This window comes from Trichoderma aggressivum (assembly GCF_033847375.1).
Source record: "Trichoderma aggressivum f. europaeum strain CBS 100526 chromosome Unknown scaffold_015, whole genome shotgun sequence".
NCBI classification, from domain to species: Eukaryota; Fungi; Ascomycota; class Sordariomycetes; order Hypocreales; family Hypocreaceae; genus Trichoderma; species Trichoderma aggressivum.
In genome coordinates, this window is record NW_026946381.1 from 702,672 (window position 1) to 770,512 (window position 67,841).

Sequence of the window (67,841 nt, forward strand, 5' to 3'; positions counted from 1 at the left end):
CGAGCTATAATCTACTTTCGCTGACTTGGTTCCCCCTCGGGAGAAAAGACCCCGTGCATTCCCTCGTATCCGGCCGTCTCGGCAGGCTTCCAGCCGCTCCTTGAGAGGAGCTCCTTGTCCTGCAGCTGGAAGACCTTGACGTGCAGGGGACGGCAAACCTTGATCATTTCCTTTTCGCTGTCGCTTCCAAAGCCCCAGAGGGAGAGATCGCCGCCGGGACAGGTGCCTGGTTTTCATCATGTCAGTCACAACTCATGGTGAAGGGGGGTGTGTATGAAAAAGAAACATACTCAGGGCCATGAGGACATCCTGCTCGGCTAGGAACTCGATCGAGTCACCTCGCTCGGCCGGACACGGGCTCATGAAATAACGGCCCTCTTCATCCAGCCCAGTGACCTGGAACAAGTTCAGCACGTCGTGGACGTCCTCCTCTCGCAGCCCCCACTTGGCCACGGCGCGGCTCAGGTTCGAGTGGCAGTGGAAGTCGTACTGCGAGCCGGACAGCACGGTGTTGATGTACGGGTCGCAGCGCGTGCCCAGCAGGTCGTGGACGCGGCCGCCGTTTCCGTCGTGGCCGTACCACGAGAGGCTGTCGGAGATGATGGTGACGAGGGGCCGCATGTAGGGGAGGTTGGACCAGAGGCGGTCGTGGGAGGACACGTGGGTGGAGTGAAGCTGGCGAGTGCGGGAAGCCCAGAAGCGTTCACGGGGGTTGTGGCGGTTCCAGATGTTGAGGTCGCCTTTTCCCCCCATCATGTTAGCTTGGGTGTTTTCATTGAGTTTGACAAGTATGTCGTGTTGTGCTGGTTTTCGATGTTGAGATGAAGGAGAAGGTGGCGGTACATACCAACCTGAGGCCCCTCGGGCGTGCTGATGCTCACAATCGATCCTGCCGGTGCCTCCCACGCCCTGCCTGATCGAATTGGAACGGTGAATTCCTCGACGAGAACCCTCGGGGCCTGCTGGATGGCCTCGTAGAGGTTCTTGTCGACGCTCAGGGGGGAGCCGGCGGTGGGGAGATAGGCCGGGACGGGCTTCGGCACGGGCTTGCGGGCCTTGAGGCGCTCCTCTGCGGAGAGGCTGCTCGCGGGTTGAGACATTTTAAGATTTGTCTTTTTTTTTTAACTTTTTTTTTTATTTTACCTGAGAAGAGTTGTTGGCGTGAGGTCTTTATGAAGGATGAGATGAGATGGCGGAACTCACCGTTGGAGTTGTGACACTTCTGCTTTGGAGAAGTTGCCAGTTTAAGAGCAAAGCCGTGACAATTTAATTGTTTTCCTCTTTTTTAATCACAAAAGGAAATCGAACATGAATATGGCGCCTTTCCATCCAAGCATTCGCATAAAGAAACTCTCCAGTTCAAGCCTCCATCTACAAAAGAAAAGCCCGAGCGCGGGCGTTATGACTAAGAGGGAAAAAAAGACCCAGAGAAACGGAGCCGGAAGCCCGCCTTCTGTGAACATGCGGGGGACTAGAGATTTTTGCCTCCGCAAAATCTGGCGCCAAAACGGCTGGACTGTAATCATATTTGATAAGGACTTGAGTTTTTTTTATCCACAAGAGTGTTGGTAGTTTGTCTGTCTTGTTAGGTGAATTGTTGGGTTGTGGTTTTTGGGTGAAAGGGCGCGCCTTTGTCGGGTTTTGACGGCATAACGGGGAGGTGGGAAAGAGAAGCGGTTTTTGGATTATTGGGGTGGGATTATTTGGCTAATTGGTCTGGAGAGGGATATTTGTAAAGGATCAAATTCTGATTGATTTCAAACCATTTACGCGGTGACAATTAGTTAGGCCATGGATGGGGTTGAAGAGAAGCTATTTGATGTGATGCGTTGCTGGCGAAAGAGGATGCACATATGGACAAGGCCGGTTTCGCTTGGTTGGCTCAGTATCGTGTCAACGCAGCCACACTGCGGAACAGAAATAGAAATAAAGACTCGGTCCGATCCGCGCTGCTCGGAAATCACTTGTTTGTTAACATGTTCTAGACATTGCTTGGCATTGCTAATCTGTGTTGTAGATCGCAATATGGCAAGCATATCAAGTGGGTGTACAAGTCATGGTTTGACCAATGCCACAGGTGCAAAGGTGTAAGTCGATGGGCGTTTATCGTGGGACTTGCTCATCTGCAAATGTGACTGCGTCTTTCACCCCCGACTTGTTGATACTTTACGATGCCTATTAATAGCTGAGACGGTGTTATGGATGGTTGGGAATGACGTTTCTACGCCTCAAGAGAAATGGCAATGGGCAGATGCAACAAGTTTACCATCTCGGGCCATCATGACCCGAAACCACTCCACTTGTCTGGTTTCTGGAGACGTGAATCTCTTCTTCTCCACCGTTCCTCTGGGGCTGAGGAACCTGTGACATGGCTCACAAGCGCTTCAAACCCGAGACGACGGCCAGACGAAACCCATCACAAAGCACAAAGCAAAAAACCCTTGCCCAGCACGTCTTTGGGCTATCTTGACAGGATCAAGTTGCTCGAAACGAAAGAACTGAAACGCCTCGGTCACGGCAGATGGGATTCCGGAAATCGTCAGCGCGTTAGTTCCTCAGCTCCATGCGCACTTTGCCTAGCGGGATACGTGGATGCTTGTTGTTAGTCAAGGGCGGGAAGACGATGTGGTTTATGGCCCTCGACTTTTGACTCCGTCGTAAGCATGATGATCAAGGCCAACCGATTGGATTCCCTCGGCCAATCAACACGCAGGGCAACTCTACGCTCGGGAATAAGATGCATGTTACTGCAGGATGTAGCTTAGGCGGAAGTGGTAGTAGTCGAAAAATGATCTGTGATAATGCCTCAGCTGGGACTCGGCCGCTCAGTCAGCATACGAAAGGCGCCGAGTCCTACCGCTTACAACCGACGCAAGACAAGATGGAAAAAATCAAGTGAATAGAGGGAATGCGATTTGAGAATAGGGCCTAGAACCTCTTTCCCGCACTTTTGGAATCCTGCAAAGGAGATTCCCTGCTTTTTGACGCACAAGGACGCAAGAAAACTCCTCACGAGACGTTTGGTGGAGAAAGGGAAAAAGGGCCTGGTGTTTCTGAGATTGCGTGACCCGACAGAGATTGCGTGACTCGGAAATCGGGCCAGGCTGAAGCAAGGAAAGTGTCTAGCAGGCCGATGGATGGGGGAAAAAGAAGAAGAGAGAGCCCATCACGGCATCACCCCTCGGAATACCCTTTTTTTCTTCTTCGAGTACCAGCTTTTTCGTTAGTACGGGGCGTGTTGCGTCCCTTGATCTTTGTTTAGAGACGGACGGGCCACGGATCCGGCTTTCCGTTATTAGACAGCGAAGAGAGCAATGCGTGCTGGGGGTTCCAATCGTATTGATGGGCTCATCAGGTCCGTTGTGGTGAGGTGTTATGGAGTACCTGTAGAGCTAGCACAACTGGCTGCTCCATTGTTGTACATCGTTGGCTGCTTACTACCTTACCTATACCTACCAGTTTGCCGTGGTTCTTTCAGGGTCCACGTACGAGTACTGCCGACTACCAAGGTAGAGCAGGCGGTAGCCCGGAGACTTTTTTTTCCCTTTCGACTGCTGTGAAACTATGTACGAGTACATGTATGTAGGAGGCCTTCGGTAGGGGATGCCGTGATGCAAGCAGCTGTTCGTGGCCATGGCGATTTGGGCTTGCAAGCCCTATCGAAGCAACCCGCTTGGGGGGGAGCTGATGGATGGATGGCAGATGGATGGGGCCCCAACGGACAGACAGGGGACGTGCTGTTACAGATTCCGGTCAGGGAGGACCAGACCAGTTGATCGTCGAGCTGCAACCGGTGTGAGAATGACGGGCTGCCACGCTTCCATGCCGGGGAAACACCACTGCGAGCGTGGGCGAGTCTGGACCGCGGACGGCTGAGCTGTTGTTGTTCAGTTTTGATGCCGAAACACCACGTTTGACTGGGTGCTGGTCCGAGGACTCCGCACGATCTACAGCACTCGAATGTGAAATCTTGAAAGGGAGGGATCAATGGTGTGTGTGTGTGTGTGTGTGTGGTCGCGGCTCTAGAACACAGAGTGTGTGTCTGTATGGAATAACATAGGAATTTGATCCTTGTGATATGGGTTGGATGGGCAGCTCTAGTCACAGGTCCAGTGCGGGCCGGTCGAGTGTAGTCTGCGAGGATAATGCATAGTTGGGTACGGTGCCTGTCCATCACTTTTCTATTTCTCGTGAACCGTTGCCGTGGCTGCGAAAATCAATCTGCACCGTCGGCGTCGGTATCCCCATCTTGGATACATGGACGATTGGGGCTCTTTTGTCAAGGATTTCGTGATTCATCGTCTGCGACATGTACGTACTGTACAGTCACAGTCATGCATTAGGAAGGCGGACAGAAACACTGCTTACAGCCGTTATGCCGTTTTGAGCCGGCTACGTCATTGCTCCCGCGCTGCGACAAGAAGCTGCCCTTTTCTCGCTCCCCCCGTTTTTTTTTTTCCAAATGTTCAATCTCTTTTCCCAAATCTCAGCTGGACCGCTCGCCTTGGCGGCCCTGGGCAAGTGACATGTAATTCGGTAATACAGTCCGCGGCACTGTGCAGCCGCGCGGAACGTTCCACGTCGCCGGGTTCTAGACTTTCCAATGTTGTTTTTGCTGATGCAATCCGGTCGCTGTTGAACCGGCAATTGCATGGTGAGAATCAAGCTTTGGCCGGCAGGCACCCGCTGGTGGATGCCCGGGCCAAGCAGCCAAGCAAACAATCAAAAAACCGCCCAGCTCGGCGCTGCAGCTGGAGAAAGGATAAGACGCCGTGTGTTCGTGTCCTACAGGTACTCGTACATGGCGGTGGTGTGGTGGAGAGGGGAGCGGAAGGGGTGCGCCGATGTACTTGGACTGTACAGTATGGGCAAGATGCACAGTGCGGCAGACACTGACGATGAATACCAATCGCTGCAGAGGTCAACGTTGATGTGTACCTATTCTACATGTAATCCCCCCCTCTTTGGTACAGGTGTAGTATAAGATGCCTGTCTCATTATACATATCACAAGAATATATAAATAAATAAATAAATAAATAAATAAATAAATAAATAAATAAATAAATAAATAAATAAATAAATAAATAAATAAATAAATAAATAAATAAATACGGAGTACAACCACCCGCATTGATGAAGAGCAACAAAATAGCAGAGCAGACAGAACATGGGCGGCATTGCCCGGCGGTACGAGTACAAGTACAACTGCAAGTACAACTGCAAGTACAAAGCAGACAAGGATCACGGCGACACGGAGCATCGCGGAGCCGCTTTTTCTTTTGGGGCTCCCAAAGTCTGGACTCGACCGACCAAGACGCAAAGGGGCACGGTGACGTCCTGCGGCAGCGCCACCCGCGCTCTGGTTGGCCCTGGCGCGCCTGTGAGGGGCCGCTACGGGGGCCTTACGGGGGGGGGGGGCCTTGAGGGTTTACGGGGGACTGTAGCGCTTGTCTTTTTCCCAGCAGCGAGTCTGTGGCGCTGCTAGTACGGTAGAGGGTCCATCTGTTAGCGGGGACCCTTGGCCCTTGGCGCCGCAATGACGATGTGGTGGGGCCGGCGGCGTCGAGAGGCCATGCGACAAGAAGAAGACGGTGGCTGCAGCGTTTCTTCCGAATGTCTGGCTTCGTTGCTGCATTTCTGCGTGACTTGTCAACTAGAGTGCGGCGTCTTTATTGCTGTCTTTGGGCATTGGTGTAGGCCGGCTTGCTTTGAACATGTGTTGAAGAAAGAAGGTTGTAAAAGAGAGAGATCACGTCGTTGTTGAAGCTTTGCCCGATGGAGGCGAGAGATTCCACCAAGGCAATTGAACCCGCCAAACCCAGAGGAATGAACCAGATCCATGATTAGATACATCCATTGCATGACTCTCCAGACCAGAAAATAGTCGTGCAAGCTAGCATCAGGGAGCCATCAATTTTGCAAATATTGCTTCCCACCATGCTAGCAAGCAGCTTAATGCAACGCGAACGGTTCCCCGTTAGTGCCAAAGTTAATCACAATCGTCATTCATCTCACAAGTCGGTCAGCCCCAAATTCCATTGTTGCGTGACGCCAGAGCGTTGCGTTGGAATCTGCCATGCTGTTCTTCCCAACTCCTGCCCAGCTAAACTCCCCTTTGGGCGGCCCATCATTATTGTCAGCCATGGCCAAAACAGCTGTTGACCCAACGCCTCTTTTTTTTTTTCCCTTCCCGCCAGCCTCAGAGCCGACTGCGCAGGGGGCAATTCGTAACCAAGACGCCTGTGACGCCCTTGCGACGAGGCCGTTGCAGCAGCTGTGCTGGCAGAGACGGCCGTGGCAGTCGAGGGTCCGCTGGCAAAATCAAACGGCGTCGACGAACTGTGATGGGGGCGTTACGGCGAGAGAGACGGGGACCCAGCGTACAGTACAGTACGGAGGGCAGACGATACGGAGTACATGACATGCCGCACATTCTGGCAGATCCTGAGTAAACAAACCGGTTTGCTGTGCTGTGCTTTGCAAATGGACCAGATCCAGACCCTTTCTCCTGCTCCATGCTTGTCATGCCAGCGCCGATCCCTTCCGCACGCGATCACCAGCGACCTCATCATCCAGCCCCCGGGCCGCCGTCATCGTGGGCTGCTCGAGGTACCGCCAAGTACCTGCTGCTTCTCTGTCCGACCAGCGCTGTGCTGTGCTGTGCTGTGCTGTACAGGTAGCGTTGTAAGCTATTTGATATGGACTCGTACATGTACGGACAGGCATTGATGTTGCCACGCCTTGTTCTTGTGTAGGCCCGCAAAGACCCTTCAGCTCCCTCTCCTCAATCTGGCGCCCGGAGTCGTAGTCCTCGATGGGTTGGATCCGGGGGGAAGGCCATTGCCTGATCTTGCAATAGGATGCCAGTACCTAGTATCACCATTCGAGTAGTCACATTCAGGCTTCGTCATAGGTAATCGTGTGGACATTGTCTCGCCTTGTTCTTGTTTAAAAGAGGAAATGAGAAAAGCAAAAAAGCAGAAAAGCCAAAAAAAAAAAAAAAAAAGACGTCCAAGTACATTGCGCCCGGGACAAGGTAAACTCGCCCGCACCAGTACCTCTGCCGATGCACCGTTTGGGCGCTGTCCCGGCCCCTAACCGCGCTGTGTTCTCAGGTGGTGGTGGTACTCTCCCCCAGCCCGGTACCTTGCAGTACTTTCGCCATTTCTGCAGGGCCCCTGTTCCCCCTCCCACACCTTCCCAGCTCTTCTTCTCCTCCAAAGCTCCGGTCGTCTTGTGCCATTTGATCTTTGTCTGTCTCTTCTCCCTTTCCCCCCCAGCGCTCCATCTCACTCGCACACCCCCCTTCTGGCTCTGCGCGCTAATCTGGACGGGACCGAGAAAAAAAAGAGAAGAGCAGAAAAAAGGTCGTCCGGGGGTGGCATCCTCACCACGTTGGGCCCCATCCCGCAAGCAGAAGCAGAACATTTTGCAACACGAGAGCACCGGCAACTTTGCCCCTTCATCCCACAATCTCCTCACCCCCCCAAGAGAACCTACGGCAGCCTCAACTGAACTCCCGGTCGAATCGAATCGGGTTCCTTCTGGCTGCTTGGCTTCTTTGGTTTCACCCTCACCTTGGTTCCCGTTCTCGACCCGGGTCTTCGCTTCTGTCCGTTCCTTTTCGCCTCCGTGCCGGGTGCCATCTACGCCATTTACTCGTCTGTTTCCCCCCTTTCCCTTACAACATCCAGCATAGCATATATCCAGCCCTGCTGTTTGTGTTTGTGCCAGCTCCGTCTCCGCATTGCACTGCTGCGCTGCATACACATACATACAGAATCCCAGTTGGCAGGCTGTCCAGCTGTCAGAGTCGTCATTACCACTGCATTCCCATCCTTGCTCAGCCGGGTCGGCCGTGGGCACATTGTCATAGACACACCAACGCCACATCATTTCGGTACTCTTGCCACCTCGTTCCGACTTGAAGAGCGCGGCCCAGAATCTCGATTACTTGATACCACTCTCTCCTCATCCACCCGATTCCACTCCGGCCTTTTGCTGGGACGCGTCAAAGAAGCATAAGCTTCACGGGCTTGTTCTGGTCGATCATTTGCGGATCCCCCAAGCCCGCCAGAGCTGCATTTATACTGTATCACCCCTCGGCATCACCACCACCGGCCACACAGCATTGTTGGTCGTCGGGAACTCTCACAGAACCCTTCCTAGTTATGGGCCTTGGGAATTGCTGATGAGCACGCATCTAAATGTTATCGACACCCCCTCTTGAACAGGCTCAGGCCATGCACGACTCTCGGGCTGGCGACCGGACGCCTGTCCACTACACCGTCAGGGCTCACACGATGCCATCGCCAGCTCCCGTCACCTCTCACTCCCACTCCCTCTCGCAGTCCTCTCGCACCGGCAAGACTGGCATGTCGACGACTCCCGCCTCCTCTCCCCGCGCCTCCCATTCCGTCGGCCAGAGCCATCCTCCCAAGCTGTCTCCGTTGCGGCCCGACATGAGGCCACCGAGTCCCAACTACTTTGGACTCGTTGTCGATTCATCCCACGACCCTCGAGATTCTTCCGGCCTGGGCAACAACTGGAGTCCGGCCTCGTCGTCAGTCAAGTCCTTTGCGGCCGCCCTGCCCAGGCCCATCGAAGCCACCAACCCCGACTTTGAGGCCTTCAGGAGACAGATTGATATAAACAGGGGTGGCAGGTCCTTTGCCCTGCCAACTTCACATTACGTCCAGCCCACATCCAACCCCGCCCTCTCACGCCCACGAGTGCCTAGGGCGCATACTCATGCGAGCGACACGGGCTCGGAGAACTCCTTTCCTCGCCTAAGCATGCCAAGAGACCGCCCATCAAGTCGGATGGATGTAGACCAGGATAGCCTCCATGACTCTGCATATGTATCGTCCGACTCGAAGCGCAATTCCGAAGCTTCGCTGTTTCCCATGCAGCTCTCTAACCTCCCGAGATTCGAGTCCCCGATGCCAATGGACCCCATGCAGTCTCAGACGACGCTGGCTCGATCTGAGAACACAAACACCCAACTCACCATGACGGAGCATCGGCCCCAGCCTCCTTCACCCAGTCTACCATTGACGCCCCTGACGAGAGCTGCGACAATGCCCATTAAGCTGGAGCCCGGGCAACCATCATTGATCACTGCGGAAACTCTCAAGGACCTACTTGAGGCCGAGGACGAGGACGATATTTTGCTGTTGGACATACGGTCTTCAACAAACTACGCCGCGTCCCGAATCAAGGGAGCTCTCAACCTGTGCATCCCCACCACTCTCCTGAAGCGTAACACTTACAACACCGAAAAGCTGCAGCAGACTTTCCAAGACGGCTCGGCAGGAGACAAGTTTGCCACCTGGAAGGATGTAGAAAGGATCATTGTTTACGACTCCCACTCGTCGGATGCGCGTGACACCGTTGCGGCCCAGAACATGATTAAGAAGTTTACAAATGAGAAATACCTCGGAGAGACTGCCATTCTCCGAGGTGGCTTCCAACAGTTCCAAAGCCTGTTCCCCAGCTTTGTCGATAAGACCTCGGCCACGCCCGTCAACCCCGGCGGCGGTGCTTTCCCAGGTGCCATGAGAGGCCTTGCCCCCGTCATTGGTGGCGTCAGCCTGCCAACGTCCATGAACCCGTTCTTCTCCAACATCAGGCAGAACATGGACTTGGCAGATGGCGTCGGCCAGATGGACGTGGCTTGGCCTCACGGGCTCGAGTCGGACGCGCTTCCTCTGTGGCTTCGCGATGCGGCAGCCCCGCAAGACCACGGCAAACGCGTGTCGGACTTCTTTTTGCGGATTGAGATGGAAGAGAAGACTCGTATGCAGAATGCGTATGCCGCGTTCAACGAGGGAAACCCCGCCCACAATCCAGCCATGAACGGCCGGGTGCAGCTCTCGGGTGTTGAGAAGGGCGGCAAGAACCGCTACAAGGACATTCTCCCCTTTGAGCATGCGCGTGTCAAGCTTCAGGACAAACCACTAGGGGCTTGTGACTACATCAATGCCAGCCATCTCACTGCGTCGAGGAGCAACAAGAAATATATTGCGAGCCAGGGCCCCCTGCCCGCTACCTTTGAGGTGAGATGAATGGTGTACAAATGGATGCCTCATTTGCTAACTTTGCTTTTAGGATTTCTGGTCTGTTATCTGGGAACAGGATGTGCGTGTCATTGTCATGTTGACGGCCGAATCTGAGGGAGGCCAACTAAAGTGTCATACGTATTGGAAGGATCGCGAATACGGGCCCATCAAGCTGAAGCAGCTCTCCGAGAAGAAGGCATCACTTGATCTCGACAAGCATCGCTCTGCCACCACGCAAACCAGCCACGCATCATCGAGCGAGGCCGGCCGAAAGCGGGCTAACACGACTACCACCTTGGAGACGGCCACGGGAAAGCCCACTCCCCTCCAAGAGCAATCTGAACCGACCTTTGTCACCATTCGCAAGTTTGCTCTCACTCACTCCTCTCACCCCTTTGCTCCCATCAGAGAGATTACTCATCTCCACTTCTCGTCCTGGCCCGACTTTGGGACGCCGGCCCAGCCGTCTCACCTTCTTGCCTTGGTAGAGCTCGCCAACGTCATGCAGCGTGCGGCTCTCCCGGTCGAGACGGCCTCGATTATGGGATCCAGCAAGATTGCCAATGACATTGCGCCGATTGCCTGGTACGACGAGCCAGAAGCCGACAGCGCAAGCCGTCCCATGCTGGTTCACTGCTCGGCTGGATGCGGCAGGACGGGAGCGTTTTGCACTGTCGACAGTGTGATTGATATGATGAAGCGCCAGCGGCTGGCCAAGCTGCCGGGCGGGCACCCTCTCGCTCGGGAGCCAGAGGAAGACACGCAAATGGTGGACTTTGACGAGGCCATCTCCCCCATGACCAACAGGGAGATGGGCTTCAGGTTCAACACGGATCACGAAATGGGCTTCAAATTCGACACGGATCACGAAATGGGCTTCAAATTCAACACGGATCACGAGCCAAGGCTTGAAGGTGCAGGCCAGGGGCACTCATCCGTCGACGGGCCCTGGGTACGAGACGATTCGGTTGATTTGATCCAAAAGACGGTAGAGGACTTCCGCGAGCAGAGACTTAGCATGGTCCAGAGCCTACGACAGTATGTGTTGTGCTACGAGACGGTGTTGGAATGGGTTCACCGGTTGCATGACCGAGGCGCCGCCGCCAGTGCCGGCAGAAGACCTCGCAGCGAGAGCTACCAGCTCTCATGATACAATTTTGTTTTTTATTTATTTCGATAATTAGTTAGACTGCATCCCGTCGAGGGGTTGCAAGATGGTACGTACACCTGACGATGATCAGGAGGAATCAAGGCATTGGCAGGAGCACAGCAAAAGACGAGCGGGCACAGCAAGGGACGGCGTTGGATTGGAATTAATTTTTTTGATGAAAGAGCACACGCAATTTACGCGGAGCAACAGGAAGCGTAAATGTCGAATGGAACACGATGGCTATGGCATTTTTTGGTAAACGAACACGACACTACGGAGTATTAAGTGTATAGGTATATATTGCTTGATGGAAAGGGTCGACATGTGTATCCCCGTGACTTGACCATGCATTTTTGTCTTTTTTGCCTTGGCACAATTTGGTACCGGGGAAGGGACTATACATAAAAGCCAATGTCTTTTTCTTACTAGGTATTTATTTCAACTCGTTTGATTGCTCTGCTGTACGGTAAAGTGATGCTTAATGATGTAGACGTGTCTTTTGTCTGCTCTGCTGTACTCGTACGGTGAGGTGAGATGATACTTGGTGATGTAGATGTGGGACATGACTTGCATGGCGAGACACGAGCTCCAGGGATGAGATGCATGTAAAACAAAGCCGGGGGGGGCGCCAAGCGTCGATGACAGACATGGCGCGTGCGTGCATACATACGAGTAGTACCTACATACTTACCTACATGCTACCTAGTACTGAACTGCGAGTACACGTATACTGTACGTGTACGTGTAATGATGGCCCGAGACAAGACGTGCATATGCATGTCTCTCTGTCTTGCGCACGGGGGGGAGATCTGGGGAAGGATGAAGATGGGCATTTGGGATGAGAATGAGGGTTTGGTGACGGTGTATCAAATCGAGTGAGATGGGGATTTCGGTCCGGAGGACGCGGGATGGCGATGCTTTCTGGCAGGGGTTATATGTCGTATGTCGTGTGTGGGATTTGATATCAGATACTCCGTAGTAGGCAGCAATTTTGTGTAAGCGCGCGCGGCGAGGTGCGCATACATTGTTTTGGTTGGGAATGAGGGATGAGGTACATTATTTCCAGATACTGCTGGTGCATGTCTTGTGAATTTGAATTTGGCTTGACCCCTTGTTTTTTTGCTTCTTTGTTCAAGTCTGCTCGGTAAATACATCTACATGTATTCTTGGAGATGTGAGCGAGGTTGTGTGGTTCGGAAGGGGCGGTGCTATTAATAGAACTGGGGTCTTTTTGAGGCACGACATTGATGGAACAAGTACCTATGTTGTATCGAGTACAGGTACAGGTACGCATTACGCATCTATGATGATAGGGGCGAGTGGTAGTTTTCAATTGGTATATACGAGCGTGCTCTAGTGTTTGATACAACAATCATCAGTAATCGGGTGGCCTCTGAAACTGGCTTGCTGAAGAATTGCTGGGATGACTGGCGTGGAAAGGAATGGAAGGTGATTGCCAATCAGTCGGTGGGCGTCTCATATTAACACCCCCGCTGTTTTTTTTTTTTTGTTTCTGGGGAGGTAACGGGTACGACGAAGGATTGGCTGGTTGTAGCAGTACCGGAGAAGAAGAAAAGCGTAGATGGAGTTGATTTTTTATTATTTTTTTGCTGTTGAGGATGGGATTGGCAAGTGAAGCTAGGTATTCATGCGAATCTGGTGGTTGATATCAGATGGATCCAATCTGGTCTTGTTCTTGTTTAGGCAGTAGAGTTTTGGCCTGCATGACCTCTTTGGCTGCGTGGATGACGTTCGGGCTCAGGTACCGGTACATGCACATGCACACAAGGTACAGGTAGGCCCTTCCAAGCTGGGGTCCAATGGCGGTGCCCTGGAAGATGGATTGAATGATGATGCCGCTTTTGAATAGAGGCCAAGATGGATGGTAGCAAGTACTCGTACTGTAGCATCATGAATTGGCTGTGCTGTAACATTAATGCTTTGCTTACTCGTACTGCTGATGTGCAGCATGATGCTGGGCACTGCAATCAGCCTGGCGCGCATAATGGACTGACCGACGAGCCCATGGCGCTCAACAAACTCGAAAGGAACAGGATCTCAGAGCTAGCAGTAATTGAACCTTGAAAACACCTGCAGCAGCTTCATCTCATCGCTGACCGCTGTACTCCGTAGAACAGAATACGGGGCTCGGGTAGTGTATGTATGTACATGTACTCGTGCTACGGTAAGCCTCGCTGCACTCCAGGCCCTCGCAGGTACCGATACAGCGGCTGCAACACCGCCTTTCCCCTTCTGTCCGTCATCGTTGATTCACCACCCTGTCCTGTCGATTCCTCCTTCGAAACCTCGCATGCATCGGACCGGGGGGGCATTTCTGACTGTCTTTTCCGCGACTTGCCTGGTTCCTCTAATACATTCGCGCCCTCCGTCGTGACATCTTTACTCTTTACTTTCTCTCTCTCTCTCATTATCTTCCTTTTCTTTGTCTATTAGGGTTGAAGCCGCCTTTTTTTTTTACTTTGGGCAGTCCTCGGGAAAAGGCTTCTGCTAGTTTTTTCGGGGGTTCGTCGTGTGAACCAAGACCAGGCAGCGCGCCGCCACATGCAACAGCAATCTTGCTGCCTTGTCCGACTTGCGTGGCCCTGCGTTGTGCATGCTTGAAAAGCTAATTTTCACCATTTCCAAAACTTTCCTCGGGCTCGAAGCTCTGCGGCTGAGGAACAAGCCTCGGCGGAACTTGCCAGAGTTTGGCGGTGCCTTATAAAAACACCGGAACCGGCCAGACCCAGACCGACCACGACAACTCACCATGATGAACGAAACCAGCGAGGCGGATGCCATGCGTCGTCGCCACTCCATCGACCTGGCCGAACCCCTAGACACCTACGAAGAGTCCGACTGCGCATTCTCAGACGACAACCTGGGCATGGACATGGACATGGAGTTTGATCTCGCCATGCCGTCTGTCGAGGAGGACGAACAGGATCACGACCGACGCATCTTCACGCCGCCGCCGCGCATCGCCGCCCGCTTCTACCGACCGTCACAGGCTCGCCGCAGAGACTCGGCCGCCTCGTCCCGCCGCAACTCCTTCTCCTCCGCCCACTCCCGCTGCTCCTCCATCCAGCCCTCCAGCCGCCGCGACGGCGACCAGAGCAAATACGTTGCGCAGCACGTCCGCCGGACAAACTTTCTCGAGGACCGCCGCGCCCGGCTGGCCGACAGGGCTGCCCACGCCGAAAAGGTGCGCCTGAGGGCTGCCCTGGCCAAGGCGGCGCCTCGCGGGCAGACGACGTCGGAGGAACGCGCGCTGGCCGCCGAGCAGGCGAGGCAGCGCAACCTGGCCGAGATTGTGGCCAGCTGCGCCGAGGAGGTCAAAAAGGCCAAGCAGATTGCCGAGTCCACCAAGGAGCGGCGCGAGCAGGAAATCGCAAAGATGAAGGCGCAGATGGAGGAGCGCATGGCCGAGGCGCAGAGGCGAAGGGAGGAGCTGCGAAACAAGACGGCTGTCAAGCGTGCCAGGGGCCACAGCGTCGTCAACAAAAGGTCTACGGAAGCGCTGCCGCAGGCCAAGGCCGTGCAGATGACCGACGACGAAGCAGCTACCAAGATCCAGACTTGGTGGCGCGGGTGTGCGAGGAAGAAGATTCTCAGCGAGTTCAACGCCCTTGGCCTCAGCGTGGATGGCATCAGAGACACCTCGTTCGATACTGTCGTTCAGCTGCTTGCTCAGGAAAAGGTTCTCCTGGTCACGGCCCGGCTTCTCAGGATCTGTGGTCTCCAAGAGGGAGAGCCGGGCTCTGTCGACGAGATGGCGGCGGTCCGCACGTTTTTGAGTGCTTTCCTCATTCTTGGCCATCCCAACCAAGTGCTCAACAACTTTGACGAGGGTCCGGAAGACGGCGAGTTGGAATCACAGCTCAGCGGCCATCGATTGCCCGCCACCGATCTCAGCAACCCCCAGCTGCAGGATCTGGTCGACAAAGCAAAGGATGTCTTGATTTCGTTTGAAAATATCCTGGCCTGGCTGTCCCCGGCCAACCGATACACAATGCCCCCTTCTCTGCACACGACGTTCCCGCAGGCCTATTCCGTCTTCTACAACGCATTCATTGCGTGGAAGTCGAGGGACTCGAATGCCCTCATCGAGGTCATGCTGATGCAGATGGTGGAGCTCGACGCCATTTACCACACCGTCAAGGAGACTTCGGACGATGCCGCCGCCGCGCTGTACCGCAAGAGCATCGAAGACAGCCAGACCATGCTGATTGTAAGAATCAAGAGGCTGGCAGGCCCAGAAAAGGGCAAGAAGCTGTTTGTACAGGCCATCAAGGAGGCGAGGAAAGCACGCAGGGCCAAGAAACAGGCCGGCGATACCAAGCCCCGAGTCGCCGACAGCGAAAGCGTGTCGGGCGATGCCCAGACGACGGCCAACGACTTTGTCTCGTCTGATTCTCAGATGCTCACGCCTCCCTCGACGCCGGCCAGCAAGAGCCAGGCCAAGGCAACCACCGTTAAGCCCGGTCTAAACGGCCTGATTCCCGACAACCGCGTCGTCGTGCACGAGCTGGCCATTAACAAGGAGTACCAGATCCCTGCCGAGGAGTATGTGGAGCAGCAGGCTGCCTATTCTCGACCTCTCTACATCCAGATGCGGGCGGCCATGGGAGACGCCTCGGACGAGGCAAACTTTCGCATCTTTATGCTCAGGGCCAGCCACATCAAGGACAAGCTGCAGCGTCCGCTCAAGGAGGGAAACTCAATGTACAACCTGATTGGCGAAATCCTGGACGTGGACATTGCGCAGAAGCAGTTTGAAATGGGAAGCTTTTCGTACGAAAAGTTCTTTTCGGCCATGGCGTCTCTCCTGCCCAAGCTGTGCGCGCCGTTCCGAGACGACCAGGTCAAGGACCTCGTGCAAAACAAGCTGGGCGAGGGCAACGTGATTGACAGGATCGAGGCCCTGGACCGGTTCGTCGACGTCATGCTCTGCGACTACATCAACTACCTGCTCAAGAGTGCGGCGCCGCAACTCATCGAATCGGCCGTCCCGTACGAGGCGAAACGATTCGGCGAGGAGCTCGGGGACGAACAGGACGACCTGCCGGTTGCCGAGGCTGCCTGGCGGTCAGCAAAGGACAAGGTCATGGCCGAGGTGCATAAGCGGGACGTTGAAGGCATCAACCACCCCAAGTCGCGACCCACGGCGTCCAAGATTTACGCCCAGATGCTCGTGGACGTCTTTACGCAGCCCACGCCGGTTGGCCCCGAGCAGATTCCGGAGATGCTCCGCCTCGACCAGGCCCGCATCAACCAGGTGTCGACCATGGTCCAGCGCATCATCACCGTGGGTGCCGTGCTGCTGCAGTGCAAAAACCTGCTCAAGCGCGACGTGCGGTCGGCGTGGAAGACGGAGGCGGCCCGTGTCATGGCCGTCCTCGAGGCCAACCACGCCTCGGTGGAGACGGCGGTCGAAGGCACCATGGCCGCTCTGGAGGCGGGCCGCTCCATGCCTCCTCCTACCAAGACTCACCTGCGTGCCCTGGTGACCAAGGTGCTGACGGCGAGCCGAGAAATGGCCCTCCGGTCGACGGAGCCGCGGGACCCGGTCTTGCGCCTTCTCCTCACGCGTCTACGGGGCAACATCTTGGCTCGCCTGGCGTCGGGCTCGGCCAGCGAAAAGGTCAAGGCTGCCAACACGGCGGGCGAGAAGCTGGCAAGCCTGGGGCTGTCCGAGTTTGTGGAAAAGGTTAGGCAAATGTCTGACTTGCTGGACAAGGTGGGAGCGGTTGATCGAGCAGCCCACGCGCCGTGGTGGGACGTGGTTGCGAACAAGGCCCAGCAGGATGATGCAGATGCTTAGACACGTTGTCTGTGGGATGATGAGGGGCTCACCTATCCTATTCAGCCGTTTTGACGGATACATGACCGAGTGAGAGACTGGCTGTCTTTAGGTCGTTCTGTCTTTATTTCTTTTACGTCCTTTTTTTTTCCCTTCCTCTGTCTCCTTTTCACATTTCATTTCATCTCTTATGTGGTGGAATTCTCAGAGACCGGGGCTCCTCATCGGAGCCGTTGCAAGACGTGGCGTTTTACGGGAGACTGCATATCTTTCTTATTTTTTATTTTTATCATTAGGTTGCTTAAAGCTAGGGGTTGTGTGGTGATACCGATCTGAGGGAGTCAAATTCTGGGTATTGAGCTGGGGCTCAGCAGCGTCTTTTTCGATGGTGGAGGGGATTCTTTTTTTTTTAAGCGGCATCGTTGTTTCTTTTATAACACGAGCTTTTGTCTTTTTTAAACACGAGGGCTGTTTTGTCTTTTTGTAACATGAGCTTTGTTTTTTCTTTGGGCGATTAAGGGTTCTTTATTATATACCTTATATCTTTGTTGGGGGGGGGGGAATTGAGTCGCTGACAGCGGATTACTTTTTTCTTTTGTGATTATTGGGGGTTTGTGAGTGAGGTTCATATTATATAAGAATGCTATTGTGTGATTTTGAGAACATTGTGTTTTTCTGTGATGTTGAGGTGATGCCTTGTCTGACTTTTGGGTCGTTATATACATTCCACGGTATCTCGATCAAGGAATGAGGCGTTGATTTGGATCTGTACTCAACATTGTACGATACACCATTCTATCACAATCTGCCATATTGAGATGCTCCTAAATCTTTATTCATTTCACTAGCTACAACTGCTGCAATCTTCAACGCAAGTGTCAGTAAGTGGATGGGAAAAGCAGATAGTTTATTCGGCTTCGGCTTCGGCTTCGGCTGGTGCTGCCGATGGGCCCCCCGAAAGTGGACATTCGATGGGTAACTATTTTTTTTTTTTCCCTAGGGAGCATTTGGGTTTCTTTACGTACTTTTTGTAAAAAAAGCGGCAGGTCCTTTTGTTTAGTATATCATTTTGTGATGGCCTTTATTTATAAATGGTACGTTTGTAGGAGAAGAAAAAAAGGGCTACAAAAGTGCTGGAACGGAGTATGTGACTAGCATACAAAGGAGAAGCTCGGGCTAAGGACGGGATTTTTATGGTGGAGCGGGAATTATAGTAGAGCCCGTACTTTTTTTTTATCCTTTTCAATACTTTGTCTTGGCTTTTTCTATTTGGTTTGGTTTGTTGACTGGGCCGAATTGGAGTTGCTTACCCTTTTTTGGGAGAGTTTTTATACTTGTTTTGAAGTTGAATTCATTGATTGGTGTGTCTTGGAGGGGAATTGGGGTTTTGGGGGTATCATGTGGTGAAGACTCTGGAGATTTCGACGACTTTTGAAACGAATCGACGGGACATGGGTGGGGTGATGAGGCTGGTGCAGCGCCGGCTGGGGGGTTCGGGATGGGAGCGTTTGGTTGCTGGTGAGGCGAGGATTGGAGTTGGATATGGAGTTGGAGTTGGGATTGGGATGCGACAGGGCCGGTTCTTTGGGAGCGCGGCGTCGTCAGCCTTGCCTGTGTCTGTGTCTGTGTCTGTGTCTTGGCCTTGCTGGTCTCGGTCTCGATCATTGTCTGTGTCGACTGCTTCTTCGAATCCATCTTCGTCTTGTCCGTCTTCGCCTTGGTCGTCTCGCACCAGATCTGGTATTCGCAGGTATGTTGTGTTTATTTACTTGCTCCTCTCATCTCATCTCATCTCAACCCCATCATCACCATCACCACCAAAACGCCTCTTATGCCCGCTTCCGGCCTCTTCAGCTCTCATGTATCCTCTCCAAATTGCTGGGACTATGTACATGTAGTCTAACCTGCTGCACAATGATTCCCCCTCCTTGTTCCCCGATCTCATGCCCTTTATCTTCTTCTTCTCTCTCACCTATTTTTTTTTTTCTCTTTTTGGCGTTTGCACTTTTGTACCCGCCAACTCCAAACTCGACGCCGAGCCGCCCCGCAGCTGCAGCGGCTCAAGGCGGTCCAAAAATGGCCCAGAATAAATATTTTGGCTTCCATGTTTGGACAAAAAGACCAAAAAGCTTGACCTCATTGTAGCTCTTTTCCCGCCTCGGAGCCCCATTTTGAAATCTCGGCCGAGCTTACCATCGATCGTCTTCTTCTCCGTTCCCTCTTCCGGCGTCTGTCTTTTGCTGGGCTCGTGTCCTCTTAGCTGCTCGGGCCGTCATAATCAAGCATAAAGCTAACCTGCCCCTCCCTGTGTCTCGTCTGCAGCTTTCTCCCTTTGATCCCCCATCGATCTTGCTCTGCACACATCAGAGCAAACAATCCGCACAAAATGGCCGACCGCGACGTTCTCCCCGACAACATCAAGCCCTCGCACTATGTCTTGTCTCTGCGGGACATTGACTTCAAGAACTGGACCTACAAGGGCACCGTGACGTAAGGACTGGCCGAAGCTTCTCTTCTCCCCTCGTCTCTCTCGTCTGCTCGTACGTAGCTAAACAACCAAAACTACAGCATCCAGTCGGAAATCGTCAAGCCCACCAAGCAAGTCGTCCTAAACACCCTCGAGCTCAAAGTCTTCAACGCCAAGGTCCTCGTCAATAGCACCAAGTCGGAGCAGTCATGGGAGTCCTCCAACATCTCCTACGATAACAAGGCCCAGCGCGCCACCGTCACCTTTGACAGCGAGCTCCCCGTTTCCAGCAAGGCCTCCCTCGTCGTCGAGTTCGAGGGCATCATCAACAACGAGATGGCCGGTTTCTACCGCAGCAAGTATAAGCCTGCCGTCACCCCGGCCGCTTCGGTTCCCCACGACGACGAGTGGCACTACATGCTCAGCACCCAGTTCGAGGCCTGCGATGCCCGCCGAGCTTTCCCCTGCTTCGACGAGCCCAACCTCAAGGCCACCTACGACCTGGAGATTGAGATCCCCGCCGACCAGGTCGCCCTGAGCAACATGCCCGTCAAGGACACCAAGCCCACCAGGGAGGGCTGGAAGCTGGTTTCTTTCGAGACGTCTCCCGTCATGAGCACCTACCTCTTGGCCTGGGCTGTCGGCGACTTTGAGTACATTGAGCAGCTGACCGACCGCAAGTACAATGGAAAGCAGATCCCCGTCCGCGTCTACACCACCCGTGGCCTCAAGGAGCAGGGTCGCTGGGCTCTGGAGCACGCCCCCAAGATCATCGACTTCTTCTCCGAGATTTTCGACATTGACTATCCTCTTCCCAAGTCCGACCTGCTTGCCGTCCACGAGTTCACCCACGGCGCCATGGAGAACTGGGGTCTCGTTACCTACCGTACCACTCAGGTCCTCTTTGACGAAAAGACGTCTGATGCTCGATACAAGAACTCCGTCGCCTACGTCGTCGCCCACGAACTTGCTCACCAATGGTTCGGCAACCTGGTCACCATGGACTGGTGGGATGAGCTGTGGCTCAACGAAGGTTTCGCTACCTGGGTCGGGTGGCACGCCGTGGACCACCTACACCCCGACTGGCAAGTTTGGGCCCAGTTTGTCAACGAGGGCATGGAGAGCGCCTTCAGCCTGGACGGCATCCGCGCCAGCCACCCCATCCACGTCCCTGTCCGTGATGCCCTCGACATCAACCAGATCTTTGACGCCATCAGCTACCTCAAGGGCTGCTCCGCCATCCGCATGCTGGCCAACCACCTCGGCGTCGAGACCTTCCTCAAAGGCGTTTCCAACTACCTCAAGGCCCACGCCTACGGCAATGCCAAGACCAAGGCTCTGTGGGATTCCTTGGCTGATGTCTCTGGCAAGAACGTTAACGAGATTATGCACCCCTGGATCTCCAAGATTGGCCACCCCGTCTTGACCGTTTCCGAAGAGCCTGGCAAGATTGCCATCAAGCAGTCCCGTTTCCTGTCCACCGGCGATGTCAAGCCCGAGGACGATACCACCACCTGGTGGGTTCCTCTCGGTCTGGTTGGCAAAAAGGGCGAGAGCGGCATCGCTGCCCTCTCCTTGGACAAGAAGGAGGACACCATCCTCGACGTTGACACCGAGTTCTACAAGCTCAACAGCAACGCCACTGGTTTCTACCGAGTGGCCTACCCCCCTTCTCGTCTGGCCAAGCTCAGCACCCAGCTCGACAAGCTCAACACCGAGGACAAGATTGCCATTATTGGTTCGACTGCGAATCTCGCCTTTGCCGGCAACAGTTCTGCCTCCGCTCTGCTTACCTTCCTCCAGGGCTTCCAGAAGGAGGCACACCCCCTCGTGTGGAGCCAGATCCTGGGCAGCCTCAGCAACCTCAAGTCTGTCTTTGGAGAAGACAAGGAGATTAAGAAGGGCCTCAACAACTTTATCGTCAAGCTGATTGACGAAAAGGTGAAGGGGGTTGGATGGGAGTTCCCCGAGGGCGAGAACTACCTTGCTGGTATTCTCCGCAACGACCTCATTAGCAGCGCCGTTTCCGCCAACCACCCTGAGTAAGCTTCTCCCCCAACTTTGCATGATCATTTTGCCCATCAGTGACTAACAATAAACAGGGTCAAGGCTGAAGCCCTCAGGCGATTCAACGCCTGGGTTGAGAACCCCGAGACCAATGCCATCACTCCCTCTCTGCGTGGTCCCGTCTGGCGTGCCGGTCTCGACGACAACGCTGCTCGCAACGTCGAGGTCCTCAAGAACGAGTGGTTCTCCACCAAGGCCATTGACGGCAAGCTCATTGCCCTCGCTGCTCTCGCCGCCGTCGACGACGCCGACATCATCAAGAACAACCTCATTCCCTTCAACTTCAACACCTCCCCCCCTCAGGACGCCGTCCCCGCTGCCGACATGCACGTCCTCGGTGGCAACCTGGCTCGCCATGTCGTTGGTCGCACCCTCCAGTGGGAGTTTTTGAAGAACAACTGGGATCTTGCCGTTGCCAAGCTCGGCAACCCCATTGTTCTTGACCGCTACGTCGGCATCAGCTTGAACACCTTTACCGACGTCGCTATTCTGGACGATATTGAGCAGTTCTTCAAGGACAAGGACACCAACAGCTTTGACCGCACTCTGGAGACGGCCAAGGACAGAATCAGGGGCAGAGCTGCGTACAAGAAGCGTGACTCGGATGCGCTGAAGCAGTGGCTGTCGTCGAATGGATATTTTTAAAATAATGAATTGAGTGTAAATTTAGCATGGGAATGTGGCAGGGTGCTCTCCCTTGGTGTATATATGAATAAGGGCCTATGAAGCCACGCGGGATATGAAATGATCATCTTTACCTTTGGTTTCTTCCGTTTCTCTTTTTGAGTGTCGTCATCTGTATCTTACGATTTCATGTCAAGGTCTTTCTGGAGCAACTCCGCAAAGACTAGTTCGACCGAGGTCCGCACAGCCAATCAGTCTCGTTCCACGTTCCCAAAATGCAACATGTTGTTATGTCGTAAACAGGTTCAAGGATCCCGTCGTTTCAGTGCATTAGCGGCAGCGGGAGGTGATTCTATTGGACAAGGCGTCAACAATGGGGCTTAGAGAGATGGAGTCGGGATGGCGATAGTTACATGGGGGATGGGTGGGAGTGTGTTGTGGACGTTGAGGAGATGGATGATGGGGAGATTGGAATGAGATGGAGAATATCGTGAAGCTATGCCGGAGAAGATATGATGATTCTTACTTTGACGAGCGGGATTAATGTAGTTTATTTGGTAGAAGATTTGGAATGCCTTGCTAGGTTACTATCGGATATTTTGTGAGAAAGACTGAATGAGATTATGGTGTAAGTTGATGGTTTCACTAAGTCGATGCTTTTAATGATGAGCTTTTTGTGTTACTTCCGTGATGAATATCTCATATGAATCTGGATGACTGAAAGCCTTTATTAGGTAAAAAACCTTGCCAAAGCATGTTTTAGACGCCTTCCCTAATGAGTATATATGTACAATGAGAGAGCACTCGGCCATACGTGTCATAATAAATGCCAGGTATTCAGCACTTCAAGTTTGCTATTAAGTCTCCGTACTAGTCGTAAATAATACTGAATACTAGATGAAGATAATTATAGTAGTTGATACTAGAAAAATATCGTTATAGTACCTAGTAGCTGAGACTAGAAAAATATAGTTATAGTAGCAGATGATAGTTATACTAGCAGATACTTCAAGAACCGAGCATTTATATATAATTCGGTAGTCTTGCCAGTATTAGCTTGATGACCACATACCTTTGCGCTGTTTCCCGTCGCGGTGTTGTCTTGAGGTCGTTTTCGTGGTGTGTATACACCGTCTGCTTTCTCCATGTGACGGGATCCTAGGACCCATGCCGGGTCGTTGTCCTTGATGATTCTGTGACACGTCCAAAGGGATAATGCCCGACAAATGGTCTTCCCTCATCCAGGGGTGTTTCCTTGCGAGGTCGGCGAACCATATCTGTCTCGACAGATTGAAAGGTCCGAACAGTTCTCTTTTTGAAGAAATATGATCGTCTCGATCATTCTTCTGTCGTGCCCAATTGATGAATAAAAAGAAATTAGTTGCGTGGCCGTTCAACTGTTGACGCTTCCCAGACCAATGGACCCCCATGTCCCCTCAACCACCGAAGGAAACGACCCCAGATTGGGTATATAGACAGATAGACCGACTATGCACTGCCAGTTTAAACTGTTCCAGGGCAGGATACTTGCTCACGTCGGGAGTGGCAATTATTAGGTAGTGCTCCAAACTGGTGGATTACCTTAAGGCCTGTTCCGTCTTGCTTCCTTCGTCCCATGAGTCCAAATATGCCTATAAGACGCCGTAGGTATAGCGCCGCAGGTAAAGCCCGCGGCAGGCGCCCCCGGAGGGTATTAACTAAATTCCCCTTCTATCTAGATAGCGATAGCCTTGATTGAACGGGATGACCGTGATCTACCTATCTAGGTGGCCTCGGATTGGAAGGTCTCAATCAAATTGGAAGACCTTGATTAACGCAGCAGCTTTGCTCACCCCTATGAACGATAGCGGGTATCAAGCTTGTATTAGCTACTACACCTTAGTAGATATCTGTATATTGATCTAGTATTTGGTAGTGTTTGCAACACGGGATACTTGATGACCAAGTTGAGTTGCTGCAAACCCGGTACTCCCCTATACAAGGCAAGCAGAATGCTCTATTGTGGTATGTATATAAGCAGAGCATAGTAATATTATATATAAAAAAGAAACAACCTTTTCATATGATGTTTGTAAAAGCTTGATGATTGTGATAGAAAATCTCCGGTCACAATAATAGCAACTTCAGGCACTGTGTCTGGAACCGCATCGATGGCCAGCCTTGAAGAGCAATTCGAAAGCGATGCACATAGCCAATCAGACTGGCTCTATTTCTCAACAATGCAACCCTGTTGTTATGACGCGACCCATCTCGGCATACTCATCTATCTCCAGGGACAGCGTTTCTATTGGACGCAGCACATACAGCCACAAACCGCTGAACATCAGGCTGGCGGATGTACTTTCGCGCTGTCGACACGTGTTGGGCTTGGATTAGGCATCTACACGTACCTAGCGATTTTTTGTTTTCTCTAGACTGTTTGGGATTGTATGCTGTTTATTTCCTTGACGGAACGCGACAGAGAAACTTGTCTAACCGAGGATAGTCAGTTGAGGACCCGCGCCTATATCGACAACGGAGCCTCCAATATCTTGAGATGCAAGCAAGCGAGTGAATCAACAAATGGATACGTGTGAGTTGTACTAGATCTAAGCCCCGGATTTTCATCCGCAATCAAGCAAAGAGTTTCCGCCTTCCATTAATTGCTAGCTAACAATTTGTTCTTAGTTAACCACTTTCGCATCAAGCGCCGGGCGCGTAACATCAGCCGACAGAGCAACGAGGGTTGGAATCCATTTCGACATGTTTCTTGGCGGCTACAGAGAGCAGAGACTTTGGATCTGGAGGCGCAACCCTACGCCGCAACCAGACCTCGCCCTTCCATCCCTCGCTCTGCGGCCCCTCGCCCTTCAAACCCCCCTCACCCTACGACCTCTGGCCCTGGGGCCGCTCGCCCTCCAACGGCCCCTCCCGTCCTTGTGCCCTCCGGCCCTTCCTCTTCGTCCTTCGATGTCATCAGTCATCAGGACAACATACCTGAGAGTCCCCATTGCGAAGAACAAGATTCCAGGAGGCGACTGAGTGGAGAAGGCGAGGAGGAGCAAATTGAGGGTAATAGTGTAGACGAAGACTATAACGACACCTCCCTCATCGATATCGATGGAAGATCGCTTCGGAGGCGGCGGAGCGACTGTGACGATACAGTTAACAGGACGCCCCGTTCGGACAAAACAGAGAACATACCTCCAGTCGGCGGGTATGATCCAGTCGACGAGCAGGAGATAAACACAAAGCTTGAAAAAGAGGGCTTCTTCCAACATGTCAAACCTCAAGAGCCCTTCACCGTTGCGAACCAGCTTCAGCGAATACTTTTCGAGAGCTGGTTGAACCTCCTTCTTCCACTGGCTCCTGCTGGGATTGTTCTGCATATAGTCAGGGGCAACTCTATTGAGACCTTCATTGTCAATTTCTTTGCAACTTTCCCCCTTCAAAACATGGCTGCTCAGGGCCTTGACGAAATACAGTTGCGACTCGGAAAGATATACGGTAATTTGTTATATATTACTACGTTGTATGTTCATTGTTCCGGTCATGAATGCATATCGTCACGTCACGGACAAATGCTAACGTTTTCATCTGCAGTAATTTATTTCAGCTCATATCCTCCATCTTGCTACTTGTTAATAAAGAGATTGTCATCCTCCAGACCACCCTTATCGGCGGCATTCTCGCCAACATTCTCCTCATCCTCGGCCTCAGCTTTATAGCAGGAGGGCTCCGCCGCCCAGAGCAGTTTTACAACATCACGACCGCCCACGTTTCATCAAACCTCTTATCCCTATCTGCAACAAGCCTTCTGATACCGACTGCATCCAAACTGCTCGGCCAGACTTCAGACGAAAATCTAGCCAAGCAGTCCCGGGGAGCATCTGTCCTCTTGATACTCGTCTATGTTCTCTTTCTAGTGTATCAGTTGAAAACCCATCACAACGTCTTTTCTGAGGAATCTCAGAAGGTGCCAGCGAAATCATGGGGGAACCACGATCCAAACGTGAAACTCGCCTTGATAGTCCCGACTGCCCTGGCGTTAAATGGCATCGTAGAACCGCACATGGAAAATTCGAATGCCGAAAAAGATGTTGGCGAAGATGAGAACCCACAGTTATATTTGCCAGTGGCCATTTTTCTCTTCCTCACTTCCAACGTTGCACTGTTCTTTCTCGTCGATTACGTCGTCAACAGCATCAATGGTCTTGCGACGACTGCTCAGCTCTCCAGGACGTTTATTGGTCTGATCCTGCTTCCAATCCCGAATTGCGATCCATATGCCATCTACTTGGCTATAAAAGACGAAGTTGATCACGTCATTACTTGTACGATTGGCAAATGCATACAGACAGCCCTGTGTATCACGCCTTTTATTACTTTGTTGGCTTGGTGGCTCGACATTCAGGGCGTCACTCTTGTATTTGACGGATTTGAGATTGTGAGCTTGTTTGCAGCGATATTGTTGCTGAATTTTGTTGTCTCGCCAGGAAAAGACCACTGGTAAGCATATCCTGAGAGAGAGGTTCTGTTTCCATTACCTTTCTTAGTCTTCTTCACATCATTTCGTCATTGGCTGACGCAAAGCGTAACAGGATTCAGGGAGCTCTCCTGTTGGCAGACTGGGGGTTGATTGCCATTGCCGCATACTTTGTTGATTTGGGGCCATATGGTCGCAGTACGTGACGAGCTTGAGAAAGTGATTATTAGGCGTCTTGTGGCGTAATTGTAGAGGTCGTGATACTGGTAGATAGTGGAAGAGAGTAGCGGTAGTAGAATAACGCAGTGATTGCCGTGTCTCCTTCAGCATGTTAATATCTACAGGTAGTATTAATATTTCGACCAATGTTACTCACGGCTTCTCTCTTCCATCTTGTGCATGGTTTGAGTATCCAAACAAGTTTAGAGGAAATAACAACCGGCTGACCCTAGGCCAAGTAGCAGTCAAAAATTAAATACCACCTGGTTCATTCTGATAAGTAATACCATGCTCACCATGCTCCCAGGCAATAGCCATCTTCTCCAAAGAATTAAATACTATGCCAGTTAGTACATTTCGTTGGCTCAAAATTACAATGACTAAATTTGGGCCTTGCTGGATAGATGAGTCTAGTTAGTTAGATGAGTCTCGATGGCGTCGAATAGATCATCAATATGAGAGAGATTGATTGAGGGGCCACAAGACGTTGCAAGATGGATCGATTGATACCTATCAACTGACTGACCGACCGACTGCAGTGGAGGGTTTTGTAGCTAGCTATGTGCTATAGTGAATTGCTATGCCATGTAACTAACCACGGTATCCCAACAACTGCCACCGTTTTGGAAAAGAAAAGGTCGGTTCTGAAAACAAAAACAAAAACCCCCCATCCCGGTTATTGCGTCTGGCTGAGCCTACTCACGGCGCTTAAACTCCATGTTTCGGAACAAGTGTCCCGCCTGCAAGGTAAGAACTCGTAACTTTTGACGAGTGGTATCGTCCATGTTTCCCACGTTTGCCAAATGCTCCAGATCACCAAGTAACATCTCCACCGGTCCCCTGCTCGACCACAACAGTGGTCCTGGGATACCTCCAACTTCGAGCTGGGGGCTTGGGGCTCGTGTCTCGGGCATAGTTTGCGCCGTGTCATCTGACTTGCTGTTAGGATCCAGCTGACGTATTCCAGATACTTTGGTGTCTTCAACTGGAGGAGGCGTGGACTTACCATACGGCTTGTTAGTGCGGATAATCTTGGTGTCTCCGATATGCCATGCCTTCGCCGAAACGTGGGCGAGTCCAAAGACCTTGTATTTGAGGAGCAGCGTTGTGACATTGTCATTGCCGTTTATCTTCAAAGTTCGATTCATTTTGACAGCAATCGCTGCCACGACGGTTTCGGCGTCAAGGAGATGATACACCCCTGTTTGGTTCGTCAACGCTGCAATCCGCGCCATTTTCTGACTCAAGTCGGGATATCCTCCCCATTCCTCCCAGACTTTGGCTCTAAGCACGCCTGTACTGACGCACTTGTCGACACATGCGTTGTAGCAGTCCTCATTGTCACTCCGTTCAATGGCGCAGAGCTGGAATACTTTCTCCACCACCGCCTTGCAATACTCCCTTTCCTGCTCGGGGGTGACGTTCGAGTAGTCCGCAGAATCTTGGCCCCGATAGCCCTTCATCAATCTCATGTACGCCAGTTGGTCAACCGGGGTTCTCGCGCTCGTTTGTTGTTCAGGCGGCATCTTGCCGGTGGTTGCGTCTTGCGGTGATGGTCAGTTGAGGTACAATGTGAAGAAGCGAGTGTGGGTGTTGTGAAGTTGAGGCAATGAATGAGGGGGAAAGAAAAGAAAGAGATGAGAAAAAAATAAGAAATGGAAAGAAATAGAAAAATAAAGAACATTGAAGACTGCGTAGGTTCGTTCCGGGTGCCTGACCAGCTGTCAATGCTGTTTGCCAGATCCCTCTGAAGTCTGCCAACTGCCAGCGTCGACGAGGCAGCGCCATTTCGTTATTCGTTCTTGGAACTTCTTTCATCAAAGTGACCTGAACCGTCAGGTGTATTGATATATGATGAATTCGCAGATTATGGTAAGGAGTCTGGAGCAACTGTCAATTGATGTCTGAACTATTGGCTTTGATCGATTCTTCAGTATAAATTTCCGACGTGGAGCAACATAATAAATGATATTCGGTTAGTTACACGCCCAAATAACAAGCAAATCTTCAATAGCACAATTAACAAAGACTCTTGCTCTCAGGAGTTAATGCTGAGCAACTAGCGACTGCGTAGGGTTCAAGTGTCGGAATAGACTACATGTACACAGGAAAGCCTTTTATTCACACCCAATCTTAAGCGCTGCTACTGTTACTACGATCTGCTACTATAGACATTTCTTCTAGTAGCCGCTAGCATTTGCTACTTTTTCTAGTATCTGATATCATTGCTATTTCCTTCTAGTATCTGCTACTATAGCTACATGTATCTTCTTCTAGTATCTACTACTATAGCTATCTTCCTCTATCTGGGTAGTATAATATTGTCACATGGAATGCTGAAAATAACAAACAAATCTTGAATAGTTCTTTTAGTCTTTCGTATTCACTGACACCTTGCGCCAATAAATTAAAGACTCGAACCACTGCGTTGAACTGTTTATCCACGAGGTCAGCCATCATGTTAGTTCTTGAGCCAAGGTCAGGTCTTCAAATTCAAATCTGTCGATTGTCAAAAAGCCGATCTTGAAGGGACGTTGCGTGAGAAGATTTAAGTACCTACATTATGAGGTCATATAACCTCTATAGACCTACTATAGGTAGACATACTTTCCCCATAGGTATAGATAGGCCAAGTCTACTTCTACATCTCTCAGAAAAGCAGGTATCACGAACACGAAGAAAATAGGGATTCACTTCAATCGGTGTGTGTATAAACTAAGTTGGTCCCCTCCCGGACAAGGCTCTAGTCTAGCTTATATACAAGGGGGGGACCCGCCCCATCACTCTCCAAGTCCCTACCAGGTGGACATCAAGATGCTGCGGAATGTACAGCGGACTCTGGACCGCGAGAGATGGTGTATGGAATGGCTGAGAAAGTACCCCCAAGTGGCCCCGAGGGGAGTGTTCCCAATGGAGTAGTTGGACGCGGCGGAGGACTCGACTCACTTGGATCCATACTGATTGTTGACATGGGAGGGGATTGAGAGGCTTGAAGCCGGAGCATGGAAGGATGGGCGGCATGGGTACAGAGTGTGGACTGGACGGGGATATTGTTCTTTTGTAGGTAATGAAAGAGAATCTTATGCAACTGTCAATTTGTATATGAACTATAGTATTTGATCAATTTCTCAATACAAACATCCCAAATAGAGCAGCTTAATACATAACCATCAGTTGTTTCCATGCCAGAATAACAAGCAAATCTCGAAGAGCTCTTCAGTGCGCATCCCCTGACACCTTGCGTCATCAGTTCTTCTTCGTTCGAGTGCGGCAGCTGGTAGGATCGTTGGTATTTGCCCTGTGTTTTGCGGCTTTATTCGTCTTCGCTTCAATGTCATGTACAACTTCGAGATGCGCTCGTAAACTAGTGCTGTCCATCTTCTCTTGCTTGGTGCACATTACTGGGAAACAAGGGCATCTTTTCTTAATGTTTTTCTTCTCTTGTTCTTTTGGATGAAGCGAAATATGTGCCGACAGATCAAAAAAGAAGCGTAAGTTGCAATACGCTTTTGTGTAGGCGACTCTTCATTGTAAAAGCAAAATGGGCAGATAAGAAGGACAATGGCACGACCAACGGTGACCCCAGTATAGCCGTGCTTTGCGACAGCGTCGTGGGCATCGTCCAGCTGTCTGTCTGCATGAGTACGCCACTCCAGCGGCTCAATCGGCCAAGTTTGACGGCATTCGCAAAACTTGGCTTCATTTGCCTTCACTGTGTAAACCTGATGAACGGACCACACCTGATCCATCATATCGTCAACTGAATCAGAATCAGGTCCATCACGGTAGATACGGCTTCCTTCAGGATTCATCGCGCATGCTCCAAACAGCAGATCGGCACCTTGTCATCGCTTGCGCCATGCTTCTGCATTATTGGCACGTAAGACCTCATGTGGTACCTTGTTCTTTGATGGTGGTCAAAGTTTTGCCGCAAGGTGCGAATTCGAACAGTTCATCACCATGGCCGCAGAGCTGATATTGGTAAGGTCGATTTAGAGGGAAAATCCAATCTCGTAGAGAGGCGGCCCGCTGTATAGCGTCTTTCTGGGCACATTTGTAGCAATGCTCGTCTGGATGATGAATTTCTGCCAGATCAATGACACAGAAGCGACACTCGTATGTTCCGGTCAAAGGCACTTGTTCTGCCCAAAATGTTTCAATGTCATGTGTAACTTTGAATCACGACATCATGACGCCGCAGAGTGCCGTCTCGTCTTCTCCAACATGCTTCATGTCCATCAACATATCATTGTAGGCTGATGCTCCTTAAATTTTAATCCAACCAGCTTCTTTGCCAACATTGCGATCCGGTGTACCATGAAGAGCCATGGATGGATTATCGGTCTCTGCTTTGGCAGCGTTGCTAGTAGGTCTCTGAATGCTGTCGGTTAACATTTTTGTAATTTTGACTGACTGTCTTCTCGGTCTAACATTCGGATAATGTTGACTCATCCAATTGTTCTTCTTCTAGAGCTATGGTCTTATCTCTAACGACGTCATCAAACAGATGTGGCTTGACCGGTACTGGCAAGTGGTAGAAGGGAATGTCGATAGTCGAAGAGAATAACTTTAGTAGAAGAAAGTATCAGCAATAGAAGAAGATAGAAGAGAGTAGTGATAGTAGTAGAGAGTAGGAAGTAGTAGAAGACAGTATTAATAGTAGAAGAAAGTAGTGATAGTAGAAGAAAGTAGCAAGTAGTAGAAGAGAGTAGTGATAGTATCAGAGAGTAGTAAGTAGTAGAAGAAAGTAGCAAGTAGAAGGAGGTAGGAATGCCGTAAACCAGTAGCGATGGTATCTGTCCCCTTCACCATGCCATGAAGGTTGTCCCATAACAATCATCAAGATTGGTTAGTGTCCATGCACGCCTCTGTCTTACGTCTTGCGTACGTGGTAGTTCACTGCTTACATTGACGTCTGATTTATCTATTGAGAACCAGCGTATTTGCGAAGACTAACGAGTTGTTGATGATGGTGTCGGTAAGAGTGCTGCCTGACTAAATGGGCGGTCAAGGTCGAGTGTGGTCGTTAGTCAGTGCAGCCGTTTCTTCAACCATTGCGCAAGATGTGATAGAAAGGTGCAATATATATCGCAAACCAACTGACCCTGAGGCAAGCTATATAGGCCAGCAGTAGTCAATTCATCTCAGTGCGGTTGCTTGCATGTTTACTACCACTGTATGCTGCCGCATAAAGATGAATGATCTTCTGGTAGGGAGATAGACCTGGAGTCTATCTAGACACAGGAATTCTGCTTCATAAATGACAACGTGCGTCCCCGACGGCTTCTTTCGCCACAGACGGCCAAAAAGAAACAGCACACTGCAGTAACGATCAGTAAAGGCAAGATAATTGTGAATAACAGGTGGCTGGACGAACTTCTAGACGGCACTTGGGTCAGGGAACAGACCAGTTTAGGCCATTCAGAACCCAACATGACAGGAAGAGCGGCCAACCGCATTGTTCGTTGCTCGTCACTCCCACAAATACAAACGAGTCTCTTCAATATAACGAGACTTTTGGCCGTCTTTGCTCAGCAACTGACAGTCAGTACAAGACGCCTGACAAACAGAGCCCCAAGAGCCTGGCAGCTTCAGTGTCTGCACTGCCAGCTGTCTGCCGCCTCGCTAACCAATGCCATCTGGCACACAATTTCGAGTCGATCGGGGCTATTCAGCTGTCTGTGGTTTGTAGTGTAGTCAGGTGATCGCACACTTTTCCCATCACATCAACAATATTCTCTCCGTGCTTTGGTCTTTTTCTTCTTCGTCTTCGTCACAGTCACTCAATTTCCCCCGATACAGGTACGTGCTTTGCCCTTTAGAACCAGCTCAGTACATCTTTGCCACCTTCGCATCCGTCATTGAAATTTGATCTGCGTCGACCAACGTCAATGAAATCACTAGCAGAGCTCCATTCACGCATTGCCTGCATACAACCATACAAACGCCGCTCTTCTCAATGATGTTGACGACAGACACCACACGGTCCCGCGTTTGGACATCTCGTCACCCAATTTCCGACAACCCGATCTGCTCTTTACGGACTGGGGGCCCTCGCATTCGGTTGGTCAATCTTCGCTCAACGGTGATGCGTGTTTTACCAAGACTAACGCACATGGATTTAACAGAAGAAGACCATGAGATTATCATTCTTTTCGACAGTACTGTGCTCCCGCACCAACGGTTGAGCACGTACTACAGCCTCGCTTGTCCCTTGAGGACTTGGAGGTTTGGCAGCCTTATCGGGCAGCTGTAATTGTTACCTTTTTTTCTTTCTTTGCGGAGCACTTTTGAAGATCCCACCGCACCCCGGTCAATACGCCATCGACGATTTGCGAATAAAGCTCATTCGATTGGTGTTGTACCAACATACGCTTCTACTGTAACTTGTTACATGGAACCCAGAGACCTCGTTCAAAGAACTCGTTCAGCCTCGCTTCTCTTTTGAGGACTTGGGGGTTTTGGCAGCCTTAACCAGTGGCCGCTATGCAATTATTTTATCTTCACCCTTTCTAATCTGCTTTTTGCTTTTTATGCGCTGACAGCACCCTGGTAAGTACGCCTATAATTATTTGCTTGTACCGCTCTCTCCATCGGTGTCGTACTAACAGACGTTTCCAGTACACCTTGTTACATGGAACCTAGAGTTCACGTGCACCAGACCTCCTCCTTTGGTCCAGTGTCTTCCAAACGCTTGAGATTCGGTAGCTGTTATACAGTTACTCTATTCTTTCTAGAAGTGCTTTATAGCCCTCACCGCGGCCTTGGAGTCACTTGATCACGTCAGTACGATGCTCCCATACCAATGGTTGAGCATGTACTACAGCCTCGCTTGTCCCTTGAGGGCTTGGGGGGTTTGGCAACCTTGAACGGCGGCCGCTATGCATTTCATTTTTCCAACCTTTCTTTCGATTCGTTTTTGAAGCCTTCGCCGCGACCCGGTTGATATACAATAGACGATTCACGAACAGAGAACTTTCGACCAGTGCTATACCGACAAGCTGTTCTACTGTGCCTTGTTATATGGAACTCGGATATCTCGTTCAACAAACTTCCTTCAGCCTAGCTCGTCCTTCGGGGACTTGGGGGCTTGGCAGCTCTACCCATGGCATCTGCCATATTTGATCCTTTTTTTTTTCCCTTTGCGACGCGCTTTTGAAGCCCGCACCGCACCTCTTGTTCGATACGACTTGAATCCCCCTTCATGGTGAACATCTCAGTACACCATATGAGTAGTGGAACTTGTCCCGTCAAACATACAACATATTGTCATGATTGTCTGCCACTTTGCTCCCCTTTAGGGCAATGGGCATTCGAACACTTGCATTTGCGCGCCTCTATTTCTGAAAGATCAATACAAAGCACAGAAAGAATCAGACAATCACAGCAGGATGCGCACGCCACCTATTCGCTCGTCAACAAATCAGTTGGTTGTGTGTCTTCCTATTGTTTGCTCTTGTGACCGATTCTTGACAGCGGCCTTTTTTCCTCAAGCTTACAACTCACAGACAACCTTCTCCTAAGGAACTTGTTCCTGAGTACTTGAAGGCCTCATGTTTATCTACTCAATTCTTATTCCGCAACAAATCTTTGAAGCGTTACCGCAAGTCGATTGTGCCCAAAAAGACTTTATGATCACGGTTATCCTGAAACCTTTGGATCAAAGACCTACGACCTCACCTACCATAAACCCTCAACCTAGATTGTTCCTTGCGCACTTTAGGGTCAGGTAGTCATTATGGCTGCCGTACTTTTCGTTACCCAATCCTATGATTTCGCAACGCGGTTATTTACCAAGCCCAATACATCCCGGCTATACACCCACGAGAACTTGCAAGTATTGCTCTCCATAACGGTGTCGGCCAAACAGACAATTCGACCTCAATCCATTGCCGAAGCTGCACCGAAGAAGAAGAAACGCAGCTGCCGGACACTTGTTCAAACACGATGACAGCTGGCGACCAATAGGCACGCTGAACGCGTAGTAAAACGCGAGCTTTAGAAGTTGAATAAATTTCGATCGCTCATTTTCATTCTTCACCTCTTTTTTCTTCCTCCAACACCCCACTGAAATCCTCGCCCACATCTTCACTCACGTCGCGACACGGAAAAGGCACTCAATCAAAATGTCTCAAGAACAACAATCGTCCGTCAAAAGATCAATCGTCCGTACGGAATCGCCTCCGCCATCCGTCATGGTTCAGGAGAAGATGACCATCACACGCGAGAACGCAATAGCAGCTGTCGGCAGCCTGATTGATACAATCAATAATTCAGCTTGGGATGTCAATCAGAATAACAAACTCCAAGAGACGCTTGCGGAGCAGATGGTTATGGTACTGCCGCCAGAGATAAAGGAGGACCTGGCCATTTGGGCAAATAGGACCCGGTTCATCCACGTCAAAGACTGGGTAAAGAGAGCTACGGAGGACAAACACTAACACAGCTGGATCGAGATGAGAGAAAACCCATTGTTGTGGTCGAGACGGGGACCGACAGCCATCCTGGATGGGATGAAGCAAGTGATGGACGTGGAGGGAGTGAACGAGGCCGCCCGTCGACGAAAGATGCATCTTCTTATCGATCAGATGAAGTTCTACATTCCATAGACGGAGCATGGGCATCAACGGTGGACTAAGGCAGACGCATGAAGCAACTTCTGAAAGAACCGCATAGACGACGGATTCTGGCACCCAGACGAAATGGAGCGCCGACATCCACCGACTAGACGCAGACAGACGACCACCACCGTTGATAGACAAACGAAGGTATTATCAGCGATGGGCATTCAGTACTATATACCAAGAAATCAAGTTTGGTTTATTTCATTCATCAGTTTACGGGTAAACCTTTCTTTCCATCCGTCAGTTCGCATTCAACATCACCACATCATCAAGACAATCGCATTCTTCTTCTTCAAAAGGTGGCAGTTGTTGGGATACCATGGTTAGTCAGGCATGGTAGTTTACTCTACTATATAGCTACAAACCTTCAATTACAGTCAGCCGGTCAGTCAGTTGATAGATGTCCATCAATCTATCTTGCACCATCTCGTTGCCTATCAATCTCTCTCGCACATTGACGGTCTAGCGAACGCCATCGAGACCCATCCAACTAACTAGGCCCATTCATTCAGCAAGGCTCAAATTTAGTCAATGTAACATTGAGTTAACGAAACGTACTGACTGGTATTGTACTTGTTTCTTAGGAGAAGATGGATCTGGCAAACAACTTTGACAGCTGGCCAAGCAGCCTTACGAATCTTCACAACCTTCTTTATCTTTCTATTTATTTCCATCTTCCATTTCTTCTTTTCTCAACTGCAGCTTCATTCCACACGCCTCTCCTTTCTACATACTACTCTCCCGACGAACCACGGGAAACCAAAAGACCGGAACACGACTACGAAAGAATAATCGTTAACCCACCGAGCCATCTACATGATGCCACGCAACGAAGGTAATTCTACCATCTACTTGACAGTAGCTACCGCCGCTTCAAGGTAGTATGGTCAGCCTAACGGAACCAAAGCGGCTGATGAATATGTAGGAAACTCAGAGACAGGCCAGTGATGCAGAAGTTTTTGACGCGTCACATCTGTTCAAAGAAAATATGACTTGTGTGATCCTCAGAAGGGCGCAAGCTATAGAAAAGCTGGAGCCTTACCTCACTCGCGCACGTCAAGAGAGATTCCAAGCCAGCGTGACTGACGAACTCGCAAAGAGAATGAGCGAAGAAATCGTTCAGGTGATGGACGCAGATACGAAGACGTGGCTACGTACGTGGGCCATCTTTGTGGACAAGCCAGACATACTCAAATGGGTGGATGACGCAAAGGATGATATGGAAACAGTTGTGTGCTTTGTGCCTCGCACTCAACCTGGACGATCTACGTGGACGAATCCCATAACAGACACCATGGTCGAGGACGCGATCAAAGACTTGCGAGACTGCGCAAGCGCTCCAGGCGTTCCTGAAGCCGTTCGGTATTCAATTCGAGGGGCAACATATGTCATCAATCGCTATTTGGAGGTGATGGAAGAAAAGCACCGTATGTGGGCAAACGCTGAAGCAATGAATAACACACTTGACTCCATGATGAATACCATCAGAGATGAGGCAAACAAGACACGAGAGTTGATCAAGAGAGGCAAACGAACACACGAAGAGGCGTTTCAAAAGGAAGAATCGGACTTGTGAACCAATCCGGACAATAGAATTTCTGAAGAAAGGCACTCGCCACGGGGGAGAATGGGAATGGCAAGTTGAGAAAAGTGCTTCATCAAGGCGTTATGGGATTATCGGCAGGGATCTGGTTTCGATGAAAGGTACACCGTACAAGGGCTTCATCAAGGACATTGACTCATAGTAGTTTTCAATTTACTTTTTCAAGCTACATAAGATTCAGCAGCAAATGGAATTTATCATTCGGGTCGTATGGCATTGAAAAAAAGAAGAGGACATCGATTTGGCATTAAGAAATGTAATTCGCTTTATTCAAGATGACGCTGACTGCTAGGGGATCTAGGAGTTTCCAGCCCCTGTACGCTAGGCTGGTGCTAAGCTTATCCTTATCTTATCAGTGGCCGATAATCCAAAATTTCTTCGACAAAGTTGGTCCCGCCAAGGCGAAAATCAATCCCATACAAAATCGCCTTCATTGCGTCCCAAGCAGTCGCAAAAATGGTGAAAAGAAAGGTTGCGGCGCTCGAGAAGATCGATGCGGATTTGTATGTTCTGCTGAACTAGTTTGCGCCTCTATCCCCCGTTGTGCTAACAATCATTGCAGCGCGAGTCTTCAGTACAAAATCCGTCGGGATCCAAAGTAAGCTCTTCATCGCCTTCTACTCGCCTTGAAGGACCATCGCTCACGTTGTTCTAGATCCTACAAGGACGACTTCCTGAAGCAATGGGAGCAATATGAGGCTCAGCGCGAAATCTTCTTCATGTCGCCGACAACGGCCGCCGCCGACTCGGTGGAATCATTCCACAACATGATCGACCTCATTGCGCACGTTGCCGACTGCTATCCCGAGGAGACACGAACATTTCCGGACGATTTGAAGGCCATTGTCTCACAGAATCATGAAACTCTTCACCACGAACTGAGAGACAAGGTCGTCGGCAGTCTGGTGCTACTGCGCCGCAAAGAAGTCATCGACTCCACCAGCCTTCTGACGACGCTGTTCCCGATCCTCGTGTCCTCGCGAAGCAAATCCATGCGAGAGATGCTCTTCCAGAAAATCCTCAGCGACATGCGCAACTCAAATTCCAAGTCCACAAATCACCCGCTGAACCGAACCATTCAGGCCGTGCTTTACAACCTCGTCACAGCAGATCGCTCTTCACCAAGGGCCATCTGGGCTATTAAGCTGACGCGCGAGCTGTGGAAGCGACAGATTTGGACAGATGCGAAACCAGTCGACGTCATGAAAGAGGCGTGTTTGGCCGATAACGAGAAGGTTGTCATTGGATCTGTGCGGTTCTTCTTGGGAGGCGACAAGGAGCGTGAGGAGCTCGAGGACGAAAGCAGCGACGAGGAGATTGATTTGGCCAAAGTAAAGCACCAGATCACCATCAACAAGAAATCAAGAAAGCAGAAGGACGCGTACAAAAAGGCAGTCGATAAAGTCAAGAGACAGGAGAAGAAAAAGTCAAAGCCTCACCCGCTCAACTTTTCGGCTCTACACTTGCTACACGACCCTCAGGACTTTGCTGAGCAGCTTTTCACAAAACACCTTCAGAGTGCAAAAAACAAGCTCTCACTGGATACAAAGCTGCTTGTTCTGCAGCTTATTACCAGATTAGTCGGTCTACACAAGCTTACCATTGTGCCGCTATACTCTTGGTTCATCAAATATCTTACACCCAAGCAACAATCCGTCACATCAATCCTTGCCTCTCTAGCACAAGGTGTGCACAACCTAGTGCCCCCTGATGCTCTGGAACCCCTCATCCAAAAGATTGCAAACGAGTTCGTCTCTGAAGCCTCAGCCTCGGAAGTCGCTGCAGTTGGTCTGAATGCTATTCGCGAGATATGCTCTCGACAGCCTCTAGCCATGACGGAGACGCTGCTACAGGACTTGGTCCAATACCGCAAGAGCAAGGACAAGGGCGTCATGATGGCTGCCAAGGGTCTTTTGTCACTATACCGAGAAGTCGGCGCAGAGATGCTCAAGAAGCGAGACCGAGGCAAAGATGCCACCATGGGCCTCAGCTCCGGCTTGATGAAGCAGCGCAAGTTCGGAGAGGAGGAAGTCGGCGGTATCGAGGGTCTGGATCTCCTTGCCAAGTGGAAAGAGGAGCAGAGGAAGCGAAAGCGCGCCGAAAAGGGCCTGCCAGAGGACGGAAGCGACGTCTCCGGCGACGAAAAGGAAAAGGAGAAGGATGAAGATGGCTTCAACTCTGATGAGTGGGAGGTTGGTTCTGAAGACAGCAGCGATTCCGGCGAATGGATCAACGTGGACCATTCTTCAGACGAGGATGAGCCGGCTCCCAAGAAGCGAAAGGGAGAAGAAGGAGAAGACGACGAAGACAAAGACAATGAAGAAGACGAAGCCGCCGAGCTCGAACGCATGACCAAGCTCGCCACAACCACAATCCTCACCCCCGCCGACCTCGCCAAGCTCCAGGAACTCCGCGCCGCGGCCTCGGTCCAAAAGGCCATGGGCAGCAAGTTCCGCAACAAGCGCCAGCAGAACCCCAACCCCGACGGCCCCGCGCACGCCGACGACGGCCTCACCGCCGAGAACATCGAGGCGCCCATCCGCCTGCGCAAGCTGACCAAGGAGGAAAAGGTCGCCCTCGCCAAGGAGGGCAAGCCCGACCGCGAGGAGCACAAGAGCACGCAGGCCATCCGCAAGTCCAAGAAGGACGCCGCGGGCAAGAGCACGAGCAACCGCGAGAAGCAGCGCAAGAAGAACTTTTTGATGACGCTCGGCAAGGCCAAGAGCAAGCAGAAGAGGAGCTTGGTGGAGACGAGGAGGGTCTTGAAGGGACACGTGGAGAGGAGTACGAGGGGAGGAAGGAGGAGGAACGGTACATAGATGTAATGCTCGTCGGACTTTATATTAGGATCTAGGTATAGGGGATGAGAAGTTGTTCTTTTCAACTTGTTGTGAAACAAAGCGCATTGTTACATATGACCTTGGGGTTAGACAAAGAAAGAGAAAGAGAATTAGAAAAGTTGAACGTGGACATAATGAAGCGGCACAGAGTGAGAGTCAAGTTGTCAAGTTATGTATTTGCCATGAAATCATTATATGCATAACATGTGTCCAACCGAAAAAGTTGGTCACAAAGCAGGCGACGACACTGGTATCCAAGAAAACTCGTCAATCCAATTTAATAAACCAAAACCACCTTGTCCCATGTCCCCCCCGCTCTACAAGCATATTTACTGGACAGTAGTGACCACGGGCTTCTCATGGTCCAGCTTCTCCGCAATCTCCTCATCGTTCGTGTGGCCCTGGGTGCCAACCTCGGTCTCGCTAAAGGCATCGACGACATCCCGATACGCAGGCACAAAGTTGACGCAGAAGGCATACGACCAGGCCACGATGAGGAAAGATAGGGGGACGACCATGCTAATGCCGCTGCCCTGACGCTCTGCAGCCACAAAGGTCAAGGGGGGTACACAGGCACCACCGACAACACCGCCGACGATGAAGCCACTGCCACGCTTGGTGTGTCTGCCGAGACCACGCATTCCAAGGGCAACAATGGTGGGGAAGCAGACAGACTCGAAAAAGAGGACAACGTAGAGCATAGCGACACCGGTGTTGTTCTTTTGAGTGATGGCTGGGCAAATGAAGATGATGCACATGCTGATGAAGACGAGGAAGATCCATCTTGGCTTCACAAACCGCATTATACCACTTCCCGTAAATCGACCGATGGCGAAAGCGGCCTGGGCACCGGCAAACAGCTTAGAGCCAAGACTGTTCGAAGTTCCCGGTCTAGTTGCCACGGCATAGTTGATGAAGGAACTGGCGATAGCAACCTGGGCACCGGTATAGCAGAACTGGGCAAGCGCGGCGTGGAAAAGTCTGTACTGCTTCCAAAGTGGCTGGTCATCCGAGCTGCCGTGGGCCTCTTCGGCTTGGAATGCCATATCTAGAGTGCATTGCGTTAGCAGGATGCGATAGGGGGATCGTATTGCAGATAAATACTCACCAGCATTCGTAATCTCGGGGATCTTGGCGAGGAAGAACATAGTCGCCAAGAGGAGAACAAAGACAACAATGGCCAGGTAAACCCATTGCACGTTCTGAAGCGCACGCTCGTCGCTGAAGTTGAAGAAGACGTATGAACCAAGGACGGGGGCAATCACTGTGCCAATACCGTTGAAAGCCTGGGAAACGTTGATTCGGATCTCAGAGTACTTCGGTGGGCCGCAAACTGGGGTAGATCATGTCAGTGGGGATGGACGGGGAGGGGCAGGTTAACCATGATCGAGTTGGACGACATCGCGTCACATACCTGTGATGAAAGGATTGGCGGCAGTCTCCAGAGAGCCAAGGCCATTGCCGATGATGAAGATGGAGGCGCAAAAGCCTCCAAACGACTTGGCCTTGATGCAGGGGATGGCAATGGCAGCGCCTACAGCGTACAGGAAAAGACCCCAGATGAAGACGGCTCTGTATCCATAGTGACGGAGAATCCAGGCGGCGTGTCCGAGAGAGGCCAATGGATATGCGCTGGACAATCTCAAAGTTAGCTTATCTGCTTGGCAAAGCGCGACGGATTGCGCAGTGTGATGGCGGCAAAACGTACCCAAAGTAAGCGGCCTGCAGACCAGAGGAACGCGCCTGGTCGATATGGAGCGTGTTCTGGAAATGCTTGTTGAGCGTGTCGAGCAGGCCGTAACTGAATCCCCAGAGGAAAAACAGGACGGTGACGAGGGCGATTGGGAAGAGGGACTCTCTCAGTGTCAGCTCAGCAGCTTTTGTGCGGTTCTTGTCGTCGGCCTTGAGCGACCTGGCCTTGAAGAAGGATACAACGCCCATGGTGGTTGATTCCTATCTGGAGGACCCTACCAAAGGGAGAGAGACGGAAGCGAAAAAGAGAGAAGAAAAAAAAGAGGTGAAGTTGCCTGGGATGCTCTCAATCAAGGCTGCGCTTTTCGTGCTGGGAATGCGACCCTTATCACTCAATTCGGTCGACCAGCCCCTCACATCACCAACCAGGGTTTACTTTGACTCGTAAAGAGGAATTTCTTGTATGGCCTGCATCGTATTGCAGCCTTTGCTCGCCCTGGCAAAATGTGGACATGATCATCCGGACCATTACCGGCCTCATACTCCAGGTTGGTACTAGCCCAGCCGCTCTAAAAAATCCCGTCGGCAAAATCGCTCCTCCAAATGGCACATAGTGTTGTCTGTGTTTAAGTGTGGCGTCTAGTGAGGCATCTCGTTCACATGGCAGAGGAATTACCCGCAGGTCGCAGAACAGAGGAAGAACGTGGCTCTCCTGCTGTGGCGCCGCCCGGCTGCTAGGCGGCCCCGAAGGAGAATTCTCCGCGATGATGGCGGCTGGAGTCTTGTCCGAGCCCATTGCTAGCAGGCTTGATAGTCTGGAACCTATACACGTACACGGACACGCAGATAAATCACCCGTCAGCCCGCCTTTAGCAACTCTGGAGAAAAGCCGGGGCGCGTGGTGGAGATGTCTGAGCTTGCTGGGGTAGAAGGAGGCGGGGAAACAAGCATGACTGGCCATTGGTCTGAAGCGAGTCCTGGCATCCTTGAGATGCTGGGTCTCGAGTCAATGCTGGCCCGAAATCCTGGAAGGCAGGCCGGCGGGTTGGCTGCAGAGCACGAGGAGGATGGGCCGATGACGGTTGTGTTTAGTGACCGTGGCTGTTGGCCGACGGCGTGCCTTGTCCCCCAGAAACCACCCCGGATATCACAAATCTCGTCACCGTGACACGACCCCCAAGGCGAACCTGCCGCTGTCGGCTGTAATACTCGCAGATTCTGTGCGGGGGCACACGTAGGTATTGCAGCGTCACGATCTGCTGACGCTAGAAGCCGTGGAATCTTCCACCGAGCAGGAGAATTGGGAACAGTTTCCCCCTCAAAGTTCGTGGGGAAAATCAGAGGCTGCTCCAAATGGTCTGCCGTACCATCTGCCTGCATTGCCACTCACACTTGATGTCTTGTGGCGTCCGGTAGCCGCGTTTGGCCCCCCCTGCGCTTACATCTTTTCCCCGATGTCCTCGCGGGGGTTGTGGATTGGCTAAGAAGCATGTGCCGGTTAAGCATAGCGGCGTGCGGAGGTGGTAGCGAAATCCATGGCAAATCTCGCAGCTGTTTGTTCCAGAGAGTTGGGCGAACATGCCTGTAGAAGGACATGCAAGTTGGTAGTATTAGAAGGCAGAAGATAAAAGAGGCATGATGGAACGATAGCGTGCTCAGTCAGTGCCTGAGGTTGCAATAGTAGCAGTACGTACACCCTCCAGTCTTCATCACGTGAAACCTCTTTTCTCCTCCCCCAGTGCCTCTCATCAGTGCTTTTCATTAGTGTAGACCTCATTGATACCTCCTAACCCATGCACGAGCAGCTGTAATTATTAGTACAGAATGCCATCTCGTCTAATTTTGTTCCCTTGACGGCATGTCTCTTGAGTCTTCGTCAGAGGCTTTTCGGCTATTTAATCTGTGGCCGACTCGACGTCTCTGCTCCGTCCACCTATGAAAGCTCCCGACGGCTCTTTTCCGACGGCTCCAAGTCCTCTCTTCCCCAGATCTCCAGCTCCAGCTCCAGCTTTTTCAGCCCCAGAAGCAAGTCACTATTCCGGGGCCCCGGACCACTGGCTAAATTGGTGAAGCCCTGCGTTAAGCTGCCGCAAGGCGTGGCGTCTTGGGATACCAAGAATCGATATGCTAATGGGCCGTCTTGGCTCTTCAACGTGATCGACACGCGGCAACCGACCATTGACGATTGACTAGATCACATGTGCAAAGGGGACTACGCCAGCCTTTGTCCCAATCAAGTCCAAAAAGAGACGCTTCGCTCGGCTCGCCCACATATTGAGATCGACCATCGCATCGTTCTCCTGCAGTCCGCTTTCCAGGGATGGGTTACTCTGCTTATAGCTGAACGGCGCAAGGATGAGGCGCAAACGCTAGATATCTTGAGATCGGATGATTTGATCGCGTGGTGCATCTGGCTGTCTTTTCACATTCTCCCGTCGGCTATCTTAGGTCGAGACTCTGGGCTCGGCGTTATTGCTGCTGCTACCTGTTAGTCATCGAGCTTTGCTTGCTTCAGCCATAGGTGCCGTATATCGTATTCCGACGCTCTATTTTCATCCGTATTGTATTATTGAATGCTAAGAGATTGAATCCAATCTCCTGAATTTCATTTGGCTTCGTCGAGCAACGGATAAGAAGCGCTTGTGGCGGTATGTCATCGGACTGACTAACAAACGAATTATCTCGTCGGTTAATTATAACATTCACAGAATCAGTCCAGCGATGCTTCGTGTTTTCTTCATGCCCTCCTTCATCTTTAACGGCGTTTAGGGGCCGATACAACCAGTGGATCATGGCGAGGACAATGTCTCCGGATAATTGGCCCAGAATCCAGATGAAACCGTTCAGTACTTCGATCTCCTTTACCCTTTCTGCGACAGCCGTGAGACAAGGGAAGCCCGACAAAACTGGAGACGTTCTCGATCATTTTCGAATTACAGCGATATGATTTTGTTCCTGTGTCTCCCGCGACGGAAATATTACTAGAAGAATTGCACCCTCATCGGGAAGTCAGTGCCCGTGGTCGATAAAGCATAATCCTATCCGCCCTGGCTATTCCCTTTCAGTTCTCCTACGAAAGTTGAAGCTGACGGGTTTAACAATCTTGGACTCTGCTATCGAGGACCTCGGGCGATACTTGACAGCAAGATCCAGAACTCAACCTCTCATCTCGCCAGTTTCGTGGTTCAGCAACAATCTTACAAATCCGAAATTCACCCAGCGATACGATTGCCTCCAGTAGTGGAAGACAAACGAACGATTACGAGATATGAAACATCTGTGATATCGAGATGCAGTGAAGTCCAATTTGATGCCTGGTTTCTTAGGAACAATCGCTATTCTTGCTGGTATCTGCTACTACCACTACCTCTATCTAGTATCTGCTACTACCACTACCTCTGTCTGGTATCTGCCACTATCATTACCTCTATCTAGTATCTGCCGATATAGCCATCCCCCCTTAGTATCTGCTACCATTGCGTACCTCAGTACATGAATAAGAGTATTACGGCGCGTGCGGCGGAGGTTAGGGGATAAGTTAAAACATCATAGGGGGTCACGTAAGCATGGGACCGAAGATGATGTTGTTATGAGACAGGCGTTGCTGGTCTTAGCGTACCTTTAAGGTCGCTGTTACAGTAGCCCTCCAGGGACAACTTGCTATCTTGCGGCATCGACTTCATCGGGGTTGTGTGCCTCAGCGGGCACTGGGATGCCGGCGGCAGCGAGTTGCTCGTTGACGATGCGCCTGATGATGGGGTTGAGTATGCCCGTAAGGCTTGGGGCAATGAGCAACTCCAGCGAGCGCTGAGTGAGTAATTCGTCAACGCGGGTTTCCACCAGGACGTCCGAGTCAGTCGAGGGGGGCAGAGGGTTCGTTGTGAGGGTCTTGCTATCTCTCTAAATGCTACAGAAGGTATGGGTACCTATATCAGGTACGCGGAGGTCATGTAAACTCACACCCCCCCGGCCAACAAGGCGCAGGTCCCTCTACGTATATTCTGTGTGCTTCCATGAAAAAAAGGAAATAACGCAACTACCTCTCCGGTCTAACGGCCCCAAACGAGGTCTGACTGTGTCCTCTCAAAACGAAATAATGCGAGTGCCTCTCCTAGCTCATCCCCTGACCTCCGCCACACGCGCCTTAATAAAGAGATTTCAAATAATACATCCTTGTACACTATCTCTTGTAACTTTGGATACAGAATGACAGTTGATAAGTTCAAAATATGGAACATTCAAGACTTTATATAGATATCTGTAGGGTAGAGATCTACTCCGTAGGTGTTACGAAAGTCATGAGACAGAGTCCAATGACACGGCCTATACAGTCCTTGGGTGCAGAATATCAAGCAGCAACATGTGCTTTGTTTGCACCATCTTATTTTAATTTATTTTAGTCTTAGAGCTACCATATATATCGCTACCAATTACGAAGACACGACTCATGGTCTCTCTACCAGGTTATTCAGACTGACAATTAGAACAATACAGCCCATCTAGAGAAGTGCTCACCAATGAGTTATTGAGAGAAAAAAGAGAGAAGGAAAAAGGCCAACCCATCCCGATAAGGATACAACAATCAGAATTGGCAGCTCAACCCAATGTAAACAGACACAGTATTTCTTATCTGAAATCTCCAGCGCCGAGTTGATGCTGTGACGTGAGAATACCCAGAAGTCGAGATGACCCACCGCGGTGAGTCGGGAGCCGCCACGGTGGGGCGCGGGGCTCACCGAGATCAAGTCCGGCGCTTTAATTATTTTTTTTTCTTGCCATGAACCAAGTTTCAGCAACAGTTGATGCTTCCGCCTCAGCCTTGCCGAAATGTCGAGGAATACAGTGCAGCCCAATGGATGGGTTGCAATCAGACTGCCGAGCGAGGTGACACGTGTTCTTCAGGTGGTTCCCAACACGTCAGTCTCTATTTACTCTCTTCTACCTTGTAGCTCTTTGATGGCGTGCGACTGACAGCGCTCTCCAGAACCATTTCTCTAGGCAAATATGGCTCGTTTCCGAGCAATCTTATCATCGAACGGCCCTACCATCTCACCTATGAGATTCAGGACAGGCGCGAGGGCGAAAGCTTTCCCCGATTACGAGTCGTTCCCGGCACAGAACTCAATGCCGACAAGCTCGCCGATGTGAGCGCTACCGAGTCCGCCGAGGGCGACGACGTTATTGAACCGGCGAATGGAGAGGAGCTCACGCTTGTCGATGAGAGCGGCAAGGTCGTCGCACGGTCGAACCGCGAGGTCATTGACGAATCTGCACGCCAGACGCTCACAATGGCCGAGATTGATCAGCTAAAGAGGGAGGGTGCTTCGGCGGGCAAAGAATTGATCGCCAAGCTGATGCTCTCCCATACGGCGATTGACCAGAAGACGGCATACTCGCTGGCCAAATACAAGCTCCTCAAGGAGAGAAAGTACATGCGGCGGTTTACGGTTCTGCCTCTAGACGTGGCACAGCTCGGACAGTGGATGCTGGTCGAGAGAGATGCCAGCAAAGTCATGGAGATGCGACAGGAAATGATTGGCTTGCTGGGATGCTGGGCTGATGTACACTTTGGTGGTCTGCCGATTGAGGGTGCACAAAGCCCGCATGGTGGGCGATGGCTGGCTGTCGACGATACGGGAGGTCTGTTGGTCGCGGCCATGGCTGAGAGAATGGGGCTATTGCACGCAGAAACTCCAGAGGAAGAAGAAGGCACACCGACAGATGCTGCACAAAAGGAGCAGAACCCAGAGCCGCAACCCAACGAGGAGGCGGGCACAGCAGCAACAGAACCTGCCAAGGCACAGAGAAATCGACCCAAGCGGCCGCGAAAAGACGACCTAGACGACCACTATGCTCTTACAAACAGCATCACTCTCATTCACGCCAACTCACAGCCCAACCTCTCTCTCCTCCGCCACTTTGACTACGACTTCAGCGACCCCAACCCTCCGTATCCCTACCACCCGCTCTTCACCAACTTGCTACCAATCTCCTGGCTTCAGCTGCTGGATCCCGAAGCAGACCCTACATACGCGGACCCAGCACCAGATGCAGACTCCGAGACGCTCGCATCCTGGAAGACCAACCGGCGCGCAAACTACCACCGCAAGCGTCGGCGATGGGCTCGCACGCGCCAAATCGTCGACGCTACTCGAGCGGGCGGCTTCTCCGGCCTCGCCGTGGCAAGCACCATGGATCCCATCTCGGTGCTGCGGCACGCGCTCCCGCTCCTCGCCGGCGGCGCACCCGTGGCCATCTACTCACCGACAATCGAGCCCCTGACGCAGCTAGCGGACTGCTTCAGCATTAGCCGGCGTGGCGCCTGGGTGTCGAATCCTCCGGCTGAGACAGAGGGCAAGACGACGACGGAGCTGGAGAACTGGGCCGGCACGCCGGATTTCCCCATCAACCCGTCGCTGCTGATCGGTGCGCAGGTGCAGACGAGCCGGGCGAGGAGGTGGCAGGTTTTGCCTGGCCGGACGCATCCGTTCATGACGGAGAGGGGCGGGGCGGTTGGCTTTGTGTTTACGGGGTGGAGGGCAATCCCCGCGGAGGGGAATATAATGGCCAGGGGCAAGTTCCAGAGGAAGAAGCCCAAGACGGGGTAAAAGCTTCGTATGGTTGGCTGTAAAAAGAGTGTAGAGGCCAATGGCCATGTATGGCAAACAAGTGAATAGAGTATATGGGTACTCCCTGGGAGTTGACGCACATGAACCCCCATGACGATGGATAATGGATAACTATGAATTTAGAGCCAGGTGCGATCCATGCTCTCACAAGTTGCAGTAAAATAGTATATTGACCCTCTAAATGCCACCAAGCGACCCCTCTTCTCTTACAGCGACTTGTTCATGAACTTTCTCTTTGTGAAGCTCAACCACCACTTGCTGGGCTTGGTCTCATCCTCCTCGTACACTCTGGCCAGTAACCGGGATGCAAGCTCCTGTCGGACCTGCGCCATGTACAGCTTGAGCTGCTCTGCGTCCTGCCTGTCCCGAGGGGGTTCGTACATCTAAAAAGAAGTTGGAAGGGTAATACATTAGCTGCTGGAATCTCAGACCGACCCCGTTGCGTCAAAGGTCTCCAAGAAAGTCGGGATGTGAATTGGACAAACCTGGTTTAGAGGGAAGCCCGGGTCTCCAGGAATGGCAAAGTTGAGGTCCAGCGCCAAGTTGTTGACCTCCTTGGCGGCATCGCGAGCAATGGCGTTGGGCTTGATCTTTTGCAGGCAGTCGCTCACGAACCAGATGCCGTAGACGAGCAGGCGGTCAGCGGGGCCCTTGATCTCGAAGTTGCGGAAGAAGGTGTTTGCGCGGAAGAGACGCAGGACCTCGTCGAGGATGTCATAGCTCTCGCTCTCGATCTCGGGAGACTCGTGGGCGGGCAGCGGCGGTGACGGGAAGGGCAGGACGTAGGCGGGACCGCGGGTCTTTGTGCGGAGGGGGAGGAGGGGGAAGTTGCCGATGAGGCGAGGAGGGTTGGGGTCGGAGTTGAAGTCGGAGTTGTAGGCCTGCGGTTCACGGGCGAAATCCAAGTTAGCAAAAGAGATTTCGAGGCGAAGCTGCCTTGAAAGAGGCGGGAGAGATGACGGGATAGGCCAGAGGTCATCGGTGACAGGGGAGAGGCTCCGGTGACAGCTCCGGCACGCGGCCGGCAGACGAAGCTCGGGGCTGCTTCGACGAGGATCCGCAGGGACAGTGGACGTACCGGCATCTTGGACGGCAATGGCTCGACACGCTGGCGATGGGGATGAGGCGTCACGAAGCAGAAGCACGAGATGGTTGGCGGGGCTGCTCCTAAGAGGCCGAAGCTGTCGTCAGTCAACCTGTTGCTGGCAGCCAGAAAGTGGAGACAAACAAGCAGCTCAGCCTGTACCTACTCCAGCTTAGCGCCGCTCCTGCTGAGGTAATCATGGTTTTGCTGCCTCGCCACCCGTGCCACAGGCCCAGGCAAGCAACAGCGCCAAAAAGACAAAAACACGCTAGCACCGCCACACAACAGCCGGCTGCCTAGATCACGTGGGTTCGCTCACTGCTCGCGCCGGCCTCGCCCTGTCCGGAACGCGCCTGTTTGCTGCAAATGGGGGGCGTTTGGTTGCGGCCTAACAGAAATCAATACTCCGTACATGACTACTATTAATTGCCTGCGCGGCGCGTCTTCTGCAGATTCTCGTTTTACGACTTTGTCTCACGTTTTTGCTCAGGCTGGATTCATCTTGCAAAGTCTCCTTTTTTTTGTTCCCTTTTTCTCCCTCGCTACCGGTTTCTATTTTATTTTATTTTTCACACGTTTGTTTGACTTTGATCCTCCCTGCAAGCAAAGAACCGCACGGCCTGGCCTGCTGCTCTCCATCTCCAAATTCCTCCTCATCCTCGGTCTACTTTTGCGGTTGGTGGCTTTCCGCTAGCAAATCCGGGTATTTGGAGACAAAGAGAACAAAAAGCAAAGTTTGCGGGGGATTTAAGCAGGGAATAGGCGTGCAGCCATTTTTTTTTTCTTTGTCGCGTCACAGCGGGGGAGGGCCTCATATATTCGGAGTCCGGACGCACGGTAAGTTGTGATTCACGCACTGAAAGATGCTCATCTGAGGACTCATCAACCGCTCCCCGTCCATCATGTCTATGTATTTATAAAAAAAAACAGCCTCTATCCGCGCGCATCTCTGGCTAATGCTTATATACAGCTCCATGTTCCTTCAAAGCGCCATCGTGGCCAAGTTGCGTGCTCTTGTGGACGACATGACTCCATCCGGCAGCCCCTCCATGCAGGCCTCGTCCGGTACCAGAGAAGACACCGAGAGCGTGCCGGAGTCGCCTGAATCGACTCCGCCGACGACGCAGAGGCCGAAGCTGGCAGCATCATCACCGCCGCCGTCACTCCCGCCGCGACCTCGTCCGGCCAGGCGCATAGGCCGAATCCGCCGCCCGAAGAAGGGCTCCCTGCGTGACATCCTCCGCCAGAATGCCGGGACTCCCCTCTTCTTGCGACCCATAGGTTGGACGGATCTTCATGCCAGCCTGCTGGGTGTGCGCTTCTGTGAGCTGCCGGTCTGCGACACGCCGCGGCCCTGCACCTTGCCGGGCTCTCCGCCAACGCAGGGCCATATGCGACCGTCCAACACCATCATCAAGCTGAGCGAGGCGCTGACGGAAATACTGGTTCCCTCTTCGTCGGTACCCAAGCCGACATTCACAGCTGTCAAGGCCGTCTTGATGACGCTTTGGCCAGCAGCCTTTGCAAAGCCGCAGCTATTTCCGGAACTCAACGTTTATTTCGGCGACAAAGTTTATTATGACGCCGTCAGAGTGCAGGCCTTGTGGAACTTTCCCCCAAATCCCTCAGCCTTGTCGTCACAGAGCTCTGTCGCTACAGTGGTGACTCGCCCTGCTGAATCCTATGGATCCTCGTCATCGAACCCGACACCTCACTCTACTGCAAACTTGCCGATGTTATGCTACATAGGGAAGAACCAACTGGCGTCAATACGTCAAAACATTTATCGTGCGGCTCTCGGTCCCGATAACAACCCCAACATCCCTGTCCAACGACTACAGCAGCTCCGAGGGAAGCGTCTTATCCCGGCAGATGCTAATCAAGATGCGCATTTCGTCGGCATCTTTTTGGCCATGGCCCAGCGTCATTTCTACACTGCGCCGACGCAAATATTCGCAAGAGAAACGTATTGGCCACGAAAAGGCGACTCGCGCCGACCCGACTTTCAGGATGTCAAGATGAGGATTCTGACTCACGATACTGAGACTTGCGAATTCCTGGTTTATACGGGACATGTTACGGCCAAATTCCTCGAGCGATTCTACGACCCATCCAGCGCGCCATGCGACGAAGAGGGTAACATTGAGGGAATGAAGATTGAGTTTGCTCGGGTCCCCATCTGGCCAATCTTGGGATTGCGGGAACGCCTGGGCAAAGCCCTTGGAGAGGACATTGTGGGCTCCTTTGACCCAAATGATATGGAGACGTGGGAAGAGGACAGCCCTGCATCACAGTCGAAACCAGCAGAATCGGATGCCAGAGCGGCCAACATCAAACGGAAGCGAGGAACTCCACCAACAATAGAAAGTTTGGAGGAAGAATCGGATGAGGATGAGGCCGGCATGGCTGACAAGAAGCGGTGCCTTAATGGGGAGGGAAACCGCGTGGGCGTGGTTGTATGAGAAGAGAAGAGAAGAGGAAAAGAAAAAAAGAAGACAAAGAAAACGGTAAACTCTAATGGGCGACGCTTGGACGTTGCCGTCGGCGTTGGGTGGGAGGCTCTATGAAGATGCATGATTCAACATAATGGGTAGAAAGGAAGAGGGTTGGTCGTACACTAAGACAGGCTGGCGCAGGCACAAGTCGGGTCTTTCGAGATGGATTGGAGGTGTTTTGGGAGAGGCTTGGCTTTTCACGGATTCGAAGCTGAAAGACACATGGGCTCGTCTATCTATAGCGAGACGTATAATGACAGCGCTTTTGCTCTTTTTATTTTTCTTCCTTGGTTTGTAAGATGCGCACTGATATCACGGACGGACGAGCACGTCAAGTTAGGTAGGCAGCTTTAGATAGTAGGTAGCATGGGCCAGATGTTATACACGGCTTGAAACATCATGACCAATTTAATGTTCCATTAAGTGTGCCATGTCGAGATAACAATGCATTCCTTGAACAAATTTTCATTTCTAATCAATTCATCTTATCTCTTTCGATTGACTTACACTATGCAAGCATGTGAATGGCAATTCTCGTGCAACTGAAGCGACATCGGAAGGTTTATTGATGTAGCATCTCGGAGATTACATCGTGACACACGACGATACGAGTATATGCAGCCACGAAGAGATTACCGTGCTACATCACCTCATGTTACGTGATGTCTTTCTAATATTGACAATTCTTACTGTGATATCTAGACTATCGTGTTCGTGTCGTTCGAGACATTCGACGCTCAACGACACAAAGACATGTGAAGCTGTAAGGTGTAAATTTCATACCTGATCTTGGCGTCCTCTCTCTGCCGCTTCATCGTTTCCACCCGCTCATCCTTCAACCCACAAGTATAAGCTCACTACCCACAATACCCAAGTCAGCAACACGTGAAGCCACCTGAAGGAATCAACCGAAAGTGACAAAGACAAAGACAAAAGCAAAGTCAGACAGGCTGCTTGCAAGGATCAGATCAGCAGGGCCTGGACTTTCCGCTAAGCTTTGGCGCCGGTGGCTTGCGTTGCGCAGCTGCACGTTTCTCCCAAGCTGCCAATGACATGTGTCGATCATGACGAGAACCCTTGCAGCCTCAGTTTCTTAACATGGGCATCCAATAGCATCGGAAGACGCTTGACTACTCCGCATCTGCCATCTTCGTGCCTGAGCTGACACTATCCACTCCTCAACTAAGGAACTTGTGGTGTGCCACCCCAGAAACGACAGACCTCGGCTCCTCCAACCTCCATCGAGAGCTTGTCTGCAGCATCTTCTAAGCTTCCTTCACCCTCTTTTTTTTTTTTTTTCATGTGCTTCCCCCCAAATTGCTTGAGGAGTTTTGTTCGAACACACTTTCAATAGCTCCCAATCAACCCCTGTCGGCGTCGCACTTACACCCCGCATTCTGTCTCCCCCCCACGGGGAAATAGGCATAACTCGAGAAGCCTCTTTGGCTCTTCTAGGCAGCTCATAAGAGAATTTCACTTGTCCAAAGGCGGGGTGAGAAGCCATCTTGACAGAAGCAGCGGCGACTAAATCACTGAGATGCTTTTGACAAGCTCCACCTGGACGGCACGGGACCATCAGTGCGCGGCAATGGGGGGGAACACACGAACGGCCCGTTTTTTGTGTGTCTTAAGAGAGAAATGCAGTGTAGCCCTCCCTTGTACTTGTATCCATCCGACCTGGGGCTTGGCAATACTCGTAAGTCTTCCATTTTCTTTTTTTCTCTTTTCAAATAAGTGGGCGGCAACGGTGATGAGAGTTGTGGCCTTTCCCTTTCCAACCCTCTGAGCCGATGCATTCGAGGCCAGCTAGAAAGTTACAAAGTAGAGTAGGACAGTCCTCCCCCCCTCTGCCAAGTCGTGTAAGTTGCTGGATGGGTGGAGATGGTTTATGCACTCATCGACAGACTATCCGAAGAGTAGAAGCGCAGCCGGTGCTAAGAATTCTGTGGAAAAAATAATACCGAGATGGCTGGGTTCCTTGTGGGCTGAACTCGCGATACCCCCCGCAACATTGGTTTTGCGGAATGGGTAGCTCGTACTCGTACACGGCTGAAGTATATAAACAATATCAATGTCCCCATCTCACGTTTATCTGCTGTCTCATCAATCAAATCCCCCTCGCCCTCTCTTCCCATCTCCAGCGTTTTGTTGAGTCTTCAACATGAAGCTGTCCAGAGCCCTTCCCGCCCTCCTGGGCTTCTCTTCCTTTGTTGTCGCAGCCCCAACTCCAGAGAAGGTCGAGAAGCAGATTGAGGCTCGGTCCCCCGTCAGCGTACAGATTGCTTCTGGAAACATCGTCGGTAGCTCTATCGCGGGCATCGACACCTTCAATGGAATTCCTTTCGCTGACCCGCCAGTCGGCAACTTGAGGCTGGCTCCTCCCCAGAAGCTATCCAAACCCTTGGGCACTTTCAATACTCCTTTGCTTCCTCCCGCTTGCCCGCAAATGTTCATTTCCACAGGCTCGTCAAACATCATTATCCAGCTTCTAGGGAGCTTCCTACAGTTTCCCTTCCTGCAGCCCATCACCGGCCAGGAAGACTGTCTAAACATTTCGGTTCAGCGGCCCAAGGGGACAAAGGCTGGCGACAAGCTGCCCGTTGCCTTTTGGATCTACGGCGGAGGATTCCAGCTTGGCGCTACCGTCACGTACGACGGTTCCAGCCTTCTCTCTTCTGCTGTTTCCCAAGGACAGCCCTTTATCTACGTGGCTGTCAACTACCGCGTTGCTGGTTTCGGGTTCATGCCCGGCGCCGAGATTCTCAAGAATGGCAGCGCCAACGTGGGACTCTTGGATCAGCGTATGGGTCTTCAGTGGGTGGCGGACAACATTGCGGCCTTTGGCGGTGATCCGGACAAGGTCACCATCTGGGGAGAGTCTGCCGGCGCCATGTCCGTCTTTGACCAGATGCTGTTGTACGGAGGCAATGCCACATACAACAACAAGCCTCTGTTCCGCGGTGCCATCATGAACTCTGGCACCGCTGCGCCTGCTGAGCGCATCGATTCTCCCAAGGCTCAGGCAGTCTATAACAACGTTGTCAGCAAGGCTGGCTGCAGCGGCTCGGCGGATACTCTGGCGTGTCTTCGCAAACTCCCGTACAACACGTTCCTCAGCGCTGTCAACTCGGTCCCGAGCATCTTCTCCTACAACTCTCTCGGGCTGTCTTACCTGCCCAGACCAGATGGCGTGATTCTCCAGGATAGCCCTGACGCTTTGCTAGAACAGGGAAAATACTATCCGGTGCCCATGATTGTGGGTGACCAAGAAGACGAGGGCACCTTGTTTTCCGTCTTCCAGAACAACGTGACCAGCTCATCAACTCTCGTCAACTGGCTGTCTCAGTACATGTTTTCCAACGCCACAAAGAACCAGCTGACGGAGCTGGTCAACACGTACGACACGGCCATCTCCAGCGGCAGCCCCTTCCGCACGAGCATCTTCAACGATCTCTACCCGGGCTTCAAGCGCACGGCAGCGCTGCTCGGCGACCTCGTCTTTACTCTCACCAGGCGAATGGAGCTCACCGTGGCCTCCAAGCTCAACCCCAGCGTGCCCATCTGGTCGTATCTCTCCTCGTACGACTACGGCACCCCGTTCTTGGGAACGTTCCACGCCTCGGACATTATCCAAATCTTCTACGGCATATTGCCTAACAATGCGATGAAGAGCACGCGGACATACATTTTCAACTTTTTGTATAATCTTGATCCGAATGTTGGTGTCAAGGGATACGCCAATTGGCCGAAGTGGACTGATAACCATCAGCTCATGTGGTTTGAGACTGCGAATTCGCAGAGTCTGTTGGCGGATGATTTTAGGGATGATAGTTATCAGTGGATCGTTAAGAATAAGGACGCTTTGCGAGTGTAAAAAGGAAAAGGTGATGGATATGGGCGTTTTTGGGATGGGATTCAGGGCTTGGGGTGATTGATTTGTATATATGGATGATTAAATGACTCAACGGCCGAGAAAAACGACATTTTTTATGTTTGGGTGTAATCTTTGCATTTTCGTGATTGAGTAATTATGCGTGTTTCTGGTATTACTGCTTTTGGAGATTGTTAGTTGATATCTCAAGTTGACTATCTAGCACCGGTAGTCTGCACCAATATTCGTAGCATAGGGGAGCTATCTTTAGGCGCCTATTGGTTCCCATTCATATGACCACGAGCAAAGCTTAGAGAAAGTTCAAGAAAGAAAGTAGTAAATAGTAGAGATAACTCATCTCGCATCTCGCAATGATCATCGCCTGCTGAACATGTAGTCATCGACATGTTAAATAGTCAACGTTACATTCCAACTAGTATTTATATCTATATGACTTCCTCGAAAGAAAGAATGCTACTTTGGCAGTTTTATGTTCATTTAGAGACTTGGCAATGTATTCGGCTTATGCAGAGGTCATCCATTTAACCCTCCTCGTGTCTTTCCACGTCTTCCTCTCTCTCTAAACATTCCGGTCAACGCCGCTCGCGACCTTTCATAAATCAGCAACCGGATACTGCGCATAAAACTCATTAGACCACTCTTCTTCTTCTTCTTTTCTTTCTTCTTTTCCCCGTCGTCACTTCTTCTCTGGATTTCTTCCGGCCTTGCCTCTAGCCTTGCCTCCAGTCTCCTCTCCTCCCATTGTAGCTGGCCTTCCCTTTCTTGTTGCGCTGGACTCTTTTGTTAAAGAGAGCCCGAGGCCTGTACCGATACGCTCCCCGCCACTAACTCTGGGGCTGAGCTTCTAGGAGTGGGAATGGATTGTGTAGTTAACTTTGGTGGAGGTGGATCGTCCATAGCTCTTTTAGTAGAGCTCCAGTTTGCTGTTACCCTCGCTGCCGCTGGCCGTGGAGCCGTCGGCCGTGGAGTCACTAGGACTGGACGCACTCGGCCTCTTTTCAAACCGAAATCGAACATTTGAAAGAGACCCCGTGGATATCAGAGATAATGATTAATAAATATTACAAAGACATTTTTCTTTTTGAATAGAGAGCTGGAAAGACATGATGGTTCTAGGGGAATGGCTCCTATTTAAGCATCTTAAGCGGCCGCGTCCTACCAATGTCAATTCTCCTCTGCCTCGCTTTCTTCTTCTTTTATTGATTAGGCCTCAGTTCAATTGGAGCTGCGCCTTTGCCTATAGGCAGCCTTGTCTTTTATGCCCAGTCTTACGATACCGTATTATTGTAGACCAATCATCGGTCCAGAAGGTGGCATCTTTTATTCGTTGAACTATCGGCTACACATGCAGTTAGCTATACACATCATGAGGGAGGGCTGTGTTTAATTGCAGCATTATATTTGCGTTGCAACGAAATAACAACAAGGCAATGGTATATAGACAGTAAAGTAACTCTCTCTCTCTCCCGCTACGTTCTCCACCATCCCCTATTCTCTTTAACAATTTCGTTAGCGCCGCTCACCAGACTTTGCATCAAACCACAAGACCATATTGTATCCAAAATCACTCCCCTTCTCCCCCCTCCCACCCCGTCATTGCCATGTTTTACATATTCATCAAGGCCTCTTCCTTTTAGACGTTATGCTCAACCAAGTGCCATAGTGTAAGAACACTTTACCCATTAGCTACCGACAGACCACCCTTGTATACCTCAGTATATCAACTCGCGGGAAAAAAAAGCCTCTCTGAACGATGATATCTGTTGAACGACTGAATATCTTCTGTTGAAAATGTCCTTTGGGGGGGGGGTTTTTTTTAAATAAACTTGCCTTTTTTGCGAAACTCATAGTCGCAATACCAAAAACCCCCTTGGGTGAGATGAATGATAACACCCAAACGAAGGCCCAAAACACGGTTGATATCCCCGATTTAACGCCATACCTAGGCATTTTCCATATCTTCGTCTTCGGCTGCTCCCTTTCCTCCATCAACGTCGTCGTCATCGGAACGAACGCTTTTGTTGCCATATTCTGCAACTCTGTCTATATGGTGGAGGTCAAAGATGTTTGGGCGCTCTTCACGGACTCTGTGCTGAAAGAGGGCAATAATGATGGTAGCAAATAATAGAAGATACTTCTTCTCGTGATGACGATACTAAGTACTAGTCGAGCCATAGTTATGTATAGTAGTAAATACTCAAAGTATATAGCTATAGCAGCAGATCCTAGATAAATATAGTTATAGTAGTAAACAGTAGCGGAACATAGTTATACGACTTTCCTCCACATCCAGATTCAATGCTCCAACTTCACGCAGTCACTGTGGTGCTGCATAGCATTTCCCTACATTTACTTCATAACGAAGGAGTTAAAACCCAGTAGTAAGCAGACTATGGGTCTCCCTTTACCGCCATATTTTCAACTGTATCCTGTTTTTAACGGTTTTATTCAGCATTACTCGCCAGACTTTGCATTGAATCACAAAGCCATGTTGTCTCTGAAGCCACACCCTCTTCGTCTCCGTTACCATCTTCTAGATGTTCATCAAAGTTTCTTTTCTTTCAGTCGTTGTAGCCTCCCTTTCTTACCTGCGTCCTCGAATCATCTTGTCACTTCTCTTTTCTCTCGTTTTGCTTGTCCTTTGATGTTCCGCCGACTCCTTCGCTTGTGCTGCTCTCGGTCCCCGCGTCTTAGCCATGAGAGTCCAAGAAGGCTTGAAATCCGAGTTGCGATGCCTCTTCTGCCACTCTTTTCTGAAGCTTTGTTTTCCCGAATGCGAGCTTCTGGAACTATGCTTCCTTGAGTATGGGCCTCTGGAGCTGCGCTTCCTTCGGGGTGGGCTGCTAGAACTACGCTCCCTTGAATGAAGCCAGGCGGTATGCTTAATTCCGGTGGTGGCGGCCCCGTAAACTCTCTGTGGAAGGACAATAAATTCATGTGAACATTCGCCGCAGGAGACGAGAGATGGTCTGCCCCTTGGGTTTTGGCTTCCGGAACTGCACTCCCTTGAACAGGAGTGTGTGGTTGGATGTTCAATGCTGGTGGCGGCGGCCCACGCATAGCTGCCCACCCGTACTCCCAATCTAGTTGAACATGCCCGCCGTACCTGTCTAAGGCATAGGTCTGTGATTTGCGGGGCGGGGACATTTGAAGAGGATAATGGAAGCTATATTCAATAACTAGTAGTGCAGGAAAAGATTCTAATGTCTTAGTAAAAAAACGGGGGGAACACGGTTTATAAGATACCTGATCTTGTTGAATCCCATTGACTGATTGTGTTTGACTACTGCAGCAGCTGCATGCCTCAGCCTCATTTTGTTCTGCCTCGCCTCTCATGTGAGCCAATCGTCTTGAATGCTCATTTTGTTGGTTGGGGCTGAGCCCCTCTGCCCTCGGAGAAAGCCTTGTCTAAGTTTACACTCCGCCACATGAACGTAGGCCAATCACGTTAACCAGGGAGTAACATCGAGAGGTGCATCCTACATAGCGTGATCACAATAATAAGCCGTTATTTGTCGAATGATTAGCTGCATATGCAGCCAGTTGTACACGTCATAAGGCTCTGTTACAGAGGCAAACACTAGTAAAGAAGACGTTGCGCGTTACAAAATGCAAGACGGACAAGCTGACCAAGCCTTGGTTGTTGCTCTTTTGTTCGTCTCACTTTTTTATATCCAATATCGTCGCCAACAAATGCCACGACTTATAGCTCTCTGAAAGGTGGACAGGCTTGTAATATGGCAGACCACTCGTCGTCTCCGCGTCCGCCAACTGCTAGAAGTAATATCACAGGGGAATTTACTGCAAGGCCGGTGGGGGATGAAACTCAGACCAGACGCTCGCTGGAGCAGACCGTGCCTTGGAAATATGTCGGCTACCGTGGGTATTCGAGATTTATTTCCTCTGATGATGGCTTCTTTATCCTTCGTCGTTTTTCAGTGCTAAATGTTCGGATCTCTTTGGCCCTTCAAAACCAGCTCGTGATGCTTGAGCGACAGCTGAACGAATTAGACAATAAGTATGAAGGTGAAGCCCAAATTCACAACGGACGTTTTGAGGGAGACGAGAAGGATCGTGAAGAGCTCATATCCTGTATTGCAGAGAAGCTAAGAAAGTATAGTAGGTTAATAAAGCATATATAACGAGAAATATGATCTCCTGGAAGTTTTCCCTTCTTATTAACATTATTTCGCAGATGAATTTATACTTCAGCAATCCACTCTACGATGTTATAAACCAGCTCCATCACAAGACATCAAAAATATTTTCCGTTGGCATGCTAATCATGCTCATCGTGCTATTTGCGAAAATGAGCAGCAATATTTGCACTATGGTAGTGTGCATGGGCATCCAAATGGCTATGAACATGCTTGCGCTGAGACAGAAGCTACCCGGAAGACCCGAACTGACGACGACCTCATATGTGTGGTTCAAAAGGAAAAGCCGCCACTACGCCGCGTTATGGACAGCTCGCGTATCTTTCGAACGATGAGCCTCTGGGAAACGAAAAGAGGAAATTTGTCTGCACACGATATAGAAAATGTCACCTACTTCTCCGAAAAGCGGTTGGATCTCTTTATTTCTCTTATTACCACGACGATTGGTCTTGCTATGCTCGTGACACCACTCTGGATCCTTCAGTCAACAACAAATCTCCAATCGAAGCTCATAGTCATAACTGTCTTTATCGTCGTGTTTCTGCTTGTGCTATCTTTTGGAATGGTAGCGAAACCTTTTGAAGCTTTGGGAGCGACGGCAGCGTAAGTAGAACTATTCGACATCTGTTAGAATGACATGCTAACCGTTTAGGTACGCTGCTATTCTTATGGTGTTTATGCAATTGGGGATTAACTAATTGGCCATTGCTCGAAGAATGAATGACACTTAGAATAGAGAGATAGGATATCCGACAACCTGTGTCGTGGGCTATATAAGGCAATATAATATTCGGACAGTTACCTTGGAAGCTCGACACGAGTCTCATATACTGATACGTCTCCTACACTCAATTTACAGGTATATTGGGAGGTATATGAGGTTAATAAGGACGCAATTTACGAGATGGGTTTAGGGGAGACGAAAAGAACCTCGTCAGCATTGAGACCAGAGTTTGCCTTGAATATAAATTTATAATATTCACCAAATACTGGAGCGAGGTAGGGCTAGTATCATAGATTTTCAGACAATAACAAAAGTAACTATACTAGAAGAGAGTAGCTATACTAGAAGAGAGTAGCTGTACTAGAAGAGAGTAGCGCTACTAGAATAGACTACCTAGTAGTAATACTAAAAGAGAGTAGCGATACCAGAAAATAGTAGTGATACTAGGAAAGAACAGCAATGATAGATCAAAGAAGTGACAGTAGTAGACAGCTGAAGAGATCTCATGTAGGAGTTAGATAGCAAAATTGGGGTGCTGAACAAGTATTCTCATTGTATATTGGGCTCTGCGCGCCAAGAAATTGCCCTCGAGATATACTAATATCCATTCCATCTTTTCATATTCATTGTGACATTATATCTCTATAAAATACCCTCCAGGCCCATATGAATACGCCCTTTATACTCATCAACACTTGGGGAGGTTTTCTGCACCAAAGTCACAGATTGTCAGTCTCAGAACTGGAAATAGTCAGGGAGGAGAGAGCATTACTGGAGTTGCACTGATCTGAAGTATAAAACCCATTGATGTAGCATTTCAATTCCCAGTTATAGTCCCAAGAGCTGGTCATAGTTGGTGTTAGCCATTACTCGCATTCATGATGAGCCGAGGGGCAGACGTACCAAACCCCTTCGTAGCAGTCTCCCGACTTGTAGCAGGAAAAGTCCCAAGCATCTCCGTCACCAATCGTAGTCACTGATTTAGCGCTAAATTTCGGGCTGCTTCTGCAGTGCACAGCGCCGTCGTTGTTGAAGACATTGCACATCACCCTTTTGTTGAGGGTTGGAGGGGCCGCGCTGGCGAGAAGTGGAAGGGCCACGCAGAGGATTGTAGTAGTGGTCTTCATGTTGGAGAGTGGCCAAGGATACAGATATATATCGCTTCAAGAGTTGTAGAATTTCCCAAGACACAAGGGAAATAGACCCTTTATATATCTTTCCAGACGTCGGATCATCGCCCAATTCTGGAGAGGAATCGGCCCACAAATGCATCAGTACTCTGTTTTCAAGTACTGCTAGTCTATTAATACCTCTTAGATGGTCATATTCGTTTGTATAAGAAAGAATTTAGCTACAAAAAGATTATACTAGCTGCTTTCATACTACCATGGCGATCGCTGTGAGTCTTTTGCGTCTGCTAAGAAAGTGGAGCGTCTGGGAAGCGATTCCGCTTCTACTTCCTATTATAGAAGCTGTTGTCCGGATAAGCTTAAAGTGTAGAATAAGACGGGGAAACACGAGTTCCGGAGGCCATAAGCTTCTGCCTCTACATTGTGGGGTTTCGATTAAACGACAACGATTTTTCCTATAGCTAGTACCTATATGCAGCCAGTTATTGCGCGCCGTCATTGTCACGGCTCGTCGCACAGGACAAGGAGGGGGCTGATGTCCGTGGCGAGGCTATTCTTAGACAATTGGGGATCGCGGATCTTACATGGGTAGCACGCCCCGCTGTGAAGCCCAGCAATAAACACATGGCTGTGGTGTATCTCGTGTACTGGGTTTTCCAGCGTGTCCTGAGGATCTTCGCAGGCTCCAACACGTCTCTCAAGAGGAATGTTTGAGTAGCACCATTGTGTGATTGTCTCACATTACTAGCAATCTGAATCCTTTCTCCATGGGCTAGAATTAATGCCAAGTCATGTTTCTGGTTCCGCATATTCTGCAGAGGTAACACGAATTACATCAGCTGCATGCTGCAGTGTAACAATGTCCAACGTAATAATATGTGAGACATGCATGGACTCCGCTGTTTTCTCTTGTGTAATGAGACTTTGCAGCGTGCCTTAATTATACAAGTAGTGCCAAAGACGAGCAGGCTCATATCTCCGCGCATAAATAATTACACCAAAACAGCCACCCAGCAACTGGACAGATGGGTCGGGATTGGGCAATAACTGTGTTTCTCGTAATCTAGCAGCTAATATCATTTATCCGGGCCAACCGTGATGCCGTGCTAGATTACACACAACAACAAACCTTGGTGAATCCTAAGCCTTCTTCCTTTATCGGCCCTTGTTTCGAGATCTTCTACACTCTAGCATAAAACAGTGCAGGGAAGCATTTCACCATACCTACTCACTTGTGGTGCATCCGATCGGATGTATCCGATTCATCTTTTATAAGTCGATGCTGCTTACTGGGCTGTACCCTGGCTTGCAGGAATGACATGCATGCAGATGATAGAGGCAATGCAATATCACTGCATGACTTCACATTCATCTAAGCTCGATACCTTGGCCATATACACTCAATGATAGGCAGACAGAGACATGAGGCTAACGCGACTTTATATATCCGTCCAATTACTTCAAACTCCCTGCATTCATTAGATAGTTGACCGCCTAGAGATGTGATATCCTGCGAGACCACATAAGCATATTAAACACTACCCCTACGCGGTCCAATTATACAAAGCCACGAATGAAACCATAGGAAACCGTTGGTTTTATTACTCATAAATGCTTTACGTTGAATTACTAACAACCTCTTCCGCCCGTGACTACATGATTGCGTAATGAGAGAGGTAAAAGTATGTGTGGCTTTTGGGGTATAAAGGATCCGCATTCCTCTTGATAGTTTCAGCACATGGGAAGATACAACTCGATATCTAGCATCGGAAAAAAATCATTCTATCGTTTTCCCTCCCCATCTCATTCTTAACAAAATGTCTCTGAATACCTTCATTAAGATGGACCCCAACAACCACGACTTTGAGTTCGCCCAACGCGGGCTGGTAGCACCTTTACAGGATCCATTAATCCATTCAGACACCAATAATATAGTTGTCTGGGATGCGCAAGCTTATGATTTCCTTGAGAACGATTGTCCCGAAACTGCCAACCCCTCTCTATGGAGACAGGGCCAGCTCTGCAGCGTAACGCCTGGTCTCTATCGTGTTGTTGATGGTATCTATCAAGTACGCGGGCTTGACTTGGCCAACATGAGTATTGTTCAACTCCCGAATACAAATAAAATCGTCATTATCGACTGCTTGACCTCTGTTGAAACCGCGCGCAAAGCACTTAAGCTATACCAGGAGTATCATGAAAGTCAGCATGGCCACAAACCGGAAATCATCGCTCTTTTCTATACCCATTGCCACGCTGATCATTTCGGTGGCGCACAGGCCGTCATAGAACTTGCGAATAACCCGGATATTCGAGTTATTGGCCCAGACGGCTTCCTCGAACACGCAGTGAGCGAGAATGTGTACGCATGGTCAGCAATGTCCCGTCGGGCCATTTACATGTATGGAGAAGCATTGGATAAATCGCCCACTGGCCAGATCGGCTGTGGCCTTGGACAGGCCTTATCCACGGGGGCAAGCAGCTTAGTTGCACCGAACCAGATTATTACAAACGATGGTGCGCTCAGGCCAGGCATTCAGGGCTTGCAGGTTATCTGCCAACTGACGCCCGGTACGGAAGCTCCTGCAGAAGTAAACTTCTTCTTCCCGGATTACTCTGCTCTCTGCATGGCCGAGAACGCAAACCATACGTTACACAATATTCAGACCCTGAGAGGTGCGCCAGTTCGTGATGCTCGACTCTGGTCACGGTATCTCGATGAATCCATCTCTCTATTTGGACACAGGACTGATGTGGTGTTCGCCACCCACCATTGGCCCACCTGGAAGCAAGGTGACGAAGATTTAGTCAACATCTTCCTATCAGAACAGCGCGACTACTATGCCTATCTTCATAATGAAACGCTTCGGATGATGAATAACGGCAGTACTCCAATGGAAATTGCAGAAGACATCCAAACACCTCCGAACTTGGCTTTGCGGACGAATCTGAGCGGCTATTATGGTTCTGTCAGCCACAATGTCAAAGGAATCTACGACAAGTATATGGGCTGGTTTGATGGCAACCCGGCAAATCTGTGGAAACTTCCTCCTGTTGAAGAGGCAGCCGAATACGTTCAGTCCATGGGAGGAAGTGACAAAGTTTTGCAGTTGGCCCGAGATTACCAGGCCCGTAAAAACTTGCGTTTCGCGGCAACTCTTTTAAACCATATCATTTTCTCACAGTCTCCCAATCAAGACGAGGCAAAGTCGGTGCTAGCTGAGGTCTATCAAGAGTTAGGATATGGAGCAGAAAATGGCACCTGGCGCAACTTTTATCTTGTTGGAGCTTACGAGTTGAGAAACGGATCTCAGCCAGTGCTCAATACGATGGATTCCAAGTCTCTGATCGCTCTGGGTCTAGATCAACTGTTTGACACGCTTGCCATACGTCTGTATGGGCCAGATGCGGGTAAGCACGCTGGTGTCACCATCGATTTCATGGTGCAAGACATGCCAAAACGATTGGAATCGACCAAGGCCGGGTGGCATTTGAGGCTAAGCAACGGAGCCTTGACTGGACTCGCCGTCCCATATGCGTCTCCTTCGGAGCCCCGGGATAAGAATGTCGGACTTACGGTATGGACTGATCACAAGACTCTCGTGGAGATTGTTGGAAGTGCGGCGGCCGGTGAACCCACCAAGCTCGACCAATATGATCTTGTTACCGTGGGAGACACCGGGAACTGGGATGTCATTACGTCTTTCGTTGAAGTTCCCAACTCGGCGTTTAACATCGTCACACCCTAATTATACAGTTCTTACTGCGAAACTGTGAAGTTTAACTGCCATATTGGAGTGCTGTTAAACTAGAATTAGTTCAGGTGCCTGAAGTAGGAGGGAAACTCTTCAACCATAAGGTTCGCATAGTATATTAAAGGTTGCGCATCATATGCAGCCAGTCTACTCGGTTCTAAGAATGAACGTCATCTGCTTTTCAGTCTTGGTTATTTATTTCATCTCACCATCGCTATCACAAATTGCATAGTCTTATAGCTTGCCTGATATAGTAAATTCAGATATATAAAATAAGATCCCAGTCCTTTGGCATTGATCATCTTCTGTAATAATTCCCCGATCCACTATGCGGTATATTCCTTGAGCACCGCTTGATGTTTCTATACAAAGCCAATAGCATAGCTTTATTTGGTTCACCCCGAGTTGAAGCGTGAATGTGATCCTAGTTTCACTTCACACATAGTCAAACACCCGCCGCCCATATCGCGTTATGAAACAGCCATTGTGGCCTCAGATCGTAGAGCCCGAACCTCTGCCGGCACTGAAGTGATTCTCTAACCTTCCATACTGGGACCCCATAGCAACTACTAAGGCCTCCATGTTGGACAACGATTATCTACAGCTCCCTTGTGGAGCGATGGCTTGGGCCAAACAGAAGTAAGTCACATATGGACGTGATTCGAGGATGGAAACGGAAGGAATAAAGTTTCATCAGATTGGATGGATATAGTTTAGAATTTGGGATTTGTGTTTTCTCGAGCTGCCTTTACTCGTGATACTCTTTTTCGTCCATTTATACTCTTCTAAGCTGCAGATAGCATGATTGGTCTGTTCGAAAGATTTTGAGTATCTGCTACTGTCATTACTTTCTGCTACTACAGCAACATTCTTCTACTATCTGATATTATAGCAGTTTTCTCTAGTATATGGTACTTTGATTAGATTCCTCTAATATCTGCTACTATAGCTATATTCCTATAGGATATGCGGCGTTCGTCCTGTGAGTTTCTCGATGCTCTCAAAAAGGTACTCTGCCGTCATGATAAAGTTAGATCTCTTTGGGCATCGACTCCAAAAGGCGCACTGGTAGAAGCCTCTGCAATCTCAGCATCGTTCTCCGTTGCAATTGGAGCATTGTGCATGAAGTGACATGGAGTCTCTGATATAGCAGCACCACCAGTTATTATGCCAACAAATCGACCGCTGTAGTCCCAAACTGCGGTCCCCGAATCTCCCTTAGCACTAAAGCAGGTCCGATCCTTGTCACCAAAGACAATCCACTCCTATACTACCAGCCCTTCTCCCGTCAAATCCTATCAAACTGCCAGTACTTTATTTATCATACTAAAACTAAAATCCAAACTAAAATTTATACTTATACACTATAACCCAACCGCTAACCTTACAGCTTTCCCATCTATCAGCGTAGGGACAACTCCAGTAATCTAAAGGAATCTATCAAAGCTTATGTAATCTAATAGCTTTAACAAATCTCTCAACATAAATTGCTGTTATTTCTTTATATTATTCACAAGAACTCAGTTATTACGTATTCCCGCCTCTTAATAGCCAATAAACACCTTGTTAATACGCTAAGCAGTAAGATTATTAACTATATCTAGCCTAACCAAGGCCCAACTAAAAGCAGTTCTCGCAATAATTTCGCATATAAGGGTGCATAAGCCACGTGCCTAATAATTCAGGATTTATACAGCATCGGCAGTATGAGGCTAGCCGCTTAGGTGACTTAGGACATAAGACTGCCTAGTTTCGGCAGAAGCTCTCGCTCTTCAGAAGTTGGGACGAGATTTTTTAGCCTCTGCGGTCTCTTCCGTTGCGCTATACCACTTATCCCATTCGTATATCTTTTTTGCCAGATCTTCGTACATCTTTCTGCAGTAATCTTCCAGGCCAACTCCGTCGTCAACTAGATTCGCTGCTGTCTTTGAGGTTCACTGCCGAACCAACATAGTCTTGTCGCCCGAAATGTCAATGTTAATATCGACCGACGTATCAGAGGGCTTCTCAAGATCGACGTGTCGACATGTTAAACCGTAGGGTGCGCCCTCATCTCCTAATCGTAGATGAAGACCCATAGTGCCCGATTTGTCAGACTCTATGTTGTGGATTTCACATCCAATGTGAGACGAGAACGGAAGGACATTCTCAACGGCTTCCTAGAGGAGCACTCGACTGTCGTGCTCTCCCACCATGGATGGCGTGGAGGCGACTGCTTTGGAGGCGGTGTCTATGAAGGCGTCTAGTTCTTTGGTGGTAGCAAATGGTTCTTGAGTCACCTGCTGAATCTCGACCTCGACATCCGCTATTCCCATCGAACGAATGGCGTTTCGATAAGATAGCGCAACCTCGATAGAT

The 67,841-nt window shown here is 50.5% G+C and overlaps 20 protein-coding genes across 20 annotated transcripts in view; 13 read left to right on the forward strand and 7 right to left on the reverse strand.

Annotated features, from left to right (window-relative positions):
* Positions 1 to 11: 11 nt before the first annotated feature.
* Triagg1_4816 (uncharacterized protein) lies at positions 12 to 1,100 on the reverse strand (the record flags this gene model as incomplete). Its single annotated transcript, XM_062899261.1, has 3 exons — positions 12 to 226; positions 291 to 803; positions 848 to 1,100. 3 exons carry the CDS (start codon positions 1,098 to 1,100, stop codon positions 12 to 14), a joined length of 981 nt encoding a protein of 326 aa, XP_062756396.1.
* Positions 1,101 to 5,169: 4,069 nt separating this feature from the next.
* On the forward strand, positions 5,170 to 5,487 carry Triagg1_4817 (uncharacterized protein; the record flags this gene model as incomplete). The annotated part of the gene is made up of 1 exon (XM_062899262.1): positions 5,170 to 5,487. One exon carries the CDS (start codon positions 5,170 to 5,172, stop codon positions 5,485 to 5,487), a length of 318 nt encoding a protein of 105 aa, XP_062756397.1.
* A 1,037-nt stretch (positions 5,488 to 6,524) lies between these two features.
* On the reverse strand, positions 6,525 to 7,898 carry Triagg1_4818 (uncharacterized protein; the record flags this gene model as incomplete). The annotated part of the gene is made up of 3 exons (XM_062899263.1): positions 6,525 to 6,670; positions 6,713 to 6,846; positions 7,102 to 7,898. The coding sequence occupies 3 exons, from the start codon at positions 7,896 to 7,898 to the stop codon at positions 6,525 to 6,527; spliced, it is 1,077 nt and encodes a 358-aa protein (XP_062756398.1).
* A 347-nt stretch (positions 7,899 to 8,245) lies between these two features.
* Triagg1_4819 (uncharacterized protein) lies at positions 8,246 to 11,213 on the forward strand (the record flags this gene model as incomplete). Its single annotated transcript, XM_062899265.1, has 2 exons — positions 8,246 to 10,060; positions 10,113 to 11,213. The coding sequence occupies 2 exons, from the start codon at positions 8,246 to 8,248 to the stop codon at positions 11,211 to 11,213; spliced, it is 2,916 nt and encodes a 971-aa protein (XP_062756399.1).
* Positions 11,214 to 13,983: 2,770 nt separating this feature from the next.
* Triagg1_4820 (uncharacterized protein) lies at positions 13,984 to 17,037 on the forward strand (the record flags this gene model as incomplete). Its single annotated transcript, XM_062899266.1, has 1 exon — positions 13,984 to 17,037. One exon carries the CDS (start codon positions 13,984 to 13,986, stop codon positions 17,035 to 17,037), a length of 3,054 nt encoding a protein of 1,017 aa, XP_062756400.1.
* Positions 17,038 to 19,402: 2,365 nt separating this feature from the next.
* Triagg1_4821 (uncharacterized protein) lies at positions 19,403 to 22,195 on the forward strand (the record flags this gene model as incomplete). Its single annotated transcript, XM_062899267.1, has 3 exons — positions 19,403 to 19,506; positions 19,585 to 21,525; positions 21,586 to 22,195. 3 exons carry the CDS (start codon positions 19,403 to 19,405, stop codon positions 22,193 to 22,195), a joined length of 2,655 nt encoding a protein of 884 aa, XP_062756401.1.
* Positions 22,196 to 24,736: 2,541 nt separating this feature from the next.
* On the forward strand, positions 24,737 to 26,666 carry Triagg1_4822 (uncharacterized protein; the record flags this gene model as incomplete). Its single annotated transcript, XM_062899268.1, has 3 exons — positions 24,737 to 24,746; positions 24,842 to 25,685; positions 25,757 to 26,666. The coding sequence occupies 3 exons, from the start codon at positions 24,737 to 24,739 to the stop codon at positions 26,664 to 26,666; spliced, it is 1,764 nt and encodes a 587-aa protein (XP_062756402.1).
* Positions 26,667 to 27,553: 887 nt separating this feature from the next.
* Positions 27,554 to 28,384, reverse strand: Triagg1_4823 (uncharacterized protein; the record flags this gene model as incomplete). The annotated part of the gene is made up of 1 exon (XM_062899269.1): positions 27,554 to 28,384. One exon carries the CDS (start codon positions 28,382 to 28,384, stop codon positions 27,554 to 27,556), a length of 831 nt encoding a protein of 276 aa, XP_062756403.1.
* A 6,600-nt stretch (positions 28,385 to 34,984) lies between these two features.
* Triagg1_4824 (uncharacterized protein) lies at positions 34,985 to 35,299 on the forward strand (the record flags this gene model as incomplete). Its single annotated transcript, XM_062899270.1, has 1 exon — positions 34,985 to 35,299. The coding sequence occupies one exon, from the start codon at positions 34,985 to 34,987 to the stop codon at positions 35,297 to 35,299; it is 315 nt and encodes a 104-aa protein (XP_062756404.1).
* Positions 35,300 to 36,470: 1,171 nt separating this feature from the next.
* Positions 36,471 to 37,058, forward strand: Triagg1_4825 (uncharacterized protein; the record flags this gene model as incomplete). Its single annotated transcript, XM_062899271.1, has 1 exon — positions 36,471 to 37,058. One exon carries the CDS (start codon positions 36,471 to 36,473, stop codon positions 37,056 to 37,058), a length of 588 nt encoding a protein of 195 aa, XP_062756405.1.
* Positions 37,059 to 37,541: 483 nt separating this feature from the next.
* Triagg1_4826 (uncharacterized protein) lies at positions 37,542 to 39,904 on the forward strand (the record flags this gene model as incomplete). The annotated part of the gene is made up of 3 exons (XM_062899272.1): positions 37,542 to 37,588; positions 37,648 to 37,683; positions 37,741 to 39,904. The coding sequence occupies 3 exons, from the start codon at positions 37,542 to 37,544 to the stop codon at positions 39,902 to 39,904; spliced, it is 2,247 nt and encodes a 748-aa protein (XP_062756406.1).
* A 350-nt stretch (positions 39,905 to 40,254) lies between these two features.
* Triagg1_4827 (uncharacterized protein) lies at positions 40,255 to 41,866 on the reverse strand (the record flags this gene model as incomplete). The annotated part of the gene is made up of 4 exons (XM_062899273.1): positions 40,255 to 40,973; positions 41,034 to 41,258; positions 41,340 to 41,557; positions 41,634 to 41,866. The coding sequence occupies 4 exons, from the start codon at positions 41,864 to 41,866 to the stop codon at positions 40,255 to 40,257; spliced, it is 1,395 nt and encodes a 464-aa protein (XP_062756407.1).
* Positions 41,867 to 46,444: 4,578 nt separating this feature from the next.
* Positions 46,445 to 48,225, forward strand: Triagg1_4828 (uncharacterized protein; the record flags this gene model as incomplete). The annotated part of the gene is made up of 2 exons (XM_062899274.1): positions 46,445 to 46,533; positions 46,602 to 48,225. 2 exons carry the CDS (start codon positions 46,445 to 46,447, stop codon positions 48,223 to 48,225), a joined length of 1,713 nt encoding a protein of 570 aa, XP_062756408.1.
* A 227-nt stretch (positions 48,226 to 48,452) lies between these two features.
* Positions 48,453 to 49,530, reverse strand: Triagg1_4829 (uncharacterized protein; the record flags this gene model as incomplete). Its single annotated transcript, XM_062899276.1, has 3 exons — positions 48,453 to 48,606; positions 48,682 to 49,413; positions 49,493 to 49,530. The coding sequence occupies 3 exons, from the start codon at positions 49,528 to 49,530 to the stop codon at positions 48,453 to 48,455; spliced, it is 924 nt and encodes a 307-aa protein (XP_062756409.1).
* A 756-nt stretch (positions 49,531 to 50,286) lies between these two features.
* Triagg1_4830 (uncharacterized protein) lies at positions 50,287 to 51,792 on the forward strand (the record flags this gene model as incomplete). Its single annotated transcript, XM_062899277.1, has 1 exon — positions 50,287 to 51,792. The coding sequence occupies one exon, from the start codon at positions 50,287 to 50,289 to the stop codon at positions 51,790 to 51,792; it is 1,506 nt and encodes a 501-aa protein (XP_062756410.1).
* A 2,194-nt stretch (positions 51,793 to 53,986) lies between these two features.
* On the forward strand, positions 53,987 to 55,699 carry Triagg1_4831 (uncharacterized protein; the record flags this gene model as incomplete). Its single annotated transcript, XM_062899278.1, has 1 exon — positions 53,987 to 55,699. One exon carries the CDS (start codon positions 53,987 to 53,989, stop codon positions 55,697 to 55,699), a length of 1,713 nt encoding a protein of 570 aa, XP_062756411.1.
* Positions 55,700 to 59,700: 4,001 nt separating this feature from the next.
* On the forward strand, positions 59,701 to 60,572 carry Triagg1_4832 (uncharacterized protein; the record flags this gene model as incomplete). Its single annotated transcript, XM_062899279.1, has 3 exons — positions 59,701 to 59,836; positions 60,102 to 60,477; positions 60,527 to 60,572. The coding sequence occupies 3 exons, from the start codon at positions 59,701 to 59,703 to the stop codon at positions 60,570 to 60,572; spliced, it is 558 nt and encodes a 185-aa protein (XP_062756412.1).
* A 745-nt stretch (positions 60,573 to 61,317) lies between these two features.
* Triagg1_4833 (uncharacterized protein) lies at positions 61,318 to 61,725 on the reverse strand (the record flags this gene model as incomplete). The annotated part of the gene is made up of 2 exons (XM_062899280.1): positions 61,318 to 61,441; positions 61,502 to 61,725. The coding sequence occupies 2 exons, from the start codon at positions 61,723 to 61,725 to the stop codon at positions 61,318 to 61,320; spliced, it is 348 nt and encodes a 115-aa protein (XP_062756413.1).
* Positions 61,726 to 63,545: 1,820 nt separating this feature from the next.
* Triagg1_4834 (uncharacterized protein) lies at positions 63,546 to 65,477 on the forward strand (the record flags this gene model as incomplete). Its single annotated transcript, XM_062899281.1, has 1 exon — positions 63,546 to 65,477. One exon carries the CDS (start codon positions 63,546 to 63,548, stop codon positions 65,475 to 65,477), a length of 1,932 nt encoding a protein of 643 aa, XP_062756414.1.
* Positions 65,478 to 67,642: 2,165 nt separating this feature from the next.
* The window catches only part of Triagg1_4835 (uncharacterized protein), a gene marked incomplete at both ends in the record, with an annotated part of 555 nt that continues 356 nt past the window's right edge, over positions 67,643 to 67,841 (reverse strand). The window contains one exon of the mRNA XM_062899282.1: positions 67,643 to 67,841. This exon is cut by the window's right edge and continues 356 nt beyond it. Within this exon, the coding sequence (XP_062756415.1) occupies positions 67,643 to 67,841 (199 nt within the window).